Source organism: Cryptomeria japonica, chromosome 7, assembly GCF_030272615.1.
Source record: "Cryptomeria japonica chromosome 7, Sugi_1.0, whole genome shotgun sequence".
NCBI classification, from domain to species: Eukaryota; Viridiplantae; Streptophyta; class Pinopsida; order Cupressales; family Cupressaceae; genus Cryptomeria; species Cryptomeria japonica.
Genome location: NC_081411.1, coordinates 645892324 through 645964412, shown reverse-complemented (window position 1 = coordinate 645964412; position 72089 = coordinate 645892324).

Here is a 72089-nt window from a genome sequence, read left to right as displayed (position 1 = left end):
AAACCACAGAAGGATTGTATGAATGGCTTGTGATGCCATTTGGACTTACCAATGCTCTGAGCACCTTCATGAGGTTGATGAATGAAGTGTTGAAGGATTTCACAGGCAGATTTGTGGTGGTGTACCTAGATGACATTCTCATCTATAGCAAAACCAAAGAGGAGCACCTTGAGCATTTGAGGTTAGTCTTAGAGAGGTTGCATGAGGAGAAGCTATCCATCAACCTAGAGAAGTGTGACTTCATGAAGAAAGAGCTGGTCTACTTAGGATTTGTGGTGTCTAAAGGAACCTTGAAGATGGATCCAAGCAAAGTGGAGGCAATCTTAAATTTGCCTGCACCTAAAACAGGGACTGAGGTTAGAAGTTTCCATGGATTAGCTCAATTTTATAGGAAGTTTGTGAGGAACTTCAGTGGCATATGTGCACCAGTCCTTGACACCATCAAAGGAGGCCTTAAAACTAAGTTTAAATGGACTGAGCAGGCTGACAAAGCATTTCAATTATTGAAACAGGAAGTAGCCACAGAACCTATCTTTCTCCTACCTACATTTGATAAGCTATTCACTTTGGAGTGTGATGCAAGTGGAATTGCAATAGGTGGTGTGTTGAGTCAAGAGGGAAGACCTGTGGCATTTTTTAGTGAGAAACTCAATGAAGCAAAGAAGAAGTACTCAGCCTATGACCTAGAGTTGTATGCATTAGTGCAGTCACTAAAGAAATGGAGGCATTACCTACTCCCAAAGGAATTTGTAGTGTTCACAGACAACCAGGCATTGAGTTATATTAACACTCAAGAGAAGCTCAACAATAGACATTTGAAATGGATGGAATACCTCCAATCCTTCACCTTCACCATCAATTATAAGAAGGGGCAACTTAATAAGGTGGCAGATGCCTTAAGCACGAAGTTGTTGACAGTTCAAGAACTACAGTTAGAAAGCATAGGCATAGAAGGTTTCAAAGACCTCTATGAAGGAGATGAAGACTTCTCATCAGCTTACAAGGTTTGCAAAGAGTTTGAGAACCATTTCCATGGTGAGTATGCAAATTACACTCTCCAAAATGGTCTCTTGTTCAAGGGTAACCAGTTGTGTGTACCTAGAGGATCCATGAGGGAGAACCTCATCCAAGAAAAACATAATGGTAGTTTAAGTGGACACTTTGGAGTCAACAAAACCTTGGATTTAGTATAGAGGTACTACCATTGGCCAAAGTTGCCAAGAGATGTAAAGAGGTATGTAGAGAAATGTGGAGTGTGTCAAAGAGCAAAAGGAGGATCAAGCAATGCTGGTCTTTATCAACCATTACCGGTCCCTAATAGACCTTGGGAATGTATAAGCATGGACTTTGTAGTAGGACTTCCCAAGACTAAAACAGGTATGGACAACATCTATGTGGTAGTAGATAGATTTTCCTAGATGAGTCATTTCATTCCATGTAAGACTACACATGATGCTAGCTATGTTGCACATCTCTTCTTCAAAGAGATTGTTAGGATTCATGGACTCCCTTTAAGCATTGTTTCTGACAAGGACAGCAAGTTCATGGGTCATTTTTGGCAGACATTATGGAAGAGACTAGGAACTAACTTGTCATTTAGCTCAGCTTACCATCCACAAACAGATGGTCAAACTGAAGTCATCAATAGAGTGTTAGGCAATTTGTTGAGGTGTCTAACTAAGGAATATGGTCAAACATGGGACCTAATAATTCCTCTAGCAGAGTATGCATATAATGACAATGTAAATAGGACCACTGGTAGAAGCCTTTTTGAGGTTGTGTATGGCAGACATCCAAGGGGAGTATGTGAGTTGAGAGACCTTAGTACTTTGGAGATGAAGAGCGGACAAGCAGAAGACTTCACTCAAACCATCAAGGAAGTTCAAGAGCAAGTTAAGAAGGCCATCCTTGAATCCACTCAAAAAATGAAGGCCAAAGTGGATGAGAGAAGGAGAGAGGTTCAGTTCAAGGTGGGTGACTATGTGATGGTACATTTGAGCAAAGCTAGGATGCAAAGTGGTAAGCCTACCAAACTGCAGATGAAGAGAGTAGGACCTTGTCAAATTCTAGTGAAATATGGTGAGAATGCCTATAAAGTTGATTTACCTTCGGACTTACCCATTTCACCAATGTTTAATGTTGCTGATCTGGTAATGTACAAGGGAGAGATAGCAGAGCAGACTGAGAACCAAGCTAAGGTATTACAAGACTTGGATGTAAATACCTTACCTCAAGTGAAGAAGCCTAAAGCAGAGGAGATCTTGGAATCAAGGGTGAAGAAGTCTACTAGACACCAGGTCTACATGGAGCACTTACTGAAATAGGCAGATCAACCAGTATTTGAAGCTACATGGGTGGAGGAGAGCAGGTTCAAGACACTTGGAATAGACTCGGCTCTCATTTCTTCTTCTATTTCTTAGTTGTGTGCAGAGGGGGAGTATGGTGCAGGATAACCCTTCCAAACTCTTTCTCTTTCTTTGTTTTGTTGGCATTATGCTTCTTTAGAAGCCATTGTACATGAATAAGAGCCATGAGCTCATGTGTGCTAGACTAGGTCCTAGTTAGGGTCCTAGTAGAGATCTTAGGGGTCATAAGTCAAAATTGTGATTTTCTTGAAAATGGAGGGTATGTGTGTCTTTGTGGTGTTTAGGGGTCCTTTATAACATGGTGGTGTCCTTAGGTTGGCCCCATGTGGGTTTAGGAGTCATGAAAAGCAACATTGAGAAAGTTGCTCAAAAGTTACAAAAGTTGCATGACAACTTTTAAAAGTTGTCAAGCAACTTTTTCACCAGGAGGTCAAAATCCTTAGTTTGGCATGGACAACCCTAAATTTGGCACACCGACCAAGGTATGGGTGGTATAAGATGTTGCAAACCCTAATTGGATGGGTTAGATGTCAGATATTGTACGGCTCAAACAAACTGAATAGACTGAGACTGTAAAACTGTTACCAGTCAGTTTGAATGAAGTAACCAAGCAAGTTAATGGATTGAGATACGTCCAAAACTGTGTGGAATGTCTTTCATGGTGTAAATACTTTCATTTCAAGCAATTAGTTTAGGTGTTTATTTGCAGATTGAGTTTGTTTATAAATAGTTTGTAAATTATCTTCTTACTATCCAGTTTTGGACAGGATTGTGTAAATGGCTGCATAACTCCATTCCCCGTTGTGGAACCACCATGAAACCATGGGGAATGAGAGTGCAGACCTTTTACCATACTAAAAAACAAGCAGGGCCCTTTAAAATGTAGGGAGGCCATCAAGAGACCCAATCCTAGGTGAGACTAAACAGTGCCCGGCTAGGAGAGGTTAAGTTGCAGAGGTCTTGGAGAGCAAGGTTGGATAGAGGAAAGTACACCCTTTGGAGGAGGTGTAGAGGAGTGTTTGAAGCATCATTGGTGTGAAGGAGGAGCCTCCACTATTCCACAAAAAGTGGCTAAAACACAAAATACTCACTGTGACCTAGGCAAACCACAAAACCCTCACAAAACCCTTAAAAACCCCAAAATTCGCCCAAGGCACTGTACGGCCACTTGGAGGCCCAAAACCTAGAAAATCCTTGAGCCCTTGCCAATTGAATGGTAGTCTATTTTGGGAGTTTGGGTTGTGTATTCATCATTTGTGAGAGAAAGCCCTAAAGGACTGGGTAGGAGGCCTAATTGGTCCTGTAGTCACATAAATCTGTCCACTTAATTAAATGAATACTTAGTATTTATTTGATTATTTAACCATCAATTAATAATTAATTAAATTAATATTTAATTAATTCATCTTAACCCTATTCTCCTATTAATTAAATAAATTATTCAATTTATTTGATTTAATTCACTTAACCAAATTCAGACCATTAATTAAATAAATAAATCATATTTATTTAATTAAATCTTCTCTCACACTTAAATAAATTAATATTTATTTAAATCCCCCAAAATCCCACCTCTCACATTTAAATAAATAAATCATTTATTTAAATCACCTTTATCCTCCACCCACTTGCATTTTCCTACAAATACAAGTTGCACAATTATTTTAAATAAATAATTTATTTAAAATCACCTTTATCCTCCACCCACTTGTATTTTCCTACAAAAGCAAGTTGCACAACTATTTTAAATAAATTATTTATTTAAAATCCTATTTATCCTCACCCACTTGAAACCTTTAATGGTTTCCCTTAAAGTATTCAAACTTGATGGCTTTAAAGTCTTCAAACTTGATGGCTTCCTTCTATAGTCTTCTTAAAGACTTTAATGGTTTTCCTTCAAGTCTTCAAGCCTTTAATGGTTTCCCTCAAAGTCTTCAAGCATTTTAATGCTTTATCTTCATTTTTCTCATTTAAATAAATTAATATTTATTTAAATATTTATCCAAATTCAACTTACACCATTTAATTGAAATAAATGATTTTATTTTAATTGAAAATACCAAAATTTCTCCCACTTGCATTTTCCTACAAAATCCACTTGTATGCCTAAACCCCTTCTAGATTCTTCTAAACCCTTCCTAATTAGCCTAATCCATCCCCTAAATATTGTCACATTCCTAAGCAAATTGGAGTCACTTCTCAAAGACTCCAAAGTCTTTGAAAAACAATTAATGTTTTGTGTGTTCAACAAATTAACCCTCAAAGTCTTGGATAACCTTTGAAAGCTTCCAACCTTCAACCACTAAATGGCTCAAAGTCTTTGATAACCATTGAAGGCTTTCAACCTTCAACCACTTAATCCCCAAAGTCTCCAATAACCATTAATGGTTACCTCAAACCCTCCCACATGGTTAAAACATTTGTTTTGACTCAACCTCTACCCAACCCAAGGGTCTCATCAAGCCTTTAATGCTTTGACCATGATTATCTCTTAATCATTTGCACAAAGGTTTATCCTTGCATTAACTCCTAATCCAGTGGGTAATCCTAATTTAGACTTGACCCCTACCTTCTAGATAACCATGAGGTCTTCTCAGGCCTTTAATGCCTCCAACCTCTTCTCTCAACCCAATCCTATGTTGACACTTGTCACCATTTTATTGGTGCCAATTGTGCACATGGATCCCCAACTTTCAAATTGGGCCCTTGATTAAACCATTCAATCTTAACCCTTCATTTCCCCATTTCTTCTATAAATAGAACCCTTCTCCTCAAGCAAAAAGAAGCATTTAGAGTATTGTTGTTATACTGGCATTAGCATAGAGCTTTTTCATAGCATCACTATCTACTCTTGCATAGTATTTGCTTATCATATTCAACCATCTTGAATCTCCATATGGCATCCATGGCTAGTGCTAAAAGCTGAGAGCTACACTCATTTGGGACTTGGAGAGGAGAGGAACAAGGGAGGAGCAACTATGAGCATCTTGATTAGCTATTTCATTCTATGTTTATATGCTTTCTATTTCATGCTTAATATCTCTCTTGATATGCCTGTTTAGGATAATCTTTTGTTGCTAACACTAACGTTTGTTTCTTGTGCTCTTGTGTGTGTTGCCATCAAACAGATTTTCTAATCCTTTTTGCAAAGCATCAGGTCCTAATCCTTGTAGCCCTGTTTTGTAAGCAAAAACACAAAACAGTGACATCGGTAGAAAGGATGAAGGTAGAAACTTCTTGGGGGCACATGGAGGGATGTAAAACATGGTTTAATACTTGATTTAACCTTGCTATGACCTTGGAAGGTGTGGAACAAGCCTTAGCCCTTATTAGCCATAGTAAGGGGTTTTGAGTCTCATGAGTAGGTGAGACCTTAGGAGCAGCATAGCAACTCATTGGTGGGTGGATTGGGCAAGGTCAGGGGATTCCTCAAGCAAAGGAAGTACTAGAGACCCTAGGGTGTGAGGAGAACACCAAGTGATCCAAGGAAAGGATCCAAGAGCATAGACTGGGCTAGTCTATCCCAAGCACCAACCCATCAATTTAGGAGGAGCTTAGACTAAGCCTTGTCAATGGAGCCAACAATAAGAGTCAGAAAAGTGAGGTGGAATAGGAAAACATTACCCTAGCAGGTAAAGGGAAAGCAAAGAAGGGATCTAGCAAAGGATCAAATCCACAAGGTGAGAAGAAGAAGAAGGATCTATCTATGATCAAATGCTTTGGATGTCACGAGTTTGGCCACTATGTCAGCAATTGCCCACACAAGAAGAAAGATAAGAAGGACAAGAACCAAGTGGCAGCTTCAGCAAGCGCAAAGGAGCTCTCTACTAGATTGGAGGATGAGTTTGCACTCATAGCTTGTATGATTAGCTCAACCTCACAAAGTGTCTGGTATATAGACAGTGGAGCGTCATTTCATATGATAAGAGTTAGAGAGTACTTCTCCAGCTACAAGGAGGAGAACACCAGAATCCAGATCTTTATGGGGAACTTGTCCAAACTCAACCCAGTTGGGAAAGGGACTGTTCAGTTTCAGAGGGAGAATGGTAAGATGATTCTTCTTCATGATGTGTTGCATGTTCTAGGCTTAGGGATGAATTTGACTTCTGTATCTGTCCTTCAGGACAAAGGGTACATTGTACTCTTTAGAGGAGCACATGTATTGATTAAGCATAAGGATTGGAAATCACCCATAGCTATTGGAGTTAGGAGTGGTCGACTTTATAGGTTGCAGTTTGATACTCCTAAGGCACTCATGAGCAGCAGTAATCCTAGAGATCTTGGAGAGCTATGGCATAGGAGAATGGGCCATATACATCATGGAGCACTTAAATTGCTTCGTGAGACTGTGATAGGTGTTTCAGAGGTGAGCACAGAGCATGATGATATATGTAAGGGATGTGTGTTGGGGAAGTTTGCGAAAGCATCTTTTCCAAGAAGTGACACAAGATCTGAGGGTGTTCTTGATCTAGTACATTCAGATGTATGTGGACCTATGTCAACGAAGTCTCTCAGAGGGTATGAGTACTATGTTACTTTTATTGATGATTTCTCCAAGAAGACCTGGATATACTTCTTGAAGACCAAGGATGAGGTTTTCAGTCACTTCCAAGAGTTCAAAGCTCTTGTGGAGAATTCGACAAGAAAGAAGATAAAGGTTCTTCGGTCAGACAATGGAGGCGAGTACAAAGGAAATGAATTCTAGGAGTTCTGCACCAAGGAAGGAATCAAGAGAGAGTGGATTGTTCCTTACGATCCACAACAGAATTGAGTTGCTGAGAAGAAGAATCGGTCTATATCAAAGGCTGCAAGAGCTATGTTGCATGACCAGGATATGCCTCGTTATCTGTGGAAAGAGGCATGCAGTACAATAGTATACATACAAAATAGAGTTCCACATAAGGTACTAGAGGAGATGACACCAGAGGAAGCATTCACTGGGAAGAAGCCAGATGTCAATCACTTCAAGATCTTTGGGAGTTTGGCATATTGCCACATTCCTAAGGATACACGTACCAAGTTAGATCAGACTGCAGAAAAGGGGTACTTTGTGGGGTATAGTGAAACCTCAAAGGCATATTGGATATTTATTCCAGGGACCAGGAGGATTATAGTCAGGCGTGATGTCAAGTTCATGGAGGACAAGGCATTTAGAAGGTCCAGAGATTTGCTAGCAGATGATCAGAGTGAGCAACCGACAAAAGCTCCAAGGATAGCTCAATCGAGTCAAGGGTAGCAAAGCTCAAGTACAGTTACTAGTACTAGCATAGGCTCGGGTAGTGAGAGTTCATAGAGTATGGAGCAACTGGTGCAACAGGAGATGCATCAAGAAGACATGGAGGTTGATCAATGTTTCATCCTCTACAGTTGACAATAGGAATCATGAGGTTCAGCCGACATAAAAGAATACTCAGGAGTTAGTGGGTACTCCTAGGAGGAGTAGTAGACAACGGAAACAACCAGCTAGGTATGATGACTATGTAGCATTAGTTGGTTAGTTGGTAGATAGTGAACCTTCCAGCTATCAGGAGGCTGCACAACATCAGGTGTGGCAAGATGTAATGGTTGAGGAGTATACCTCAATAATACAAAACGATGTGTGGGAAGTAGTTCCTAGACCAACAGATAGGGTTGTGGTTGGATCACGTTGGATCTATAAGATCAAGCACGGTGCAGATGGTAGCATCGAGAAATACAAGGCAAGGTTTGTGGCAAAAGGGTTCTCTCAGAAGGAGGGAATAAACTATGAGGAGACATTTGCTCCAGTTGCCAGGTATACTTCTATACGAGCTGTAATCTCAATTTCAGCACAAATGGGATGGCAGATCCATCAGATGGATGTCAAGACAACATTCCTCAATGGTGAGTTGAAAGAGGAGGTATACATAGAACAACTAGAGGGCTTTGTAGCACACAATAAAGAGACCCACGTGTGTAGATTAAAGAAAGCTTTGTACGGACTCAAGAAGGCTCCCAGAGCATGGTATGAGCGCATTGATAGTTACTTGCAGAAAATGGGCTTTGTGAAGAGTGAGGCAAATGCTAACCTCTACTACTTGGTGGTTGGGGGTAAGATTCTTATTCTTGTCTTGTATGTGGATGACTTATTTCTAATTGGTTCACTAGGGCTCATAGAGGAGTGCAAGAGGGACCTTACAGCGGAGTTCGAGATGAAAGATTTGGGACTTACACACTACTTTCTAGGCATGGAGGTATGGCAGACAGATGGAGATGTTTTCCTTGGGCAAGGGAAATATTGCATCGAAATCTTGAAGAGGTTCAAGATGGAAGATTGCAAAGCCATGTCTACACCTATGATAACAAATTGGAGGAAGGTAGACACATCCAGAGAGAAGGATGTAGATCCCACCTTATAGAGGCAGTTGATTGGTTCTCTCATGTATTTGGTCAATACTAGGTCAAATATAGCATTTGTAGTTAACTCTCTTAATCAATTCATGGTTGAGCCAAAGGGAGTACATTGGACAGCGACAAAGCATGTGTTGCGTTATTTGCGAGGTGCAATCGAGTATGGGATTAGATATGCTCGAGGTGAAGGAATCAAGTTGATGGGCTATACTGACGCAGGTTGGGCAGGCAGTACAACAGACAAGAAGAGAACTTGAGGGTGTTGTTTTAGTCTAGGATCAAGAGTTGTCTCTTGGTTCAGTAGGAAGTAGAAGTCTATGGCTCTGAGTTCTGCAGAGTCGGAATACATAGCAGCTAGCATGACGACATGTGAAGCTATATGGCTTTGGAAGTTGCTAGCAGCCTTGTTTGGTCAGAAGGTGGAGACTACAGTGATACACTGCGACAATCAGAGTTGCATTAAGTTGACTAAAAATCCCATGTTTCATGATAGGTCGAAACATATAGACATCAAGTGTCACTTCATCAGAGATTGTGTACAGTGTGGAGTTGTTCAGCTACAGTTTATACCTACAGATCAACAGGTAGCAGACATGTTGACAAAGGCATTGGGGAAGGCGAAATTCATCTTCTTCAGAGAGAAGTTGGGTGTCGTGCAGAACAACTTCCTTGCTAAGAGGGAGTGTTAATTATGGGTAGCTTGGACAACTGTTCGTCCTGACCCAGAAATAGCAGCATTAGATATGGGTAGTTTGGACAGCTGTTCGTCCTGACCCAAAAATTAGAAAATGGTTGTTTTTGTCAGATCCTATTGTTAGGATAATAACAATTGTTATTTAATAGTGGCTCTTTTTAGGTAACACCTCATAGCCAAAATTAGCTATTGATTATTGAGTTGTCTTAATCTCAGCCGTTGGTTTGAATTAATCTTGGTCGTTGGTTTTCCAACAGAGTAGTATAAAAAGGGGTCATGGGTCATTTAGAAAATATGAAGTTCGTGAATTATTTGCAGAGTTAGCAAATAGTCTTGCGGTGTTAGCAAGGGGCGCAGTGATAGCGTTGGGGATAGCAGTGCAGGAATATCAGCGAGAGAAATTGGGAGATTGTCGGAGTTCTGCCAGTGAGAGGCAAGGAATTTTGTATCTCTTAATTTGTTGAAGTTAATATATTTCTCATTTGCAGTACTGGTTTTCCCTTCGGGGTTTTCCCAGGGACAATTGTCCGGAAATATCGTGTCATTGTGTTACATATTTCTTTCCACCTATTTTTATTTGTGAAGTTGTAGTTGTGTTATTTTCCAATATTTGTTGATCAAATAATCTATTAAAGATAGGAAGTTAATAATCAATAACTGCAATAGAATTTTCACACTTTACAGCTCACCAGACTTCTGCTATCGCAAGTTAATCCAATCTCCGATAACCCTGTTCCACAGCAACCTCTAGCCGACGTCTCAAACCCTATATAACATACCACAAAGCACATAAAACGAAGTAAGAAAAGAAAAACTCGATTACATCTAATCATGCAATCCGTACCATATTTGATAGGACGTTTAACAAAGTCGAGGATAATGGCATAAATGTCTACGTAGACTAGTTTGATGCCCGGAAGGCGAGCTTGGAGATTTTTGATGGTTTCGTTGAGCTTTTTGTTGTAAGAAACTGCAACTTGGTTGCAATGCTTAATGCATCCATTCACTTTGTTTTGCTTCAATATTGTTTTCTGGATCGGCAAGCATCCAACAGCCGGTAGCTCGTAGACGCCGGTTTTGCGGGCTCCAAGCTTGTACAGCTCCTGTTTACCATGATTACAAATCACTTTCTGAAACTGTGAATAACAATGGAGGAAACAAATTATTAAAGATTTGGTATAGTAGGTACCTCCACGAAATTGCTAGAGCCAAGGAGAAGAAATTGTTCGTACTGTTCAGCGCGAAACTGTTTTCTTCTGGTGGGAAGGTAGAAATAATTCTGCACAATATCGTTGGTTCCTGCCACGACTACGTAGATCGCTTGGCTTATTATGTTGGAGGAATTACTGGGCCCTACGATTCGCGCCACGCGCGCTTTGTAAGTTGTGAATAATTCCACTTGTTTCCACATTGGTATCACACCCTGCAAATATGCACAACTTACCCTCAAAACCCTGCTATAAAAAGTCTTCAGTTCAGGAATTAAAAGACGATGCGTATGAAGTTATTTGGGATATTTCAATTGACCTTTAACTTACTTTATAATCTAACGTTATTGTACTTCGTACTGAGATTTGCCTAGTTTGCGTGGGTAATTACTGGAATTATCTGTATCATGTTTTCTCATTTTCAAGTTCTGTACAAGAAGTTAGCTATAATGTTTATTGGTGCGTTTCCTTAAAAATTAGTTTGTAGTTGCGTTTTCTAATTTTATACTTTTTTAAATTTTACATGGTAATTTCAAATCATTCTCAGCTTTTTACAGCAGTTTATTTGGCAAGTCCCCTATTCATAACTAATTTTTTAGAGTCACACCATCAAATATAATGCCACATCAGCATATTTTTTGTCATGTTTTATCGGTGCATGGATGTGACATCACATATTTTGTTGTTTTTTAGAACCAAGGAATACATTTCATTGAGTTATGGGTAGTCATCCTCAACACTAACAACTTCAAAGTCACAACTATTGGTGCAATATTATTAAAAAATATTGAACATTAAATCAACAAAGAGATAAAAACTATTGAAACATGCTCAACAAGTGTGGGTCCTTTCCCCTGTACACTTTCGAAGGTTTTATAAATAGATAAGATTAGTGTATATATAATTATGGGTATAGTTTATTTAGCAATTTATCTCCTTATAGTAAAGGTTTTAGGTGCACACCATCAAATATGATGCCATATTAGTATGTTTTTTATTGAAGTGTCTAGAAAGATCCCAAAAAAAAGTTAGATTGGTAACAAGTCATGTTTTATTGGTGTGTTGATGTGGCATCACATAATTTAGTGCATTTTAGAATTGAAGGGAAAGATTCCATTCAATTTTAGATACTCATCATCAACACTAACTTAAAAGTCTCAATTATTGATATTATATTATAAAAAATATTGAGCATTAAATTAACAAATACTATAACAACTATTGGAACATGCTCAACCGCTAGACCTTTTCCTTTATACAATTTTCTACCAAAACTCTCCAATACAATTAAACATCATAATTTTCAATGTTAAATATATTAATCACATTATGATATTGTTATGAGGATTGAATTGTGTAGGTTTCGAGTCAAACTCATTGACCCATGTTTCATGAGTAGTGGTTCACAAGAACTCATCTCTCATGAGAAAGAATTGTCTACTTAGCACTCATTGAATCTAGGTGATGTGCATAGAGGTGAAGCATTGGGCCTGCCCAAGAGCTCACCCATCCCAATACTACTCCAAGTCAAGTGTGCTTAACCACAAAGTTTCCTCCAAGGTCAAACCCACTTAGCTTCCAATCCCATTTGCAAAACCTTCAACAAGTGTTGTGCATTATGAACCATTCATTATAGAGCCCATTTAGCTCATCAATTGATAAGTGAGAATGAATGGTCCACTTAACTCTCATTGCATTTAGGTGATGCTCACAAAGGTGAATCATTGGGCCTTCGTGGGAGGTCACCCACTCTAGTACAACTCCAACTCAAATTTGCTTAACCACAGAGTTTTAAATTCCATTTGCAAATCCTTCAACAAGTATTGTGTCCGATGAACCATTCATTATAGAACACCTTATCAAATTATTCAGTCATAAAACTAGATTATTCTAAACTATTAATTGATAAATAGAACTCTAACTATATAAATAAATGATTTTTTTGGGGAGTAAAATCCCTATAGCTATTCCAAACTATATATCGGTAAATATTCAGAAAACCTACAAATATATATGTAAAGTGGAATAAAAGTACATCATGTCTATAGTATTCAGTAAAATGTGATGAACCCAAGTGACTCACAACAATCTCTGTAGTGAGATTGCCATATCCACTTCCAGCTGAGCCGAAGCTCAATCCACTGAGGAGGTCATGGATAGTTAAGTTTGGATCTAGATATGGCAGTAGCGTCTGCTTAATCCCCAGCGATGCAGCTGCACACTCACAAATGCCTCCTAGTAAGAACATTTCAACAATAAAAAATACATGAGAACGTACACCAAATGTATTATACATACCCAGAAAATCCATTGCGAGTTTGCCATTAGTAAAGCGGCCCGTAGATCTGTTACCGATAAATTTACGCCATATGGTGGGTAACTGGCCTTTACATTTGTAGCAATGAAGTCATTGTTGCCTGGATCAACGGATCGAATCCCCGAAGGTTCCGTTTACTGCGCCGTTTCAAACCATTTTATTTGCTCTCCACTTTTTGAATCCCACGTGCGGGTTGGTAACTTTAGAAGGGGAGGGAACACTGAAATTTTCTCTCCATACAACATATCAAACAACGATTAATACATATTTAATATTTTTTATATACATTCATAGAAGCTGCCATGTTTTTTTATATAGTGACTCTTAAGAGTTTTATTATTTATATTTTAATAATTTTTAACATTAACTTGGTAATACTTAATATTATTAAATAATTAAATTCATTTTTTAATTTTAGGTTTTAGAAAATACTTATTAATTAATTATTTATAAATTATAATTTTTATTTGGTTAAAATAATTGATATTTTACAAAAACTAATTTTAAAAAATAAGAAGAATTAATTTTAATTGTTTAGATTTTTTAAAATAATTAATAATTATTAAAAATAAATTATTTAATTGTAAATATTATTAAATTATTAATTTATATAACAATTATATTTAAAGAGAAAAATCTAGTCCGAGAAAACGAGGAAGTATTTATGAGATTTTGCGTTTCAGCAACTTCTTAGCTTTTTCATTAAATGAATGTCGCACTACTAGTTGTCTTAGTTTTGCCTCAGCTTGCCTGGTGTGGAAACGTATTGGGGTTTCTACTTTTTCGTTGCTTTTAAACCGGCGATTAAGGCTTGCTACCTAGTCTGGAATTCATTCAAGGAAGTGTCGATTGCATCCACACACAATCCCGTACGCCAGACATTTGAGCATTTTCATGGATTGGTTTTTACGTTGATTCCTTTTTGCCTGTTTCATTCTTACGCGAGGATCTCATAGGACATTTATTATATCAATTGCCTCAATTTATCTGGTGTAATTTTGAGAAATTATGTGCTGTCACATCAAAACTTCAATACTCATGAAGTATTTATGAGATTTTTAGAAGTGCAACAATTGTTATAGCACTTTTGATTTAATATTTTGAATAATATTGGATCAATAATTGTGACTTTAAAGTTGTTAGTGTTGGTGATCACTACCAATAATTGGATGAAATGGATTCTTTTTATCTAAAAAGCAACAAATCATGTGATGTCACATCAGTGCACCAATAAAACATGACTTAGTGCACAAGTATTGATCTCACTTTTTTTCGGGGCCTTTTTCAATACCTTGGTGAAAAATATGTTGATGTGGCATCATATTTGATGATGTGGCCCTGAAACCTTAGTTATAAGTAGGAGACTTGTGAAGTAAGTTGATGTAAAAAATTGGGAGTGATTTGAAATTTTCACACAAAATTTTGAGAAGCGTGAAGCTAGGGTGCTCAACTACTAGCTAGGTCCTCTCCCCTAGAAGTTTAAAGTTCCACAAATATGGTATACACCTAATCGTGGATATATCTAGAAACTTTGACTCTACATGCACGTTGGCATTTCACACCTTTGTCTTCCCTTCAAAAAAATTCCACTGATTGGCATGCTTCATACATACCTACTCATAATTGATTATTACTTTCCACAATATGAGATATTTTTAATTTATTAATGTAGCATCGTAAATTGTACACCTTTATTAGTGTGTCCAATTTCACACTTTCCTAGCACCTATTTTAGTATTTCCCTTTCCTCTATGCATAATGGGACCCTTATTGTAATTAATTTATATTTAATTCAATTGTATGGGTCTTATTCCACTTTATTACATCATCACACTCTTATTTGGGCCTTTAATTCTCGGTGTGCCCTTTATTTCTTCATTTTATCTTGATTTATCCTTTATCCTACCCCGATTTCAACAACTTTTAAGGAACATATCACATATCTATACATTATGGTTTGAGCCACCAAGTTGAATTCGACATTAGAGCCTCATTATCTTGCATCACTAGAAATTCATAAAAAAGTTGATAGGACTAGGGCGACCTACCTATCTGGTCCCGCACCTTTTACCCCAAGTTTTGGGAGGATAATTTGATGGTCTTATTTAACTTAAATCTTGCTCCGTGCAAAAATATATCAAATCTAAGTTAGCCTGAAGGTGATTTTAATTATGAAATCCCTATATAAGGCATCTCTCTCAAATCATTTTGAACATTACATCTTATGATAACATTATCACCCAATTCAAAGCAATTCTTCTTCCTTGAGAGCAAATTTGATTCAAGCAACAAACTACATCAAGGCAACTTCCATTTCTATTTTTTTTTATGATTTCATGATGGATTTTATGTGATTTATCATGTTATTGTATCAACACATGGAGCACTTATCCTAATAACATTGCATCACCTATTGAAGGTATAATCATCTACATTCAAGCATCTCAATTCCTTGCCCTCAAAAGGCAAGCTTTTCCAATTCAGTTAGAATTCAATTTTTCTTTCAATTAGAGTTAATTCTGAATCTGGGGTTTGATCTAGGGAAAACCCCTTATCCTCAATCTCGTTTCTTTCCTCTTGTGTGCAACTACAGGTACCTGACAGAGCTGGAAGACCTCAGACAACCTCAAGAGCTTGGTACATACCCGTTCCTAGATTTTGGACCTAATATTTTTGGACCAAGGTGCTAGGTCGCCCCTATCCGAGGACCAAGGCTCCCAACAACCTATTCCTCAAGATTAGACATCATATTTCATAGGTGGATTCTAGACAACTTCATATTCTAGATTCTTCAACAGCACCTCAGAAGCCAAGCATTGGGTACCTTGGTCCTACTAGATCAACATCAAATTTTAGGCATAGGTGCACAGTCGAATTCCCTATCCATTTCATTCATTTACAACAATTTAAATGTTTACTTTTTTCATAGTTTATTCATAGTTTGTATCACTTCAACATATCTTCATAGTTCATTCACTTTCCATAGCAGTGAAGGAATAAAAACCCTCGAAGTATCACTTTTAAACTCTCTTTCACAAGAGTTAGTCAAGAATGATCACTTCTCTAGGTGATTTCATACTCCAATGTTGGTATGAATGTGGATCTTGGTTTTATATCCTACCTTGTTCCATTTTCATACTATACAATTAATTTTAAATAAAATGTCTTACAAAATAAGGAACTAGAACAATATTACTTACTAACTATTTTGTGAATGTTATTTGTATGAAGCGACTAGCCTCCATACAATAGAGCATGTGTACAAAAGTATAAGGTGCTAAACATATTGGTCCATTTATCATTCAAAAGGTTCATCATTAAGTGACTAGAACTATTGAGGATCGTAAGGTTTTAACTCTTTTAACTATAGTTGCCTACATAGCAATATGTTTTGTAAATCTCAAAGAGGTATAAATTTTGGAATTCATGTTTGAAACTAAATATCTTTCTGATCATTTGTAGATATTTAGAGAGATTTTTTACATGATGAATTATGACAACCTTTAAGAATATGAATATCTCTTTCATATTTGTCAATATGATTGTCAAATAATTTGATAAATCTTACAATATTTTAGTTCATTGCAAGAATTATTTGAAATCTCTTCTTTATCATAAATGAATTTTGTGAATTTGGAGAGGGGATTATTGAGTATGTTTGGTTGTTTGTTATTATATTTGTGTTGTTTATCTTGGTAAACTATGAGTTTGTAACAAAATGAATAAGCGATTGTCCTAGAAGTTTATGATCCATAAAATAATGAGAAACGTTATGATGTCATGAATCTAATGTGGTAACTCTAAAAGTGAGATTTGTATATGTAAGCTATAATAGTATTGATGATTAACTATAAGAGATCAATTATAACAAACCCAATTTGGACCATTAATTTTTAACACCAATTAAAAGAAAATTACACCAAAGAGTGCATCTTAGTGCTTGCATAATCATTCAATTCATAAACCCTGATAATCATTACTATACCACCTTAAATATGAATTAAATATTACAATGCTCTTTATTCTCATTCTTGAACATAGTATTACAATATTACAATAATTATGTTTACAGTTAATGACCCAATTTTAGTCCATCAATATTGACATATTTACTATCATCATTTGACAAGAATATGATTACAAAATGATATATTAAAATAATAAATCATACAATCTATCTTTGATAATTTGTGTCTTTGGCATTTGATAGCAAGAAGGAGAGCATCACTTAAGAGCCTTTCCTTCAACCATATACCAACAATCCCTTACACACCTTCCTTTTAGAAGTCACCCCACCTTTCATAAGGATAGTATATCTAGGTAAAACTATGGTTATCGAGCCATCGAAGATCTAGTGTAGTTTACTATTGCAGCTAATCTATCAAGAATTCCTCTAGATATCGATTAGTCATGCAAGATATATCTGATTAAAATGTAAATTTAGACATATTCAATCAATTATACAAACAACAAATTTGCATTGCTCTGACAAAAAAATTATATATATACATATATTTAAGTATCATAACTTCACATACACATTTATCATGAATTGAATATCAATGGAGTACTCTTCATAGTAAAATTCACACTAATAATAGATATAATTTTTATTTTATTTTTAAAGAGTTTCGTTTCTTTGCAAGTTTAAGGTTTTTCTACAAGGCTAAGGGGTTATTTCTTTGTCATGGCTAAAACACAACCCCTTTATTCGTAGGTTTCCTAGTGTTCTCGGTTCCAACACATGCATTTTAATTGACTTAATTTTGTCTCGTCAAGCCCGTATAGGCAGTCCCCACTTCAGTCCATGTGGCATCGTTTCATTTGTTTCATGGTTTTACATGTCAATCTTACAAGAATTTTTCATTCAAGTGAAAACATAGGGTGCTTTGTTGTCAACCTAGTCACTTGACAATGGCCCCCTTCTACAAAATTGTCATCATTTTGCACCAAATTTGTTTGTTGCATGATGATCATAGTTGGCATCCTCCAATATTGTGAGTTTGTATTGTTACGTCGTGTGTTACCTAGGGCTCACTGGGGAAGAGGGACCAATAGTTGTTAGGCTAACTTCGTCAACGTGTAGGCGTCACATGGAATATCATAAGACCTCTATTTTTTTTAGAAATGTAATATGGACATTTATCTACCAACAACTAAGGTTTGAAGGCATGACTCATCATGCAAGTCGTCAAAATAACACGTTTATGCAAAGTGTCAAAAAAATGACTTTTTAAAGATTCGACCCAAACTTAATCTAAAAATCCCTAGTTGTTGAATAAAAAAATATCATTTGTAATTAATATGATATCATACTTTTATGTAAAATATAACTTATATATGAAACATAAATGGACCAAATACCTATTAGTAATCATAAATGTGTGTTATCTCTAACTTTTATATCCAACACCAAAGGACCAATAGTTGAACACAAAAACAACATATTATGATATAAAATAAAACTTATATGAACACAAAGAGACCAATTGTTGAACACTTAAATATTTGGACAATCCCTCACATTTCATGGAGAAAAAAAGGTATTTATTGTTTTCACCTTTTATATTTGATATGAAATACTCCAATGCATATACATTGCTACCCCAATAGTTGTACACATAAGAATAATATTTTTACACTACGATAACAGTACTTGTTTAAGTGAGTATCTTATTTTATAAATGACAGACTTATAGTGGATAGCTATGATATTTTATTGGAAACAAAAAAGGATCTATTTCACTTGTTAATTAATGTATTTATGCCTTTTTTTATAACATTTATAGGTTCTCTTATTTTCAAGTATTGGTCCATTTTGATCAACATTTGGCAATGTTTTTTATTTACAAGTGTTTTATTTATTTACATTATATAGTATAAATATGTGACAAGATTGGATATTATATGCACAATTTTTATAACGACTATTGGACCCCATACAACTACTGGTCCCTCTCCCCTAGGAACCGCTTTTTATTTTAGGATGTGAAACCATGATATGGAGTGCCCTTACCACCTTAGCAAAGAAATTTTAAGAGGATCCTTGACTTTTCATAGTTGTAAAATTGAAAAATGGCTCCACATCTTCCAGTTGAGACTTTGGGGCCTACCTTCTCCACATGGCATGAAGGGGTTGTGTTAGTGAGTTCTTCTCATGAATCAACAAGATTGTTGCATGTTGCCATGATTGCAATGTCTGTTTAGAAAGGAAGAATTTTTGTCGTGGTTTAGTGAAAACATTCAAAAGAAAGGTATGAGGACATCTAGATCGTTGAATCGAGCAAATCAAGGGCCAAGATTTAAACTTGGAGAATGGCTAGTTTCAGCAACCTATCTCATGCGTATGGAGTTAATGCAAAGTTACCTTTAGTGGCGAATATTCGCCAATGGCAAATTTTTCAAGTTGGTGACCTGGGAAATGGCGAATATATTGTATTGACTAGGGGTGGCTATGTCGCCATAACATTATCAATTTCCATCAAATTCACAGCTCGATCGCAATATGTTTTTTGTAATTAATTATTTCTATGCGAGGATTTTGCCAATACAATATATAGTGGACACACTGTAAATTTAATTTTTTTGCCTACACTCTCTGAGGTTGCCTTAATAGACGACCATAATTCACCTATAGGCATATGAAGATTTGTTGGCCAAGAGGACCCAATTCTCCCGACATTTTGCCGATGCATGTCTCCATTCGCCCCAATTTTCACCAACTCTATTGTATTTGCCAATTAATTGGACTAACCATAATCACCTCAAAAATTACATAAGTCATGTTATAGTCAAGCGAGATTCACCAAATATTTGTATACCATATAAAATTCTCGCGAAATTCACCACATAGGGATTGGTATAAATAGATTCAAAGATCAGATCTATCTCTACATAATCTGGTGGGTTCTAGGCTATGAATTCAGATCAATAGTGAAGTTTCAGACCAAGTAAAATAATTGTTGTTCACTACATTGGTGACTGCTAGTGACCTAAAGGTGAGAAATCATATTTTTGAAGTGTTATAATATAATTCTAAATTTATCTATATATGTTTGCATTGTCGAGTTCATTCTTATCCAGTGGGGATCCATTAGTGCCAAGTGGTCAGCCCATACAAACTCTGGTCCTCCGCAGACATGCTTCTCAAGCGGATAGGAGTGTCCATATTGAGAAATCAAAATACAAAATTATACAACCTGAGCCTATAGACCTAAACCAGAGGCAAAATTTAACTATCGTGAGCTTTGACAGTTTATCTACCAAAGGCTAATTGAATATTAAAGAAGCAGAGATCGTCTATAAATAGTTGAAGCTTTTGATTGTAATAATTCCTTCTCTAACTGTATTAATTCCTTTAATTTTTTTAAATATTTCGTATATCTCTGCAAATCTTTCCCATAATTGCACTAGTGTGCAAAATTGGAAACAACTCTAAACCAATACCAAATACCATATTGGAAGTCATGTTGAAGTCGTGGGGGCAGAGTGGATTGCAGTTAGTGACAAGAAATATATTAAATGACCAACATTATTGACCGTGACATTTGATACATGTCTATTGAATCCAATTCCATTCTGGGCACTTTCTGGAGAACTACGTTCTCTTCAAAAATTTGGGCCGAAATAAAACTTCAATCATTGATCTACGATCATCGAACGGTTTAAAATCATTCATGGATTTTAGGTATGTGTGACATGTCAATGAGGTCGTGCTTATTGATACATCGTGCAGAGCCCAGACTCAATGTGATGTGATGTGCCTTGTTTATTAATGGCAATGAATTCATGAAATCGCTAATAAAATATATATTTTTCCATAAATAACAAAATATTAGCCAAACAAACTAAATAATTTTCAAATGGTGGATAAAAATCGCCAATACACTTAAATAATTTATCCTTCATAGTAAAAAATTTCGCCCATACACTTATATATTTGTTCCTTTAAACAAAAAACATTCGCCTCCTACAATATATATTTTCCCCACAAAACAAGGTATTATTCGCCATAATTTTATGGAATTTTCGTACCCTAGAAAAAAATCGCCAGTACAAATTAATTTTTTTTCGTACTTTGAAAAAAATTTCACCATCACTATGAAAATCCACCCCCCCAAAATAACACCTTCAATATGCCAAGGTTTTACACTTTTGCCCAAGGGGTGCTTTCTTAGAGTCATCCTTGGGTTAATGGTGTCCTGAATGTCTAAAAATTGGATTCAGTTGGTTGTTTCACATTCATTTTCAACCTATCTTATCTCTATAGCTCTAAAAATGTGTCATGTGCAAAGGATTTTATTGCCATCAATCAGGGTTTTTGATTACATAACACTAGTAAGTTAAATCTCTCTATCCATTCCTTGATTTAAGTATAAAATTCTAAATTATTTGTTTCTCGAGCTATTTGTGTAGGATTTGGGATATTTAAAAATGCTTTTGTCTACAATTATACTAATTGGAATTTGAATCTCTTAGGAAACCTTGGTTACCCTTTTCCTATAAAAGACCCTAGGAATTAAAATAACTAAATCTTCTAAGGGAACAAAGAGAAAATTGGATGAGGATAAAATAGTCTGATCGCTAGATTCCTCTGAAAAAAGTGAGCTCTCATTCTCAAGGTGCAACAATTTTATCTAACAACTTAGAAGATAAAAAGGATTCTTGTGAAGAACCTAGTATTCTCATCCATGGTTTCAACTTTTATAGGTATGGGTATAACAAGCCTAAATCTAAAGCACCTATTAGAAACATATGGACATAAGGATTAGGAAAGAAATTTATGTGACTTTATCCCCAAGGGAAAATAAAGTTATAAAATATCTCTTTAGAATTAAAAGGGATATAAAAATAAAGGATATCATGATCCTTTTATTAAAAGAGGGATAAATAAATAAAAGTTGCAAAACCCCTTTAAAAACGAGAGGAATAGTTATTTATTAAATAATTATTAAAGGAAACTCTTGTGAAAGGATGTTATGGTCCGGAAACCATCTCATAAAATGTTATATAAAACATTCATGTCAGACTTAAGAAGGGGGCATAGAGATTAATCAAGGGAGAAGAAGAAGGTGTCTTAGTGGGCTATGAGCAAATGGAGAAGGGGTACATAAAGTGTGTCCAATTTAGGGTACAAAGTACACCTAGGATTACCTTGTCTAGGGCTATTGTGCATGTTGAGTAATTACTCTAAAAAATGTTGAATTCATGTTGAGTAAATTGTAGAGTATGATGTGTAGATGTTGAGGTAATGCTCTCGAACATTTGTTTAGTTTTGAATGAGAGCTATTTCCTCCTAGATATGTCATAGTAACTAGGGTCGAGACCATAGAAATATTCTTGGAGTGAGAATGATCATTCCAAGTGCTCAATATTTAAATAAGTATTGAAAACCCTTGATGATAAAAGATATTGAGAATATTATATATGATATTGATGATAATATGATTGAGATTGTGACTATGTCATTCAATTTATTATGTTAATGATGGACTTTAAATAATTCATGCCAATTTATGACATGTTATCTAGTTATAATGATTATTTATATCCAAATTAGTAACATTACATCTTATAAACTATCTTAATGTTAATATTTGATCTATTTAATCAATAAAATACAGAGAAGCAAAATATACTTTCATCAAGACATCAAAGTGATGAGACAACACCAAGTATTACAAGGTGTAAGCCCCTAAGGCTTAGAATCTCGTCAATCTATAATATGAAGATAAAAGACAACCTGACACAATGAGAATTATGATCAAAATAGGTAAAGAACACATGGAGCATGCAAAAACAAAAAGATATGGCTTATAGGCCTAAGTAAGATCATTGGAAACTTATTAGTGTAGACACCTAAAATTATTTTATCTTAATTAAATAAATTTTTTTATTTATTTAATTATTTTATCCTAAGCCTTCTATTAATTAAATAAAAAAATGTTATTTAATTATTTCACTTATTTTCTTCTAAGCCCCTTTCCCTATTTAAATAAATATTTTCATTTATTTAATTTTTCTCACTTCTATTAATTAAATAAATTTTTATTTATTTAATTAATTCATTATCCTTTTCCCTCTGTGATGCATGTTATTTATCTTTTCATTTATCGTACCTATCCCCTTCATATTTTATTATTTCCTCTACCTACCCTTTAATCTTAGTCGACCATTTATCCTTTGCACCTCTTAATCTTATCCCTAAATTTTCTAAAGTGTCTTCTATATAAGAGGATTCTTTCATCCTTTAAATTCTAATCAGCTACCTAATGCTAATGCAATCAAGCCTTCAAGCAATCAAGTGACTTCATAACCACAATCCGTTCTTTGTTGAGATCTTGTGCTCATACAAAATCTGAGAGCAAATATATCAAACAAGATCAATAGAGATAGGAGACAATGGAGATAAAACCCTACTTGACATGTGAATGGTATTATTGTTTCATCTATTGATTTGCATGTTCTTAGGTTTCTTCATTGGTGTATGGTGAATGCTTTGTTGTAGAGCTAAGGTTTTATTGTGGTTTGATCTTTTGTGGTTTTGCAATAATTTATCATTATCATTTTTCATAGTATACATTTTGGCATGCCCAGTGGGACTCTTGTCCCAAGGTAGTTTCTAACATTTTTTTTTGCAGTTTTAGTCTTTTTTGTCAAGTTATAGGTCATATCAACGATGATTACAGGTGATACCATGTTTACGAATTATCTTTCTACGTCTGCATTCCTGTTCTATTTTTATTTTTGCAGGGTCTCTGAAATTTTGCACGTCTACTATCTTTATTTTTGTGTCTGTGAATTTTGTTGCATTTCTGTGGCTTTATTTTGCGTCTGTGGCCTCCTGTCATGTCTCTATATTGTTTTTCTAATTTGTAGGGTCTCTGATATTTCTGCATTTGTGACATCTGTTTCCGCATCTACGCTTAGATTTCACGTTTGTGTTCTAAAATTGTTTCATTGCAGCTTCCAGATCTTTATGCATTTGTGTTCAGTGTTGTCGTGTCCGTGTGAGGCATTTAATAAGCACGTTTCTATTTTGCACTTTCAATTTTTAGTTTTCAATTCTGATCTTTTTGGGGTTTCAGATTTGGTTGCTTTGTCCTTACCCTTTGATTGAACTAATAAAGTGGTGCACTTGTTCAAGAGAAAAATACATTTGTTGAAGGCCCCCTTTTTCACATTTTGATTTTGATTTTCTAAAATTTACCTAACAAGTGTGCTTGCAAGTGGGGGTGATTATCAAAACTACTAATCATTTTGTTGTAGGGGTAATATAGGTGTGCATCTTTACATTTTAATTCCTAGTTTAATTAGGCTCTGTAATGTCATAAAATTGCGACCTTGCAATTTTCGACCGCATTTGGGTCTTTACATTGCCAAAATGAATCCCTAAGCTTGATTGGAGACCTGAGACATGCTCGCACCTCCCAGAACATGCATTTCCTCGCATCCTGTATTTCCTGTGTTGGATTAGGACACGTGGTGCCCTTGTCCTTGCCCTATTTTGGGGCCCCTCCACTTAAATCCTACATTGGGCTTGTCAATGAGAAGTAGGAAAAAGGTTTTCTATATCAGCCTGAGACAGAAAATCAATTACAAACCCTAATTGACAAGTATATGAGATGTATTTTCCCCTCTCATTTGCAAAAGTCAAGAAGTTCAATCAAGTGAATAAGTTCGATAAGTGAAGGAGTTCAATAAGTTCAAGAAGCGAAATCAAGCATTCAAGCATTCCTTGCAAGCATTAAGCATCTCAAGTCTCCTTTCAAGGCTAGGTGTTGCATTCAAGTCAAGGGTTCAACCATTGAAGAGGAGATCCTTATCAACATTAAAAGCATTCAATTCTACATATCCTTCCGAACAACTCTATCAATATTTCAATTGCATCCTCTCTTGAGGTGAATTCTATTTCAATCATTTTCATTTACTTGCAAGTACTTTTCATCATTTGGTTAATTTTAAAATCGGGGTTTGACCTAAAGGCAAACCCTCAATCCCAACAACATTTCATCTCTTTTTTGTGTGTAGGCTATAGTTGCATAGCTGTATTTGTAGGTTTAAGATTCATTTTCAGAGATGGAAAACCCCTTTTCGGCATAAGGATTTTTCGGAGGACTGAGTACACTTTCAACACAATCCCGATAAGTTTCGCTCAAATTTATAGGGGAGCTCTGTCTTGACATTTCACTGCTAATTCTAGGTGCACATCTTCATCTCGCATTTCTATCTCAAGTTATAATCATTTCTTTGCTATCTTTACACTTAGTCTCAATTCACTTAATTCATCCTATCCATTCTAAAAGAGGGGTTACTTTTACTTTCCAAATTCATTATCAATTCACTTAGCATTCAATCTCTTTCCATTGATATTGGATCTAATGAATTCAACCCCCCCCCCTATTAAATGTAATGCATGAAAGAGGTTGAAGAAGATCCTTTGTGAAACTTGCACTCCTTTCTTAAGGAGGGTAAAGCTTTCCACTTGATCTCCTCATCACCCCTTTTTCACCATTACATTTTGGTGAACCCGACATCTTACATGCTTGACATTTCACATTATTGCATATTTTTCATTTCCAAAGTTTAATTTTCTTGAAAAACTTAGTGGTTAATTCATTCAAAACCCTAGTTGTTAAAATTGGAATTGAACTTGTGTTTTGCAAAATATTGTTTTAGATCTGAAAATTGCATTAAATTCAATCTTATTTGTCTTGTTTAATTTCCAAATCAATTTTACAAAATTAAGTGGTTAATGGTCAAAACCCTAATTTTCAAAAAACTTGAACTTGTACAAACATTGGATTTACATTTATTTTTCAGATTTAGAACTATTTTCAGTTTTGTCTTCTTGCCTAAAATTCAAATTTTCAATTTCCCTCCCTTTTCCAAAATTAAAAAATTCAGTGGTTAGGTCCTAAAACCCTAATTTTCAAATTCACTTGGATTTTGTGTAAAATTCAATCAATTTCAACCAATTTCAATTTTCAAAACATTATCCAAGGTGGCCTCATCCATTAGGTTTGAACTTTTTCAAATTTGCAATTCAATTTTTGTATCTTTTTCAAAACCCTAATAGGGTCCTATTTTCACATTCAAACCTTCATTTCGCATATCTAAACTTTGTAAAATCAGCCAATTTTTTGAGGTTATTTCTAGAATGATTGTAGCTTTCATCGCTGAAAATTTTTGAAAAAGTTGGGTGAACCTTGTGCAACTTCAACACAATCCCTAGCTTTTTTCTTGAAATTTTGAGACACTGTTATGACTGTATTTTATTGCTTAAATCCAAAACATTGGCTAATTTTGCCAAATTTTGACTCCTATAAAATCAAAATAACTTCACAAATTCAACATCACAACTTTCAAGAAAAAAATTAAAGTTAAGTGGTTAATTGTAATCTGCCCTAATTTTAAAAAAAATGTCAATTTTAATTTTAAGTTCAGTGGTGTCCCATTGGCCCTAATTTTAAAATTTCAAAACATTATTTTGGAAATTGTGTTATTTCTTCTTTCAACAAATTTCAAATTGTATAATCATCATTTGTGCATTATTCAATTTTGCAAACTTTGTTCCTCAAAATTCAATTTTTCCCTCTAGTGCATGAGTTTTACCACTATTAGTCCTACCTCTACTATCCCTATTAGACGAAGCATTAGAATTAAGGCTTCCCAAGGTTTAATTAATGGAGAGATGGAGCCTAATTTGGGTGACTTCTTCAATGAGGATAATGCAAATTCTTCTCATCCTAATAACATCCCTATCTACACAATTGATGATTCCAATGATGAAGAAGAAGCTTTGACTAGAGTTTTTCATAGATCAACTTTCAAAATTGGACAATCAATTTGACAACTTTCAACAATGGATGTCCCAAGAATATCCTAGTAGTGAAGCTCTTCCTTTAATTGAAGGTCTAAAACACATGATTCAAAGTGATAAGAATGGAATTGATATATTGTGTGGCATTGCTCACATTGTTGATTCTAATGTCATGCCTATAGAGAGTTATCCTAAGAACTTAGGTTATTCACAACGTCCTACACAAGCCAATCATTATATTCCTTTGACCACTTCAATAACTATCATTCCTACTTTCACTTCAAACATCATAGCTACATCAACTCAAAATTTCATACCTACAACCATTAGTCATGGTGGCAATCCCTCTTCGTCATTCAATCCTCCATCTTTATTTATGCCTTCAATGAGTATTCCTATTGTCTCTCAACGAATCAATGTGACACAAGGGGGCAATTCATCCAATCATTATATCCCTCCTTTTAGTGTCCATTTCCTACTCAATCATCTCCTATGCCTACTTACCATAGTGTTCCACCACCTTATTCTCAATCAATACCTTCTTTCAATAACATAAGACCACCTTTTGAATTAAACATGTCTAACATAAATTCTTCAACCAAAGCAACCATTAATAGCCTTGCCCAAACTGTGTCATCATTGGAACAACAAATTGCTTTTGTGAGTCAATCCAAGTTTAGTGTGCCCACATTTGATGTTGAGAGCCCACTTTCTCTTGATATTGTTATAGTTGTCCCTCCTAAACATGTTGAAGTCCCTCATTTGGAACTCTATATTGGATAAGGTGATCATTTAACACATGTCAAGACATTCCAAACTTTGTGAACTGACTTTGCTTATGATCAAAGATTTCTTACCAAACTATTTACTAGAACACTAAGAGATAAGGCTTTACAATGGTATTGTTCTTTACCTTCCTATTCTATTACTTCTTTTCAACAATTAGCAAATGCTTTTATTCAACAATTTCAAAACAACATAGGTCCTAAAATCACTTTGACTAATTTAATGCATTGTAAACAAAGTGTTAAAGAAAAAGTGACTGATTTCATTGGTAGATATAAGCATTTGTATTCTCAAATTTCTTTTCCAGTGCCTGATAATGATATTCAAAGAATTTTCAATTCTAATTTGCAAAAAGACATTAGGGACAAACTTATCCTTTCTGAGTTTACTTCATTTCCGCAGTTGTGCGCAACACTTCACAATTATCAACTGATTGTGAGTCAACTGGAGCAATCTACTCCTATGGCTTCGAGTGATAAGGGTGAGAGTTCTCAACAACCGTTTGCGAAGTTCAAACCAAATAAAGGCTTCATCAAATTTAATGACACCATCAACAACAACAATGTGATTGCTACAACAGGTGTGCCTCCTATTTCTAAATTTTTCAGAAGAGAGACAATTTACTCCTTTGAATGAATATTTACATAGAATTATGTCTCAGTTGTTACAAAGAAATGTTATCAAACTTCCTCCAATAAAACCAGTTGACCCTTCTAAGGTAACCTCACCTTACTTTAATAATAATTCTTTTTGTCAATTTTATCATCAACTTGGTCATGATACTAAGAAAGTTTTTGCATTAAAAAGTAAAATTCAAGACTTGATTGATAATAATACTATATCTATGGCAGCTATGAATGATAAAGGAAACAAATTTGTAGCTCCTCCTAATCAAAATATTAATATTTTTACAAATCCTTTATCCTCTCATACCTCTAACGTGATTGAGACTGAACATAGCTCTTTCTCTCCCTCTGACCTTATTACCATGGCTCCAAATTGGGTGAATATGGTAGAGAAACAAGAAACACCTAAGGATTCATGTATCACATTTGACCCTAGTGAGACCATTAGAGAACCTGATGGACCTTTATACATAGTTTCGAAGATTCAAGATAAACCTTGTCATGGTGTGCTTATTGACCCCTCTTGCATGGTTAATGTTATCACTAAGGAGTATCTTTTCACTTTGTGTTTGTATAAACCAATCTATGATGATACTAATGTGGTTGTTAAGTTATTTGATAGATTTTCTTGTCCTACCATTGGTTATATCATACTCCCTATTGAGGTTCACACTAAATCTATAGATGTCAACTTTGTTGTCATTCCTTCATCTAAACAATTCTGTGTAAAGTTAGGCTACCCTTGGCCATCTTCCATGAAGGCTATTGATTCTCCAATCCATAAGTGTTTTAAATTTCCACACAATGGAGAAATCATAACTATTAACCATAGCTTATTTTGACCAGCCAAAAGAAGCCCAGGTGTTCCTATTGATTACTTTTGTCCTCAAAAATTTCAATCTCTTCCACTGAGAAGTGATGCTCTCTTTCAATCTTATCAAAAATGGAAGAAAGACATGATCTTATCCTTGAGCCAACCTAGAACTCCAACACTTAATATTCCCATTATTCGTAAAGATGAAGTTCTTCCTCTAACGAATAGAACTAATCTTCCTCCTAAAGAAGATTCCCAACCTATTCCTATGGATGAAACTATTCCTTCTCCTATGAAGAACAATAGAATTCCTCCTAAGGTTAGACTTGTACCTCCTCCTTATGATGTACTTGGTCTCCTTCCTACACCAAGCATTCCTCCTTTATATGGTGTATTTTCGCTTCCTTGCTCTTATAGAGATAAGAGACCTTCCTGTCCTCTTGTTCAACCTAAGAGACCTCAACCTAAACCTCCAACTACCAAAGATTAGAATATTAATCCTTCAACAAATATCCTCCTTTAATAAGTATTCTTCCTTCTCAGCTTTCTGCTAAGACTCGACGAAATTGTTGTGCGAGAGATCGCCGACGAAAACGTCAAGCTAAAGCTCGTGAAGTTGTTTCTCAAACTATTAAATCTCCCAAAACACTAACAATTGACATGATTCCATTTTCTCCTAAACAATATGTTGAACCTAAATCTCCAAATCATAAGTTGCAGAAAACATGTGATGGTTTCACTTCTATTCATGTTAGAGATCCTCTTTCTATAAATCTTGATGAAGAAATAGGTGAAAATGTTATTCATTATGTCAATACAACTCCTAATGCTTTTGATAGTGAATATGAATATGTTGATATTGACAAACATTTATCTACAAAATTTTCAAAAGCCTTAATCCTAGCTCCTAGAACCGAACAAAGTGACTTAGCACATGAGCATAGTCCTTGTTTGGATCTTGTGATAGCTCCATCTGTTGTGCTCGATGTCTCTCCTCTAGTGTTTCCCACCTTCCCAAAATAGTGATCATAAAGATCGGGAGGTGGATGTCATGCTAGACTAGCTGCATTAGCACCATAGATCCTCTACCTCTCTCTCTTTTCTTGCTCTTTTGTGACCATTATTCTATGTGTATCCCTATTCTTCTATTTGTTGTCCCTAGTAATGTCTACTTGAGGATGATGCAAAGCATTGAGATTTATTTTGGTCTCTTTCATGTTGACTCAAAAGACACCTATGTTCCCTTTCTTCCAAGGTAGTTTCCTTTCTTTCGGGAATGACGACTATTTTATGCATATATATACATGATATACATGACTATTATCATACAACATACTGACCTCGAGGAAAGTGAATCTACCTCGTGCCTTGTGTTTTATGTTCATTATCCTTGGGTTTATTCCTCAATTGGGGGTTAAATCCTTGTGATAACATGATCCCTCTCTCTCTCTCTTGGGTGTATCCCACCTTAAATAAATCTCTCTCGATAAGGCGTGTGTGATCACTTTAATGTGGGGTCATACACTCCGCTCATGTTTTCCTTCCTGATACTTAAAGTTACTTAGTGAAATTGACCTTACTATGTAATTTTTTGGTATCCTTTTTCATGACTCATAATGAGGGGAACCTTACTACTTACAGTTATGCTTCTTCCCTTTTGATCTTCCCTTTTACTTTGTCAATCAAAGTCGTAAGATCCTTAGTCCACTGGGGGCTTGGTGTATCTTGCCTTCTTGACATGGTGAAAGTCTTTCAATCTTGTTTCCTTATACTTTACCGGTAATATTGGTGTAGGCTTATACTCCAGCTAAAGTGGGGGCTAAATGTAACATCATAAAATTGTGACCTTACAATGTTTTACCGCATTTGGGTCTTCATATTGGTGAAACAAATCCCTAAGCCTGATTGAATACCCGAGACATGCTCGCACCTCCTAAAACATGCATTTCCTTGCATCTTGCACTTTCCTCTTGCACTTACTATCCTGAATTAGGGCAGGGTAGGGGCGTGGTGCACTTGTCCTTGCCCTATTTTTGGCCCCCTCCACTCAAGTCTTGCATTGGGCTTGTCAATGAGAAGTGGGTAAAAGGTTTTCTATGTCGACCTGAGATGGAAAATCAGCTACAAACCCTAATTGGCAAGTATATAAGATGCATTTTCCCCTCTCATTTGCAGAAGTCAAGATCTTCAATCAAGTGAATAAGTTCGATAAGTGAAGGAGTTCAATAAGTTCAAGAAGAGAGATCAAGCATTCAAGAATTCCTTTCAAGGCTAGGTGTTGCATTCAAGTCAAGGATTCAACCATTGAAGAGGAGATCCCTATCAACATTAAAAGCATTCAATTTTACATATCCTTTCAAACAACTCAATTGCATCTTCTCTTGAGGTGAATTCTATTTCAATCATTTTCTTTCATTTACTTGCAAGTACTTTTCATCATTTGGTTAACTCCAAAACCAAGGTTTGACCTAAAGGCAAACCTGCAATCCCAACAACATTTCCTCTTTTTTGGCTTCATTTGCAGGTTTAAGCTTCATTTTCAGAGATGGAAAAACCCTTTTTGGCACGCAGATTTTTTGGAGGACTGAGTACACTTTCAACATGGTCCCTACAACTTTCACTCAAATTTACAAGGGAGATTACTCTCCTCATTTCAATGCTAATTCTAGGTGCACAACTTCATCTCGCATTTCCATCTCAAGTTATAATCATTTCCTTTCTATCTTTGCACTTAGTCTCAATTTACTTAATTCATCCTATCCATTCTAAAAGAGGAGTTACTTTTACTTTCCAAATTCATTGTCAATTCACTTAGCATTCAATCTCTTTCCATTGATATTGGATCTAGTGAATTCAACCCCCCTCTTTTAAATGTAATGCATCAAAGAGGTTGAAGAGGATCCTTTGTGAAACTTGCACTCCTTTCTTGAGGAGGGTAAAGCTTTCCACTTGATCTCCTCATCACCCCCTTTTCACCATTACAGGCTCACACATTTTCATTGATCTTTTTTGTTTGTTTGTTAAGGGTGAATCAACTTTGTTTGAAGTGTCTTGTGCCTCTTGGCACACTTGTGTTTATATTAGAACCCTAAAGGTGATAACAAAAAGTATCCTCTCCCCTCGCCTTCAATTGGACCTTGAGTGTAAGAGAAATTGTTATTGTCTTTTAGAGGGCCTTCCTCCCATCTTGTGAGAGGGAACAACCCAAGCGATAATGGGCTAAAGCCAAGTTACCTCTCAGTCGTTATATAAAATATGTTGGATGAAAGTCTTCACAATGGGTGCTAATTGCCTGCCTATGCCAACTTCCCCAGTACTTGTGTTCTATAAGAATGAAGCCTCCCGAGGGAGAGAGAGTGTATATGGATGCCTGAAAGAGAGTCTTGTACTAGACACCTCTTGTTTTAGAGGCCAAAAATCCCTACATTTTATGGTTCAGGGTGTGCGGATCATACCACATAGATACCCCTCGTGTTCCCTTTCATGCGCAGACATGAATTCCTTGATTATCTTTAGATATTCAAGGTAAGAGAATTTGGTATTCTCGGGAAGTGAGTTTCATGGTGGGGGAGTGAGTGCTACTAGAATCTCAATATGTTCGCTTGTTTGAGGTACTTCTATGTTGTGGGGGCCCCATTGAATGGTTTCTCTTTTTAGCCTAGGTTGTGCATGTTTTCAAGTGTCTTCAATTTATGGAAATCCTTTGAACATACAAACTATCATCTAAATTGGACAAAAGACCTTCACACACTATGTCTTCCTTGTTTGTCGTGTTTTCTTGCCACAAGAAATTCAACATTAAGATCTGATCACACTCAGCAATTAAAAATTTGTGATAGATTGCAAAATATTGCCAGAAACATGTCTGTGTCAGTTTAACCCATGTTTTTGTTCAAAAAATGCATATGAACCGAGCAGAATCGTGTTTGTGTTTCAGAAAGATGATAATTTACCAAAACACTAGAAAACACGTTTGTGTTACTTTAAACTATAACTGTGTTCAGAAAACGCATCTGCATAGGGTAGCATCATGTCTATGCTCCACAAATTGGAAATTGTCATTATCAATTAAATCTGCATCTTTGCATCTAGAACTTGCATCTGTTTGGGTTGAAACTTTATTTGTGAACTCTTGGAGCGTTTGTGTTATGAGGTCAAAAGAGCTTCTAAGGAAATTTCCTTTAGGGATTGATTTTTAATTCAAACAGTCTTTATCACGTCCTTGTCACACATTTTCAATCATTTCTAGTCATCATTTGTAGTCCTCATACATATTTTTCAAACTTGAGTCAAAAGGTTTCTTTTTGGTCCTAATCGTATCTTGCAAACATACTACAATATATATCACTAGGTGGTTCCTATATCAGATCTATCATATTGGGTCTCATTTCGTTCTCTTTAGTGAAGGTCAACTTACCTCATCAAGAGATCTATCACCTCTTTCGAAGCCACACCTTACTTAAGATCACATATATTGGACTTACACTTTTTGGACATTTCAAAACCTTAGATTCATTCCATCTCATACCCCTTCTTGGTCTTCCATAGTCTTCACACTTTCTTCCATCTTTCATTTTAGCCAAGGTTTTGTGCATGGTTGAAACTTTTTCACAAAGGTCTAGAAGATAAGTCGAGGAAGCTCTAAGATCTCTCAACATGAATACCTATGAATTTGAAGGAGATGAATTTTACAACCCATTTGAGAATCACAGTAATATACTAGACAAGGACAATGAGGACAACAATAACAATGACAATGACAATGCATCTGTTACTTCTGTAGACATTGAAGAGACTATCATTGATCCAAGATTAAATAAATTGGTTGACGAAATCATGAGAAGAGATCATCAATATTTCTTTCAAGTCATGGCACAAACTGGAACAAGACTACCTTATGGTTTTGATGTGTCACCAATCTTAGAGTAGGATCCAAATCAAGTGAATCAAGTAAATGAAAATCATAGAGGTAATAATGATGGTACCTAATAGGAGAGAATTTCGTGCTCAAGTCACCCTCATCCTTATTTCAAATACCAGAAGTGCCCAATACTTATGCTCATACCAATTTTGCTAGAAACTCTCATGAACAACCTTGCACTCACCCTCTTACATGGAGAAGAAATAATCATATACATGATCAACAACATGATTCCAACACATATAATTATACCCAAGGGAAAATTCAAAATCATGACATGAGGAGACCCTATGTTAGATTTGGGATGGTGACTTAGTTCTTATAGAAAATCCTAAGAATCAACAAGACAGAGAGAAAAAGGGTAAGTTTGAACCAAATTGGCTTGGTCCTTACACCGTCAGTGCAGTATATGGATCAGGTGTATATCGACTCTCGACACTAAAGGGAGAACCTTTGGGGATCCTATAAATAGCATGTACCTTCGCAGGTTTTGACATAGTTTTTTCAGAGCATCCTAATAAAAAATACACAAAAATAAAAAAAATATCAAAAATATAAAAAAATTGTGAACAATAAAAAATGGTTGCTTGGTGAAAACTTGGCAAATAGGCAACTTGTGAAACAAAAAAATTGAAAAATCAAAAAATAAGAGAAATAAATTCGTCCAATGGTGAAAACTACTTCGGTGGTGCCCTGGGAAAGTACCATTGTGAAAAACAGGTTATTGACACCATGTGTAGGGACTTTTCTCCTCCCTCCTTCAGGATTCAGTCTCGTCCTTTCACTTTGCACACACTCACAACCTAACATCCCATAATAAATTTACTCATTCCCATCATGTCTTGTTATTTATCTACTTAGGATTGGTTTGCCATCGATAATAAATCCTGTTTTCACCCATCATAAACCTTCCACCCCTTTCCCTTTCATCTATAACAAGTCAAGTCATCTTTGTAACTAGGGCAAATCCTAAGTCTAGTGATGGAAGTGGAACCCTTAGAATCACATGTTTTGAGGAGCATCATATTTTCATTCCTCCATTTTACGAATAATCCGCAATAAAAGATCACTTGCATCACCATTATGTAATAAAGTATCAGTGTCATGGATTCAATCAGTTTCAAGTGAGACACAATCAGTAGTGGGCTTTCATAATTCAAATCTTTCAACAAACATTGCCGACAACATGGTTTTTCAGCATTATCTGTCCTTTATCAGGATAACAACATTGTGACCAGATCAAACATGTTAACATATGTGGCAAAAAACACTAATAACTAGAGGACTTTAGTTCATGTTGGTGTCAAGTCTTTGTTTTTTTGTTGTGACATATCTTTTAGCTTTTTCGAGATGTCTCTAACTATAGATTTTATCTCTAGGATGTCTTTGACTAGGAAGGTGAGGATGGGGTATGTTCACCTATTTTGCTGTCTGTGGATTGTCTCTTAGCAATACTATGGCTCATCCAAGGATATGAGGACATTGTGGGTCTAGTGTGAACTCGGGCATTCCTTGTTTGTGATTGTCTGATCTCAATGCAAATAGGTACAATGACTTTCTAGGTCGAACCTGTATCTGGATGGTCATAACCTTTTTGCCATAAGAATGTGATACATTGTGGAGTCTGATCACTCTTCAAGTGGGATATTTTTATTATATGGAGCCTAATCAGACATGGAGATTAATTTTTCACACTTTCATCAATGTGGTTTCCCCCCAAGTTATTCAATGGGGGTTTGGAGGTAGCGCCCCCAAGATGGAGACAAGGGGTAGCACCCCTGAAAGCTCAATCGACTTCTATTATTTTCTAAAGGCATCAAGTGTGTATTGTCATAAAATTGTGACCCTAGCAATTTTTGACTACATTAGGGTCCTCACGCACACGAGTTTGAATCCTCTAGCCTGATCGAAGACCAGAGATTTCTCAGCCCTCATAAACATATTCTTCCTTGGCCTATGCATCACCCCATCTGCACTATGCCTTGGAGAAATGGGTAGGAAAAGGGCATGGTGCCACTATCCCCCATTGGATAGGGGCATGACACCCTTGTCCTCCCATCCTAGGGTTGCATTGTTGGTTGTGCATCGGGCAGGAAACTCCCCCGATGTCGGCTCGTAATGATAATCAAATCCACTAACATGTATTTAAGGGACATTTGTCCTCTCATTTGCATAAGTTGGATAGGTCAAAGTTGGATAAATTCAAGTTGCATTAGTGATCAAGCATTCAAGAGCATCCAAGCATTCAAGCATTCTTTTTTCCAGTATTGAGCATTCTCAAGTCTCCCTTCAAGGCTAGGTGTTGCATTCAAATCAAGGATGCAATGAATGAAGAGGAGATTGATTCCAACATTCAATTCCACATAAGAATTTCTATCAACATTGATACTACAACCCTCTTAAGGTGATTTACAATTTAATCTTTCATTTTCATCTACTTGCAAGTACTTTGTCTCATTACTTGGTTAACTCCAGAAGTGGGGTTTGACCTAAAGGTAAACCCCCAATCCCAACCCATTTTCTTCTCTTTTCTATGTTTAGGTTGCAGGTGTGCAGCTGTACTTTCAAATTCAGGCTTCATTTGTAGAGGCAGAAAAACCCTTTTCGTTTCGCGGATTTTTAAAAGGACCGTGTACATTCCCACAATGGTCCAGACAACTTTTCCTCAAATTCACAAGGCAACTTCATCTCAACATATTACTGCCAGATCCAGGTTCATAGCTTCATCCCATATTCCGATCTTAATTTATAATCAATTCTTTGTCACTTTTGCATTACATAATTCAATCAATTCCTTTCCATTTCAAACAAGGAAAAGGGGATCAACTTAAAATTCCCAATTCATTTAGAATTCAATCTACCATATTCATGTGGAGAGATTGAATCTAGTGAATTATCCTCTCCTCTTTCTAATGTAACATGGTGAAAAGTGAAGTATAATCAATAGTGAAACTCTCATCTCTCTTTGAGGGAAAGGGTAGTTTTCCTCTTGATCTATCATTCACCATTTTTCTACCATTACATTTTGGTGAACCCGATGTCTCGCATGCTTTCCTTGGAATAACATTGCATATTTTTCATTTACAAGTTTCAAATTTCTACAAACTTAGTGGTTAAATAATTAAAAACCCTAGTTTTTAATTAAAATTGAAGTTGTGATTTGTAAAAAATTCTTGTGGTTATCTTAGATTTGAAGATTGTTTTGTTTGTCAAATTGAATTTCCTCCTTGTCTTGTTCGATTTGCAAATAAAATTTACAAAATTAAGAGGTTACTTGTTAAAACCCTAATTTTCAAAAATCATATTGAACTTGTGCAAAAATTGGATTTCAACTTAATTTTCAGATTTCTGATTGTTCTCAGATTTGTCTTCAATGTTGCTATTCAAATAATCAGTTTCACCCCTTTTTCCCAAAATTCAAATTTCAAATTAAGTGGTTAAGTCATAAAACCCTAATTTTCAAATTTAATTGGATTTTGTGTGAATTTCAAATCAATTTCATTTCAATTTAGATTTCAAAACATTTTCCAAGGTGTCCCTATCCATTAGGTTTAACCCTTTTCAAAATTGCAATTCAATTCCTTTTTCTATTCAAAACTCTAATAGGGTCCTATTTTCACATTTGCGTCTTCATTTCGCCCATCTAGAGATCGTAAAATTCACCTTTTTGGGGGGGTTAGCTTTAAAATCATCATAATATCCATCCCTAAAAATTTTGAAAAAAGTTGGTCGAGCCATGTGCGTTCCTGCTGTTGGCAAATGCACAATCCAATGAGAAATTGTAGGTGATTGAAGGTATTGTCATTGATGGCAACCTTACAATCATATGATACCGGTAGGCACCGACACCAACAAGCTCTACACCGGCACCGAAAAGATTGATTACCGACACCATGGCCGATAGGAATTTTTTTTAATTATATTTTGTATTTAATTGTAAAATCTTTTTGTAAGCCGACATGGCGGATTGTAATAAGACTCATATAAGTATGAGATCTTGTAGATCATTTAGGAAGGGAAAGTGGTTAGATTATTGGAGACCTAATGTGCGAATTGTAAGGCAGATTTTGGATAAGGGTTTATGATTATTACAGAGCTTAAACCGGTACTGAACCTAGCATAGCATATGCTGATCTAAAGTAGTACATGACATTGGATTTGTATAATCCATTTTGTAAGTCACTGAGAGTTCTCTACTTGTATGTAAGTAGTGAGCTTTAGGCAGTTGGCCTTCCTGCATGTGCAGGCCCCTATTGTAACAGTAATATTCTCTTATTGGCCAGTAAGCGAATATTGTGGGTCACAAATCCCACCAAAGTTTTTCCCACACCGGGTATCCTCGTTAAAATATTGTATTATGGTGTGATTTTCATGTTGTGCTTATTGTTCTTATTTACTGCATTAATTTTGGTTTACCGGTACATAGTTTTGGAATGCTTTTCATATAATAAGTTCATAAAATTCATTAACTAGTCAGATACTAATTCACCCCCCTCTCAATATCTTTGGGAATCCTAACACCCGCCATAGTCCTCAAATTTTTTCCCAAAATTTTGGGAGACAGTTATGAATGTATTTAATAGCCTAAATCCAGAAGAATGGTTGATTTTATCGATTTTTGATCCCTCTAGAATCAGAAATACCTCCCAAATTCAACATTACAAATTTCAAGAAATTTTTTTAAATTAAGAGGTTAATTATAGTCTACCCTAATTTTAAAAAATTTAATTTAAAATTAAGTGGTCTTCCCTTTGCCCTAATTTTAAAATTTCAATTTCCTTTCATTTATGGAAATTGTGTCATCCCCTTCTTCCAACAAAGATCAAATTGTGTAATCATTATTTTCTTAAATTTTTCATTACTCAATTTTGTAAGCTTTGTTCCATAATTTAAAATTCAAAATTTTTCCTCTAGTGCATGAGTTTTACCACTATTATTCCTACCTATCCTATCACCATTAGATGAAGCATTAGAATTAAGGCTTCCCAAGGTTTAGTTACTGAGGAGATTGAGCCTAATTTGGGTGACTTCTTTAATGAGGATCGTGTTTCCCATCCTAATCATGTGCCTATTCACCCTATTGATGGATCCCATGATGAAGAAGAAGATTTAACTAGGGTTTCTTTAGATCAACTTTCTACATTGGACAATCAATTTGATATATTTGAACAATGGATGTCCCAAGAATACCCTAATAGTGAAGCTCTTCCATTAATTGAAGGTCTTAAATGCATGCTTCAAAGTGATAAGAATGGAATTGATATATTGTATGGCATTGCACATATTGTTGATTCTAATGTCATGCCTATTAAGAGTTGTGCCGAAACCCCATCTTACTCACAACCTTCAACACAAGTCAATTCTTCTATTCCTTTGACTAATCATATGACTAGTAATCCTACTTTCACATCTAACATCATGGCTACTTCAACTCAAAATGTGATTCCTACAACCATAGGTCATGGAGGCAATCCCTCTTCTTCATTTAATCCTCCATCTTTACCTATGTCTTCCATGAGTGTTGATATTATTCCTCAACCAATGAATGTGACACAAGGGGGCAATTCCTTCAACAACTTTATTCCTCCTTTAAGTGTCCCTTTCCCTACCCAATCATCACCTATACCTACTTATCATAATGTCCCACCACCTTATTCTCAATCCATGCCTTATTTCAATAACATCATACCACCTTCTCAACCACCTATGTCTAACATCAATTCTTCTACCGAAGCGACAATTAACAATCTTGCTCAAACTGTGTCTTCCTTTCAACAACAAATTGCTTCCATGAGTCAATCCATGTTTAGTGTGTTGGCAAATGCACACTCCAATGAGAAATTGTAGGTGATTGAAGGTATTTTCATTGATGGCAACCTTACAATCATGTGATACTGGCAGGCAGACACAGGCACTGACACCGGCACCGGCAGACTCTACACCGGCATATAGATCATCGACACCAAAAAGAAGATTATCGGTACGCTGGCCGACAGGAATTTTATATAAATGTATTTTGTAATTAATTATAAAATCTTTTGTAAGCCGATATGGCAGATTGTATGACTCATATATGTATGAGATCATTGTATATCATATAGTATATGAGATAATGCGAAGTATGAAAAGAAGGTAGCAGACCTAATATGTATATTGCAGAGCTTAAACTGGTACTAAATCTAGCATAGAAGATGCTGATCTGAAGCAGTACAAGACATTGGATTAGTATAATCCATTTTTGTAAGTCAGTGTAACTTCTTTTGTAATTGAGTAGTGATCTCTAGGCACTTGGCCTTCCTGCATGTGGAGGCCCCTATTGTAAGTAGTAATATTCTCTTATTGGCCAGTAAGTGAATATTGTGGGTCACAAATCACACCAAGGTTTTTCCCACGCCAGGTTTCCTCATTAAAATATTGTGTTATGGTGTGCTTTTCATGTTGTGGTTGTTGTTCTTATTTGTTGCTTTATTTCTGGTTTACCGGTACACACTTTTAATATGCTTTTCATGTTATAAGTTAAGAAAATTATTATACCGGTTAGATATTGATTCACTCTCCCTCCCTCTCAGTATCTTTGGGAATCCTAACATAGTGTGGCCACGTTTGATTTTTCAAGCCCACTTTCTCTTGATATTTTTAAAGACGTGCCACCTAAACATGTGGAGATCCCTCAATTGGAACTCTATAATGGAAATGGTGATCCTCTTACGCATGTCAAAATATTTCAAACCTTGTGTACTGATTTTGCTTATGATGAGAGATTGCTTGCAAAATTGTTTACAAGAACACTAAGAGATAAGGCTTTACAATGGTATTGCTCTTTGCCTTCTTATTCCATCACTTTTTCTCAACAACTAGCAAATGCTTTCATCCAACAATTTCAAAACAACATTGGTCCTAAAATCATTTTGACTGAATTAATGTATTGTAAACAAGGTGTTAAAGAAAAAGTGACTGATTTCATTGGTAGATATAAGCATTTGGGTGCTTAAATTTATTTTCATGTACCTGATAATGATATTCAAAGAATTTTCATTTCTAATTTGCAAAAAGATATCAAGGAAAAGCTTCTTTTGTCTGAGTTTACATCCTTTCCGTAGTTGTGCGCAATAATCCATAACTATCAACTGGCTACGAGTCAAGTGGAGAAATCCACTCCTATGGCTCTGAGTGATAAGGGGGGAGAGTGTTCAACAACCATTTGCAAAGTTCAAACCAACAAAAAGCTTCATCAAGTTTAATGATCCAATCAACAACAACCATGTGAATGCTACAAGAGGTGTGCCTTCTACTTCTAATTTTTTCCAAAGAGAAAGACAGTTTACTCCTTTGAGTGAATCTTTACATAGTATTATGTCTAAGTTTTTGCACATAAATGTTATCAAAATTCCTCCTATAAAACAAATTGATCCTTCTAAACTTGCATCCCCTTATTTTGATAACAATTATTTTTATCAATTTCATCATCAACCTGGTCATGATACTGAATAATGTTTTGCATTGAAGAATAAAATTCAAGACTCTATTGATAATAATACCATATTTGTGGTAGGTGTGAATGATAAATGGAATAAATTAGTCGCCCCTCCTAATCAAAATGTTAATATTTTCACTGATCCCTTGCCTTCTCATCCCTCTAACGTTATTGAGATTGTGCCTAATTCTCTCACTTTTGAAGAATTCACTTCTATGGCTCCAAACTTGGTTAATATAGTAAAACACAAGATTCGCCTAAGGATCCTTGTATTACATTTGACCCTAGCAAGACTATTAGAGCACCTAATGGCCCTTTATACATAGTTGCAAAGGTTAAAGATATCCCTTGCCGTGGTGCCCTGATTGATCCCTCTTGCATGGTTATTGTCATAACTGAAGAGTATCTTTTCACTTTACGATTACATAAACCAATATATGGTGCTTCTAATGTGGTTGTGAAGTTATTCGATGGCTTCTCTTGTCCTACCATTGGCTCTATCACCCTTCCTGTTGAACTTCATGCTAAATCCATGGATTTTGACTTTTTTATCATACCTTCTTATGAGCAATTTCATGTGAAGTTGGGCTATCCTTGGCTATCTTCCATGAAGGCTATTTCTTCTCCAATTCATAAGTGTCACAAATTTCTTCACAATGGAGAAATCATATCCGTGAACCATAGCTTATTTTGTCCATCCGAAAGAAACTTTGGTGTTCCTATTGATCTCTTTTGGCTTAAACAATTTCAATCTCTTCCATTAAGGAGCAATGCTCTTTTTCAATCTTATCAAAAATGGAAGAACGATATGATATTATCCTTAAGTTAATATACATATCCAGTACTTGACATTCCTATTATTCCTCAAGATGAGGTTCTTCCCCTCTCAGATAGAACTAACCTCCCTCCTAAGGAAGATCATCCACCTATTCCTATGGATGTGACTTTACCTTCTCTTAAGGAGAACACCAATATTCTTCCTACTGGTAGACCTATACCTCCTCCTCATGATGGACTTGGTCTCCTTCCTACACCTAATATTCCTTATTTCTTTGGCACAGTTCCACATCCTTCCTCTTATTAAGAGAAGAGGCCTTCTTCTCCTATTGTTAAACCAAAAATATCTCAACCTAAACCTTTCACTATCACTCGTAGAGAAACATTCCTACTTGTTCAAATGTTTCTCCTCCTTCTCAACCTTCCACTAAGACTTGATAGAGTCATTGTGCAATAGAACGCTGACGAAGACATTGTGTTTGATCTCATGAACCTATCCCTCAAAATACTCAGTCTCCTCAGACTCCGACAGTTGACATGATTCCCTTTTCTCCAAATCATAAGTTGCATAAAACATGTAATGGTTTTACTCCTGTTCGTGTTCTTGCTCCTCTTTCTCTAAACTTTGATGAAGAAATGGGTGAAAATGTTATTCATAATGGCAATACAACTCCTAATGCTTCTGATAGTGAGTATGAATATGTTAATGTTGACAAGCATTTATCGAATGAGTTTTCACAAACCCTAATCCTAGCTCCTAGAATAAAAAAATGTGACTTACAACATGATCATAGTCCTTGTTTGGATCTTGTGATAGATCCATCTATTGTGCTCGATGTTGCTCCTCTAGCATGTTGCTCGCTTTCCTGAAATAGTGATCAGCAAGATTGGGAGGTGAATGTCATGCTAGATTAACAATATGAGCACTACAAATCTTTTCTTTCTCTCCTTTCTTGCTCTTTTATGACCATTCTTCTATGTGTATCCGTGTTCTTCTATTGTTCCCTTAATGTCTACTTGGGGACAATCCAAAGCATTGAGATCTCTTCTTGGTCTCTTTCATGTTGACTCAAAAGAGATCCTCTCTTCCCTTTCTTCTAAGGTAGTGTCCTTCTTTGGGGAATGAAGATTATTATATGCATATACATATATGATATACATGAGTTATCATACAACATACTGACCCCAAGGAAAGTGACACTACCTCATGTTTTGTGTTCATTATCCTTGGATTTATTTATCGACTAGGGGATAAATCCTTGCGATAACATGCTCCTTCCTTCTCTCTCTTCGGTGTATCCTACCTTAAAGCAATAACTCCTGATAAAGTGTGTGCGATCTCTTTAACATGGGGCCATACACTCCACTTATACTTTCCTTCTTGTGATACTTAGAATTACTTAGCGAACTTTATTTTGCTTTGTAATCTTTAGTATCCTTGCTTTCATGACTCATAGTGAAGGGAACTTTGCTACTTGAAGTCATGGTTCTCCCCTTCTCGATCTTCCCTTTTACTTTGTCAATCGAAGTCGTAAGATCCTAAGTCCAGTGGGGGCTTCGCGCATCTTTCCACCTTGACATGGTAAAAGTCTTTCAATCTTATTTCCTTGTACTTTACCGGTAGTATTGGCATACACTTATACTCTCACTAAAGTGGGGGCTAATGTAGTGTCATAAAATTGTGACCCTATCAATTTTTTACTACATTAGGGTCCTCGCAAAAGCAAGTTCAAATCCTTTAGCTTGATTGAAGACTGGAGATTGCTCAGCCCTCAGAAATGACTTCTTTCTTGGCCTTTGCATCACCCTGTCCGCACTCTACCCTGGAGAAAGGGGTAGGACAGGGGCATGGTGCCCCTGCCCCACCTTGGATAGGGGCATGGCAACCTTGTCCTCCTAAGATAGGGGCATGACACCCTTATCCCTACCCTATTTGGGGCAGGACCCTTCCTAGGGTTGCATTCTTAGTTGTGCATCGAGAGGGAAAATCCCCAGATGTCGGCCCGTGACGAAAATCAGATCCACTAACATGTATTTAAGGGGCATTCATCCTCTCATTTTCATAAGTTGGATAGGTCGAAGTTGGATAAATTCAAGTTGCATAAGCGATCAAGCATTCAAGCATTCTTTTCCAGTATTGAGCATTCTCAAGTCTCCCTTCAAGGCTAGGTGTTGCATTCAAATCAAGGGTTCAACCATTGAAGAGGAGATTGATTCCAACATTCAATTCCACACAAGCATTTCTATCAACATTTCTACTACAACCTCCCTTGAGGTGATTTACAATCCAATCTTTCATTTACATTTATTTGCAAGTACCTTTTTTCATTACTTGGTTAATTCCAAAACTGGGGTTTGACCTAAAGATGAATCCCCAATCCCAACCCATTTTCCTCTCTTTTTTGTGTGTAGGTTGTAGGTGTGCAGCTGTACTTTCAAATTCGGGCTTCATTTGCAGAGGCGGAAAAACCCTTTTCGTTTCGCGGATTTTTTGGCGGACCGCGTACATTTCCGCAATGGTCCAGGCAACTTTTCCTCAAATTCGCAATGCGGCATTTTCTCGACATATTACTAACAGATCTAGGTGCACAACTTCATCCCATATTCTGATTTCAAGTTATAATCAATTCTTTGTCACTTTTGCATTATAAAATTCAATCAATTCCTTTCCATTTCAAACAAGAAAGAGGGGATCAACTTAACATTCCCAATTCATTCAAAATTCAATCTACCATCTTCATGTGGAGAGATTGAATCTAGTGAATTATCCTCTCCTCTTTCTAATGTAACATGGTGAAATTTTTTTGAAGGATAATCAATAGTGAAACTCTCATCTCTCTTTGAGGGAAAGGGTAGTTTTCCTGTTGATCTATCATTCACCATTTTTCCACCATTACAAGGTGTTATTTTTCTATTGGATGACATATTGTAGCCCTAATTTTGTAACTAGCATAAGTCTTGATAAAATAGCTAAGGGTTGGGATTTTTCAATTTAGAATTTTTGTAGCATTTTGCAGCGGCATTGAATTGCAAGGGTTTTCTGGTTGTAATCAGTTTGATTTACTGGATAATAATATTGAGCTCTCTATTTGGTGGATGCGGCTCGAGTTTGGGTGAACCACATTAAAATTGTCTCCTCTTTGTTATTATTTATGTGTTTTTCATTCCTTTGTTTAATCATTATTTGTATATAATTGATATTTTTTACATGCAATTCATAATAGAATGCTCAATGATGATAATAGCACAAGAAGTTCTTTCACTTCCATATCTTCTATCTTCCACTTCCCTTTCTCGTTTGTCCTTCATCGTCACTTCCTAATTCTGTGTAGTCTGCTATCACATGATTGAGTATAATGACATGGCAAAAACATTTTCATCTTATGTAGTGTTCATTTGCATCACCACATGTTAGTACATTTCATCATATACATATCTAAATCATAATGGCATCACATCCTGCACACGCCACTTATTATGACCTCATATAAGAATTTTCATATCATCCATTCATTTGCATCCTCATATATGACATAAATATAATAATAAAGTAAAAATAATGCATCAGATTATGTATATATTTTATTGCATCATATAAGTAATCATGGATCATCATAAACATGCATCCATAAGTATAATACATAGATTGCATCATCATATAGAATTGTCACATTAAATCATATAAAAACATTGCATCATAAAGCATATAGAAGCATAACATAGGAACACATGCATATAGCTACCTCAAGGAGTAGTCCATCTCATATATGTGTGTGTGTATATATATATATATATATATATATATATATCATCATATATAAAACTGATACAAAATGTGGATCCAAGAGAGCTATGATGAATATCCTCCCTCAGAGCCTATATTGCTCGACAAAATCTGAGCTCTTGAATGCCCAACCCAAGGATAGTCTCACCTTCCCCCACCCATGGATCTTGCTTCTCATGGTTGTGGAGGACCCATAACCCCACTGCTATATGCTAGATTTCTCTCATGCCCTGTGCTAGTGGATCGGGAGGCAATCTTGTAGCTATCTGCTCTGAGATGAGGAGGAATTGCTTCCATATATAGGTTCCTCCAATACTCTATCTCCTCGCCCACTCTAATGCAATAAGTAGAGCTTGAAGATGTGTCACATCCTAGACTAGACCAAGTTGTCTTGAGAGCCTTCTTTGTAGGTGTATACCATTGGATGGCCTGGTCTCTTTCATCTTGCATCTCCTGAATCTGTCGCCTTAATCTAGTCACCTCTCTCTTGAGATCCTCAATCTCATTGGTCTATCATTATGTAGTCTCCTTGAGTTCCAACAAGTCATCCTCCTCCTCATTCCCTCTATCTCCTCCCTCCTCCTATCTGGCATTCTCTATGGCATCCTGTACCTATTCCATCTATCTTTGTCCATGTCCACCCTGAACATGTCCCTATACCTAAGGTACCTATAACAATTGTCCCCCTTTGCCTTTGTGTGGCCTCGGTGGTTAGCCTCCCTCTCCCTCTCCTCCCTAGGCTCCCTCTCCCCACCCTCCATCTCTTTTCCCTACTCTGCCTTATACAACCCTCTTGGCCCCTCCTCTCCTCTATCATCTCTAGCATCTAGCCCCATCCTCATCATCGTTATCATCTAAGTCTGGCACTAGCTCCCCTAGGCCTGTCAACCATGGGAAGGGAAATCTCACAAAATAAGCTACATACTCCTTTATTCCATCTGTTGGAACTACGAGAGTTGCATCATATGAAAAAATCAGTCCCCGGACTTTCTCTCTAACTATGTGTGCAAACACTTCGAGTTCCCGTGATATCTATTGTACTCTATTGAACTGCCTAGTAACCCTGTAAATCAAGTGTTGATCCAAATTGTAGGGAGTTCCCCTAATGAGATACCTTCTATGAAAACAAAATGGTAGCTCTGTTGCATCCTCTTCCGAGGCCTCACAATTCAAATATGTGTTGGAATGAATGAACACTAAGAGGGGGATGAATCAATGTTCTACAATTAACAACTTTCTTAAACTGATTCTTTAACCATCAGATACAAATGAATAAAAGTAAAGTGTACAAACTTAATGCAAACAAGAACAAAACCATAACACCTTAATTTTTACATGGAAACCCGGAAAGGGAAAAACCATGATGGGATTGGAACCCACAATATTATAATACAATGATCAAGAGTATAATAATATTATAAAAGGGGAATGCACATGCATTTAGGCACAATGCCTAGAGCTCACTACTTAATTACAAAAGAGAGCTACAACCCAGAGGAAGGTTCACTTCCTTACAAGTAATTAAAAATGATAACAAGATTGACTAAACTGAATAGTAGAATCTACAAATGCTAAAAAGTAGTTCTGGTTAAGCGCAATTAGTCTTCTGCTACTGTTATGTCTATCTACTCTGTTCTGTTGCTTTGTCATATATCAGAGCACAAAAATCTCAATCACTCACACAAAAATTCATACAATTTATCATACAATCTTCCCCAGTCACATCTCATCACAAATCATACCAAAATTATCAAATGAATCTGTCTTATATATCCACATCAACAAATAAAACTATTTCCATGTTGGTTTAAAAGAAACCGCATAACATGCAACATGAAATGTGCAAGAACAAGTCGGCTCAATCTGATTACCAATCCATATGCAAATAAAAAAAAATTGACAATAAGCTTCACACATGTCAGCTCAATCACCTCGAACTCAAAATCAATCACCGAAATCATCCCAAAGATTTTGTATAGCACATTACACCAAAATAACCCCGTTCTTTCTGAATTATCGGATACCGGATCTTCTATCTTACATGAGAATCAATACTGGAGACTAGGATTGTGAAATAAGCTGCTTCTAACATCCAATCAACTACCTCTATCATCGCAACCAAAACTATGCAACAAAAATGGAGATTTTCACAATGTACTCATACTTTGTCGCATATTGTATTCCACCTTCCAGACTTAAGCATCAATGAACATCAAACTTTCGGTAGAACAAATCTGCATATACCAGATGTGATATTTGATATTATATTTCATCAGTGACAACCTCAGAACAATCTTCAAGCACTAATCTCCACCGATACAGTGTCTCTTGCCAACAATATCCCCCTTTGGCATTGATGGCAAAACTTGATGAAAAATGACACTGTCACTGCAAAACTTCAAAACTCAACAACTCAACAAATCAATAACTCAATAAGCTCCCCCTGAGAATGTACATCATTTTTCATACCTCTCTCTCCCCTTTTGACAACAATGCCAAAGATAGGTATCCGTCAAAATTTATATACAAGGGTATACTCAATATCTTACTTGAATTTAAAGATGTCTACAAAAATGGTCTTCAGGGACTGCAAGTGACCCTCCCAACCTTTCTTCAAGTTCTCCAAAATATTAATCAGAGCACTAAAAATATAAGAATCCATCTCTTCTCCTCTAAGATCTGTCGGAACACTCTTATTCAAAGAATTCATAGCATCTTGTTGACTGCTCAACAAGGTGTCTAATACGGGGAGTTTTTAAATATTGGAGTTCTCCCACTCTGCCAACTATTCTATCTTTCTCTTGATTAAGGCTCTTGATTTTTTCAAGTAGAGCCATCACCTAAGCTTCCAAATTACTAGTAAAAACAGATTGGGGGGCAAAGGACTGAGAAATATCGACTAACTTTCCTTCACATTCTTTGATCTGCTTATTAATTTCAATAGTAAACCTAGGAAAAATAAGACATGACTTATATACCTTACCGTCTTTGTCCAATACTTCCCCTATAGCTTTTAAAATGATAGTCAAACTAACCCTATCGCCTTCAACCATCTTCAAAATTGTTCTCAGCTGCATAGCATTAAATTGACTCAAAACCTTTCCTTCCGTTGTTTTCTCTAATGACACAAAAATAGAATCAATCACTTTTAGCATACTGGTCAGTTTACCAGAGGGAGTATCAACTATATCTTGCTTGAATGATGGCAAAATATTCTCCAGCAAAATTTTTGCCATAGAGATCAGTTCTTTATCCTCAGAATGATACTTTAATAAATTTTTACTCACCTTGGCCTGTACAAGTGCTGCAAGTTTGAGTGCTTGAACAAGAGATAGAGAGTTAAGATCAGTAGGTCCTCAGGTGAGATCAACTATGTCAGTGAGATATCAGGCAAGTCACAACCCATCTTCTTTTAGGATAGAGTAGAGGTACTGCATTGGGTGGGTTATGCCCAATGAGACTAGAGGACATATCATGATTTAGTGGTTACTACATCCTACCGACATCATTCCACTCGTGAGGAGACTCATGATAGCCACAGTGAGGTTAGACATATTTTTCAGATGGACGAGGCAGTCACATGCATGGAGGTCTTACTTATGCTATCTGAGCGATGGAGGAGCAACGAATAGTGTTCTCCTGGGGATGGATCATGTTAGCCCATCTCTACCATGACTTAGGAGATTATGTCTATGATGATGAATGCAACTTGATGACATGCACCCTTTTTTAGGTTTGGATGTTCAAGTATATTACATGCACTAGGCTAGAAGGAGTACCAGTTCATATTGGCTTTGAGCAGCCTAGAGTATATGCATACTCGCTCACCAAACAATGGCAACATGGTGACTTTTTACATTGGAGGATTGTGATCGATATATTAAGATCAAATGTTGTTAGATGGAGACCATACTGATGCATGACCACATGGTCAGGCCACTACAGTCAGCTTTGGCTTATGTAGAGCAACCACTTCGTCGAGGGGTGCTATAGCCACATTGTAGTCCCATTCTAATTTGACCAAGTCATGTGACAATTTTGGATAGAGCAGGGTGTTCCAGATGATGTTCTAATTTTTATACACCACTCTCAAGTGATGGTGAAGTCAAGAGTAGTTCCTAGGCCTTACAATGATGAGATTGCGCTGATAGATTTAGATTATTTTGATCAAGATGTCATAGTCCCTTTTAATGATGATGTAGGAGCTCATCATAGTTATATCACAAGGTGGGACAGTGATGGTATGATGAAAGAATAAGTATCTAGTCGAATACTGAGAGGGGGGGGGGGTGAATCAATATATTGAAAAACTGATACAAAGTTCCCAAACTCAAACTCAGTTCTTGAAAATCCTATCTTCATCAGATGAGTATGAATTCGTTCATACCATGCTCTGGGTGCCTGCTTTAATCCATACAAAGCTTTATGCAATTTTTATACCATGTCTTCCTTATCTGTCAATGCATAACCATCGGGCTGCTCTATATAAACCTCTTCTTCCAGTATCCCATTCAAGAATGCAGACTTAATATCCAGTTGGTATACCTTGAACTTCTTATGAGCTACAAATGCAAGTAATGTTCTGACACCTTCTAGTCTTGCTACTGGTGCAAAAGTTTCTCCATAATCTTCTCCTTCTTCTTGCGCATAACCTTTGCATACTAATCTTTCCTTATTGCGAACTACAAAACCATCTTCATTTAATTTTTTTCTGAACACCCATTTAGTACCTGTAACATTCTTGTTTACCGGTCGGGGTTCCAGCATCCAAGTGTTGTTCTTCTCAATTTGATCCAACTTCTCCTCCATAGATTTCCCACAATGATCATCACCAAATGCCTCTTTATAACTTCTAGGTTCAAAGGTGGAGATCATGCAAGAGTTCTCTCTTATTCTCTTTCTAGTTAGTGCACCAGAATCCTTATCCCCAATTATCTATTCAGGACTGTGATTCAGTCTCATATACCTAGGAATAACATGATCATTCTCTTTAGGTTCAGCTTCTTCATTATCATCTTCCTTTGAATTTATTTATTTTCGTTGAATAAGTAAATGAGGATTTTCTTTACCATTTTCTGATTTAACAGTTTTAGGTTCCAAAAGAAAAATGCAAGCATCTTCATCCTTCTTCTCAAAATTGGTTTCTTCTGAAACTTCAGGACATTCATCTTCATGAACATCAGCACTCTCAACAATTTTCTATGACCAGTTGTTGAAGCATTTATAGGCCTTACTCTTGGTGGAATAGCCAAGAAATATGCCTTCATCACTCTTAGCTTCAAACTTGCTTATGTAATCACCTCTTTTAATAAAACATTTACTTCCAAATATATTAAAATAGCTAAAATCAGGTGATCTCCCATACCAGTACTCATATGGGGTCTTGTCCTTACCTCTTTTCACCAGAACTCAGTTAATTGTGTAGAAAGTTGTACTTACAACTTCTTTCCAAAATGTTTTTGCTACACCTCCTTGTATCAACATAGTCCTAGCAGCTTCAACCACTGACCAGTTGTTTCTCTCTACTATACCATTCTATTGTGGTGTCCTTGGTGCAGAAAGATGTCACTTGATACCATTATCATCACAATACTTAGTGAACTCCACAAAAGTGAATTCACCGCCTTGATCTGTTCTTAGACATTTTATCTTTTTGCCACTCTCTTTCTCAGCTAAGGCTCTGAATGCCTTGAATTTACCAAAAGCTTCATTCTTATCCTTCAAGAATGTGACCCACATCATCCTTGAACAATCATAAGTGAAGATCATGAAGTGTCTATCACCTTGAATGCTTCTTGTTCTTATTGGTCCACATAGATATGTATGAACCAAATCTATCAAGTACTCTGCTGATAAGGACTTGCTCTTGAAATTTGAAGAAGTCATCTTTCCTAGCTGACATTCTTTACAAAGAGCATTAACCGATTTGTCCAGCTGAGGCAAACCTCTTACTATCTTAGACTTGCTTACTTTAACAATATTGTAAAAATTTATATGACAAAATCTCCTATTCCAAAGCCAACTATCATCTATTTTTGCAATCAAGCAGTTGCTAACTTTAGGATTGAGATGAAATAGATCACCTCTGGTCTATTTACCGATTGCAATCAATTCACCTTTGTTGTCAAATATTTTGTACATTCCATTTCTAAACTCCAATGGGTATCTTCTGTCATTAAGTTGTGCCACACTTAAAAGATTGTGCTTTAGGCCTTCAACCCAATAGACATCGTCAGCACTAGTCTTCCCATTAAGAGAAATAACTCCCTTACCTTTAATCATACAGGGTGAGTCAATGCCAAATCTAACAACACCACCATCAAATTCCTTCAGGAAAAGAAATTTGCTCCAATCACTGGTCATGTGATGTGAACAACCACTATCAATGATCTAATCATCAGAGTTATCCATTTTGGATACTAGTGCCTTTTGATCTGATATTTCTTCCTTAATAGCTATAAACACAATATCTTCACTAGAATCATCATCATATTCTTCATCAGTAATACCACTGTCAATAGCTACAAGACAATCTCTCTTGCCTTTACCCTTGTACTTCTTAAATTTGTCTCTCTTGTATTCATTTTCACTATTAGGGCAATTTTCTGCTATAGACCAATCTTGTTGCATGCAAAACATTTTAAAGGTAGCTTACCTCTATATTTACCAGCACCTCTAGGTAGTCATTTTGCCAACAATACTTCAAGTTCCACTAAGACATCTTCATCTTCAACATCTTTGTTGGATCTAGATTCATAGCTATGGTCGGTATCTCTACTTCTTGTCACATATGGGTTAGAGACAGAAGCTCTGAATACAGATTTTGATTTATGTACGCTACCATCATAGTCATTTAGGTCAAAAGAAGTAAGTTTGCCAATAATAGAGTCAAGAGTTACCTTTGTCTTGTCAATGGATTTCAGCTCCTGAATAGTTGTAACTCAGATAGAATAGACCAATAGCAGGGTTCTCAGTACCTTATTGATTACTATGGAATCTTCCACTTTCCCTCCTGCACTCTTTATCTCACCAACTATCTCTTTAATCCTTTGACCGTACTGCTGGATATTCTCACCTTCAGACATTCTCATATCATCAAATTTTCCTCTTAAACTCTCTTCTTTGGCAGTCTTGACATGTTCATCACTGATATAAATCTCTTCTAATTTCTTCCATACTTCATATGCAGTTTCAAGGCCATGAGCATCTACATATTCAACATTAGACAGGGAACTGATAATAGCCTCTAATGCCTGGTGATTTTCTTATTGTTCTTTCTTCTAATCATTAGTCAGGGGTCCAGTAGGTGTAATATACTTATTTTCTATATGATCCCAATACTGACTACCAAGACTCTTAAAGTAAATCTTCATTCTGTCACTCCATATTCTATAGTTATCTTTGTTGAACTTCAGACCTTCTTTCTTCATCATGATCTACAAGATCTTTTCCTCAAGTTGTTAGGCTTTTAGACTAAGAGGACCTGAGACGCTCTGATACCAATTGATGGTATGATGAGAGAATAAGTATCTAGTAGAATACTGAGAGGGGGGGTGAATCAATATATTGAAAAATTGATACAAAGTTCCCAAACTCAAACTCAGCCAAACAAAGTAAATATATCTCAGTCAAGATCAATATTCATAAGAAAACTTGACATCAACTAGTTTAACTGTTATGACAACTTTAATAGTAAACAACTTCAATCTTGTAAACATCAACAATGCTTAATCATAACATGCATTATCTGAAGTTAACCAAATCAACAAATAAGATCACAACCACAAAAGCATTCACCACTTCACACAAATGTTTATATGTGGAAAACCCAAATAGGTAAACACCACGGTGAGATGAGACTCACAAGGATATCTATCTGAACTCTTCTGAAGTTCACCCTGTTAGGAGCCAAGCCTATTAAAGCTTTACAATAAGTCCTGTTAAGAACTAATTCCGGTTAGGAATCACGCGGTTAAGGGATTTACAAATATGCCTTGATGAAAAGCATAATACCCTGTTAGGAGTAACCTTGTTGAAGGATTTAAGAATCCAACCTAATGGACCCCCTTGTTAGAGGATTTAATGACTAACCAAACTTGTTAGAGATTACCCGGTTATGGGATTTCACTTCTGCTAGAATTGTTAGAAAACAACAGGTTTTCTTGATTTGTCTGAGTAGCACTACATTTTCTTGATCAGATCCTTCTAAGATTCAATCTACCTTCACTCAAAGTGCAGATCCATTCACTGGTTAGGCAACTACACACTCAACAGGTTTCTATCAATCTTGCCAACAACCTTTACAAACAACTTCATTAACCTTAAATACAAATCAATTAGGTCGGTAACACAACAAAAACCTAATTCTTATCATCGAGATTACAAACAAGTTGGTACAATCTTGAATGTTAGAAATCATGACAATCTCTTCACGTTCTTCAAGAAATTTCCAACCGTTCCATGATCACCACTTCATCGAACTTTGTAACTCATCACACGTTGTGCATTAGATGCAATCCACTTTTCTCCTTCCCTAGACAAAAAAAAAACATTCCAAAACAATTTGAACATATGCTCATACAATGATCACATGTGTCTCCATCATTACCTCTTATCAGATAATAAACCAACAAACTTGATCGGTTAGGGTTCAACAACTAATAGGGTTTACCGGTTACATTATATAGAAAGGTTTAACCCTTTACACCGGTTCAACTTACAAACTTTGAATACCGGTTTACAACATCTTCCACAAATCTCTTCTTACCGATTACTAGCCAATATAAAGAACAACAATATCAGTAATAACATGAATACCATTATCGGTTCAATTAACATCAATGACAACATATCATTAATGCAATCTCTATGCAAAATTCCAACAAACTCAAAATGACAACATACAAGACATTCCCCAGAACCATTTTTCCTTTAGACTATCCTAGGGGAATCCTAGACCATGGAGGTAATCAGCTAGGGAGGATCACGAGACATCCAAGGACCTAGGTGATGGAGATACATCAGATCACAAGGATGAGAGAGAGGAGGAAGGGGAACATCAGGATAGAAATGATGATGATGAGGGAGGTCAAGATGGGGATGATGAGGAGGATGACCTAGAGGAGAGGGAAGAGGAGGAGGAGAGAGAGAGGAGGAAGAGGAGGGAGAGAAGGGAAGGTGATTCCCCATCACTTCGGAGATGATACCATATCCCTAGATCCACCAGTAGTGTCGGCTAGAGGAGACGGAGCCGATTTCAGGAGACCGACTTTGAGCTTATGCCAATCATCTCATACAACACCATCCACTAGAGTACAGAGACACTTTGAGCATGGAGAGGGCAGCGACTCTAGGTTAGAGATGGGTATGACACATGATCCACACTTGCGGGAAGGAGATCCAGGTAAAGGATTTTTATTTAACTTAGTTTTTTTAGAATTTTTTTTTTATTGTGATGAACATGTGATTGACTTCATTCCCTCTTCCATAGTCGAAGTATAGGAGTGGTGGTCCCTTATCCAATAGACTATATCAGACATCATCACTGCTTCACGCATACCTCATTTTTGGCAAATCATGCATAGACCTCAAAGGAGCATTGAAAGACATGAGGATCTATTAGATTGTATTCAAATAGAGCTAGAGATTAGGCAAGAAGAGGGGGAGTAGCTAGAGTGCGAGCTTGCAGAGTTATGGGCAGAGTCAACCATGTATCAAGGTATACTAGTCATGGATCGAGACCAGAGTTCTTCTAGGAGTCAGTCATAGTCTTCATCCTGTTATACACCCATGGGAAAACCACGACAGGGACTTGATGGCTCAAGTAGTCACCAACTATAGATAGTGTTGATATAGTAGCGACCACATTTTGTGTCTAGTGGTTGATTTTGTATATGATGATGTATTTAAAGATCTTGATAATATATGTGTGTGTGTGTGTGTGTGTGTGTGTGTGTGTGTGTGTGTGTGTGTGTGTGTGTGTGTGTGTGTGTGTGTGTGTGTGTGTGTTTGTGTGTGTGTGTGTGTGTACATGTATGTATGTATGCATGTATGTATGTATGTATGTATGTATGTATGATCTTAGCCTCAAATGTGTTCTTTTAATTTGTAAAAACAATGTATCTATTGCTTTGATTAAGAGTAAATGTAAAAACAAACTTGTAAATGTACATGTATGTCTAATCTAACTCTCACGTGATTGATTTCTCAATACTTCATGGTTAAACTGATACATGTGTGATCTAATTAAATATCTAAGTATTTAATTAAATACGACATTGATAATGTAGAGAAACGTGTTTTAAGTTAAAGACAACATAACTAATGTGATCTAATTAAAGCTTTAGTTAAACACAACATGATGCATCCTAACTCCAAAACACATAAAGAAAATTGCATGATATATTAGCACATAGAAAATGTAAATTCCTAAAAATTTACATAATGAATTCAAGACAACCAAGAATTTAAAATATGTTTGTCAAGAATGAAGCAATATAGATCAAATGTTAATAATTCAATACTACATGCGTTAATGAGGACATGCTATCATACCATATATTTTTTTAAGAAGAAAAGAAAGGAAAAGAAGAGGAAGGAGAAGATTAGGCATAGTATCTATAAAGATGCATAGCATTTATGGGATCCTTGAGAGGCATACCTTCCATATCCGCTATTTTGTAATCACTTGACCCATAGACCTTAGTGATGATATATGGTCCAAGCCAATTCAGGCTAAACTTTCCTCTTTCTTCAGGTGAAGCATTCATGTTATGCTAATTCTCATAGAGCACAAGGTCACCTACTGAGAAGGAATGGTGAATGACCTTATCGTTATAGCTTCACTGGAGGGATTTATGATACACTTGAATATGCTCAAGAGTGTTTACATGTCGTTCATCAAGAATTTCAAGTTGTTGAAGGTGTTGTTCTTGATAAAAATCATCTTCGACTATACCCTTAAGAGAAATTCTTAGTGAGGGAATCTCTAACTCTACAGGCATACTAGCATCAACACCATAAACAAGATTGTAGGGGGTAGTACCCATTATATATGTGCACACTTGTTTGATAAGCCCAAAGAGCATAAGTCAACTGGGTGTGGCATTCCTTGCCATGTTTGTTCAGAGTCTTACAAAGAATTTGTTCAAGAACTTTGTTAGAGGACTCAACCTGGCCATTAGATTGAGGGTAATAAGGTGTAGAAAAATGATGTTGAATATGATATTTTTTGAGAAATTTCTTCACATCTTTGTTATTAAATGAATTACCATTTTCAGAAACCAAAGTGGAAGGAATTCTAAATCGAACAATAATATTATCCAAGTTGAATTGACAAATTACTTCAACAGTAGTGGATCAAAGAGGAACCGCTTCTACCCACTTCATAAAATAATCTGTAGTAGTTATAATGAAAGTATGTCCTTGGGATGAGGAAGGATAAATTTTTCCAACAATATCCAAGCCCCACATTCAAAAGGGCGAAGAAGCCACTTGCGACTTAAGTTCTTGTGCAGGGGCATGAATCAAATTGTTGTGTTAATGACACTGATGACACTACTTAACCAAGACAAAGGAATCTTTCTCCATGGTTTTCTAATATCCCATTCGAAGAAACCATTGAACTAAAGTTTTACCTCCAAAATGCCCCCTGCAAGCACCTGAGCATGCTTCCTCAAGAGAAATCGAGATTTCTATTTTATTGAGAAAGTGGAGAAGCAAACCATTATATCCCCTTCTATAAAGGATTTTAGAAAGGATAATGTATCATGCGGCTAACTTACGAATCCTAGCTCTATAATTTTTACTTCTAGAATCTGGAAATGTACCATTGGTCAAATATCTTATGATATGTGAGTACCATTCATCAGAATCTATGGTATAGGAATAAGACACATCACTAGGATTGTCAACAATAGCGGGAGAAGAAAGGTTATGAATAACAAATTTAAGATCTATCGCTGAATCCTCTAAGGATATAAGGGAATAAAAACATGTCATTGCATCAGTATGTTGATTATCCTTTCGAAGGACATGCTCCTTTACATAGGAATCAATTTTTTGTAACAAGGATAAGGCCAAATCTCAATATTGTGATAATTTATCTTGTTTAGCCTGATAAACTCTTGTAACTTGTGTAATGATTAATTGGGAGTCACCATAGATATGTATGTGCTTCACATTCAAGGCTAAATCCACTCAAAGACCAACTATAAGGGCTTCATAGTCGGAAATATTATTAGTGCATAAGAAATTAAGATGATAAGACAAGGGAATATGTTTCTTATTAGGAGGAAATAGAACAACACCTTCCCCCGAGCCCGTACAAAACTGAGAGCCATGAAAATACAACTCCCAAGTTTCATCAATCTCAGTAGGAAGAACAAACTCATCAGGGAAGGACTCTTGATTAGGTAGCATGAGAGGTGAAGGAGCATCAACTAAATGATCAGTCAATGCTTGTCCTTTTATTTCTTTTTGAGAAACAAACTTAAGATCAAACTCAGTTAACATCATAACCCACTTCGCTAGATGTCTTGAAAGATCTATCTTTGAGAAAAGATGTTTTAAAGGATCAAATTTGATGATAACATGAACCTCAACATTCAAAAGGTAATGCCTCAACTTCTGCATTGCAAAAACAAGAGAAAGGCATTGCCTTTTAATCGAAGTATAGCGGACTTTGTAATCGATTAAAGTGCGACATATAATAAAATGGGCATCCTTTACCATCATTATTACATTGTGCCAACAAACCTGCAAGAGCATGAGGAGAAGCAGTTGTGTATAGAAGAAATGGTTTAGTTGGGTCAGCTGGTTGCAAAATAGGAGGGTTGGCCAAATAAGATTTTAAATCCTCAAAGGCTTGATGACAATCCTTATTCCATTGGAAGGTGATGTTTTTCTTGAGAAATTGAGTAAAGTGAAAGGTCTGATCCGCAAGTTTTGACACAAACCTACGAATACCTTGTATCTTTCCTTGCAAACTTCTCAATTGGGAAATGTTTTTAGGAGGTGGCATATTAAAAATGGCATCTATCTTTTTTGTATCCACCTCAATACAACAATGTGACACTATGAATCCTAATAGTTTTCCACTATCCACACCACAAAATACACTTTTGGGGGTTCAAGCGCATGTTTTATTTACGAATTTTCTCGAAGACTTGACAAAGGATCTTAACATGGTATTTGCGGAATATGGACTTAGCTAAGATGTCATCAACATAATCTTCTAATATTTTATGCATGTAGTCATGAAAGATAAGATTCATAGAACGTTGGTAAGTAGCACCAGTGTTCTTTAATCCAAAAGGCATTACAATCCAAGAAAACATACCCCAAGGAGTAGTGAAGACAATTTTAAACTAATCTTGAGGATTAATGAAGATTTGATTATATCCTGAGAAACCACCCATAAAAGATAACAAGGCATGTCCAGCGGTCAAATCCACTATCATATCAATATTGGGAAGCGAAAAATCATCCTTTAAGGAATCCTTATCAAGATCTCAAAAATTGGTGCACATCCTAATCCTATGATCAGGTTTAGCCACAACGACAATATTCGAAATCCAAGGAGAGTAGTCAATAGGGCGAGTGAATCTTGCATCTAGTAATTTCTGAATTTCAGCTTGGACAAGAAGAGCTATTTTGGGATTCATTTTTCTAATCTTCTGCTTCATAGGTTTGACATTAGGAATTAGGACAATATTATGAGTGACAATCTTAGGATCAATGCCAGGCATGTCAAAGTATATCCAAGCAAATATTTCAAGGAACTCGTGTAATAAATCAAAGTATTCTTTCTACTCTTCATTAGTAAGGCATTTTCCTACCTTTATAATCTTGTCTTCACTACAAGGATTCATCTTGATGTCAATGGTATCACTTATAAGGAGATTACTTTTTGGAGGGATATCCTTTAGTTGAGGTAACTCATTAATCATCGTATCATTATCTTTAGCTAATTCAACATCTTCCCCAAAATAAGCTTTTGTATTCAAACAATAGGGGAGCCCATGGCTATGATGGTAATGAGGGAGATTATCATAAGCCCCTATAAACTCAGCTAAGGAATCATCAGTAGAAAAGACATCCAAAGCAAGGATACTAGAATCATAGTCAATATACTTAGGATGCTTTAATGAAAGATGTTTAGAGAAAAAGTGTTGGCATTGCATGAAGATTGCATTGATGAAGTATAGTGTTGTCATTGATGTCAATAGTAACGGGTAATGATGTTGTATTAAAACCAATAGTGATGCAGTAATGCAACTGATAGTAAAGCAATGAAGGAAACAGATACTAGTATTTGAAGCACAGAGATCAACCGGTAACCCTAATTAGTTGATAAGTCGAACCGTAACCGATGGAGCTTGGAGAATTGGTTGTGATGATCTATGACCAAATGATCATCAGAGATGAAGATGCCACACAAGCATGATGCACATGATGAGTTTCAAAGTGGTTTTGGTAGGTGAAGATAACCGTTTATCTAGAGAATAAGCAAATGCATAGCATGAAGTGAAAAATGCATGATGAGCTACATGATCCAATGTGTGGTGATCCAGGAGCGGTTGAAGTTGTCTAGAATAATGTGTAGTTGATTGTTATGTAATCCAATGATTATGATTAAACCGATATGTTTTTTTTTCTCTATGAGATTTGTAGGTTTTGTGTTGTGTTACCAACCTATTATAGTTTTATTTAAGGTTGATGAGCTGTTCGTAATTTTGCTGGAAAATTTGGTTAAGTCTAGAAGTGTGATTGTTGCCGAACCAGGAGGAGTGTCTTCAGAATGTTGTGAAGGTAGATAGGAGCAAAAAAGGATCTGATTAAGCGAGGAAGTGATATTTCCAGATCAGCAAAGAACCTGTTGTTCTCTAACCATTCCAACAGTTAAATCCCTTAATCCGGTAAGCTTTAAAAGGCTTGGTGTTGTTGAAATCCTCTAACAAGGTGATCCATTAGCTTGGATTTGAAATCCTCTATCGAGGTTACCTCTAACATGATATTGCATTTAAAAGGGTATTGTAGTCAATCCCTTAACCGGGTGGTCCTTAACTGGATCTATTCTTAACAGGACATTATTGTATAAGCTTCTAACAAGGCTTGGCTCCTAACAGGGTGGAATTCATAAGAGTTCAAAATACTTATGGGTATTCATCCCCACCGTCATTTTTCCCATTTGGGTTTCCATGTGAAAAATCATTGTGTCAAGTGGTGAATGATTTTATGGATGTGTTTTGATATGGTTGATATGAATAAATGGTAATCCACTTAGATATATATAGATGACAAGAAATAATCTGAAATGAGATATTACTAATATTAGTGAAGTGGTTTAATGTTTTGGTTAAATGGTATTTGAGTTTCAGATCTGTTGCATTGTATCATTAATATTTTGCTCAACCGGTAAAGTTTGACAGTGCAGTTGTAGTTTTTGATACATTGTCTAAAACAATTTGTTTAACAAGTTGTTTCTGAGTTGGAATTAAGTTTGGTGAAAGTTTAGTTTATTTTCATTCTACTGATTCAGCCCCCCCTCTTGGTAGTTGACCAGATCCTTATAGTTTCATCATATTATCAATTGGTATCAGAGGATTTTAGGTCCTCTTGTGTTTAAGCCTAATAGATTGAGGAAAATATGTAGGAGAACATGATGAAGAAAGAAGGTCCAAAGTTCAATAGGGAAAACTACATAATCTGGAGTGATAGGATGAAGATCTATATCAAGATCTTAGGAAGTCAATATTGGGAACATGTTGTTAATAAATATAGCTTGTGTAATGGGATTTTGACAGATGATCAAAAGAAGGAGCAATAGGAGAACAATCAAGCATTGGAGGCCATCATTAGTTCCTTGTCTGATTTAGAGTATGTTGATGTTCATGGATTGGAGACTGCATATGAAGTGTGGAAGAAACTGGAAGATATTTATAGCGGTGATGAGCATGTTAAGATTACCAAAGAAGAGAGTCTGAGAGGTAAATTTGATGATATGTGGATGGCTGAAGGAGAAAACATTCAATAGTATGGTCAGATGGTCAAGGAGATAGTAGGAGAGATCGAAAGTGTTGGAGGTATAGTGGAGGATACCATAGTGGTTAGCAAGGTGTTGATAACCCTTCTACCAGTCTATGCTATCCAAGTTGCAGCCATTCAGGAACTCAAGTCTATTGATAAAACAAAGGTAACTCTTGATTCCATCATTAGTAAATTAACTAAATTTGAGTTAAATGGTTTTGATGGAAGTGTTCAAAGATCAGAATTTGCATTTTGAGCCTCAGTATCAATCCCACCGGTAAGAAAAAGCAGAGAAGTGAGCTACAGTCATGAGTCTAGATCCAATAGAGAGGTAGATGATGAAGATAGTCTGATTGAGCTTGAAGCATTGTTGGCTAAGAGGTTACCTTGAGGAACTAGTAAGTACATAGGTAAATTACCTTTGAAGTGTTTTGCATGTAACCGGATTGGACATATTGCTACTAATTTTCCAAATGGAGATAATGAGCAAAAACATGAGAAGTATAAGAAGTATAAAGGCAATCATAAAAGGGATTGTCTCATTGTAGTGGATGGAGGAATTATAGATGAATAATTTGAGGAAGATGCAAAGGAGGACATTGTCTTTGTTGCTATTAAAGAAGAGACATCAGATCAGAAGGCATTGGTCTCTCACATGGATATTTTAGATGACTGGATTATAGATAGTGGTTTTTCGAACCACATGGCCGGTGACCGGAGTAAGTTTCTTACCTTGAGAGAGTTTAATGGAGGTGTTGTGAGATTTGGGAATGAGTCACCCTGCATGGTGAAAGGAAAGGGATCCATCTCTTTGAATGGTAAAAATAGTGCAGATGATGTCTACTGGGTTGAAGGATTGAAACACAATCTTTTGAGTGTTGCTCAACTCAATGACAAAGGTTACCCACTGGAATTCAAGAATGGAGTATGCAAGATTTATGGAAGCAAAGGTGAACTGATTACAACCAACAAAAAGACTAGAGGTAACTTGTTTCATTTAAACTCTAAAGTCAACAATTGTTTAATTGCAAAAGTAGAAGATAGTTGGCTTTGGCATCGAAGATTCTATCATGTAACTTTTGATAACATTGTAAGAGTCAGTAAGTCTAAATAAATAAGTGGTTTGCCACAGTTGGAGAAATCGATGAATGCCTTGTGCAAGGAATATCAATTAGGGAAAATGACATCCTCAACCTTCAAGAGAAAATATTTCTCAGTAGAACATTTTTTAGATTTGGTTCATATCGACCTTTGTGGACTGATGAGGACTAGGAGTATTCAAGGTGATCTATACTTCATGATATTTACTAATGACTGCTCAAGGATGATGTGGGTCACATTCTTGAAAGACAAGGCAAAAGCATTTAACAAGTTTAAGGCATTCAGAGCCTTCATTGAGAATGAAAGTGGAAAGAAGATTGAGTGCTTAAGAACTGGTCAAGGTGGTGAATTTACTTTAGAGGAATTCACTAGATACTATGAAGACAATGGAATTAAGAGGCAACTTTCTGCACCTAGAACACCATAGAAGAATGGTATTGAAAAAAGGAACAACCGGTCAGTAGTTGAAGCTGCTAGGACAATGCTAGTTTAAGGAGGTGTAGCTAAGACATTCTGGAGAGAAGTTGTCAGCACAATTGTTTATACTATGAACCTGATACTGGTTAAAAGCGGTAAGGACAAAACTCCTTATGAGTATTGGTATGGTAGATCACCTAATTTCAGTTACTTTAAAAATTTTGGTAGCAGATGATTTATCAAGAGAGGTGATTATATTGGTAAGTTTGATGCCAAGAGTGATGAAGGCATATTTCTTGGTTACTCCACCAAGAGAAAAGATTACAAGTGTTACAACAATTGGACTAAGAAGATCATTGAAAGTATAAATGTCTGAGTTGATGAGTTTCCTGAGAAATTGGGAGAAACCAATAAAGAGAAGGAAAAAAAAGAACCTTACACATTGTTTTTAGAATAGGAACCGGTGAAGCCAAAAGTTGGAGAACAAAACAGAGAAGCCCCAATTCAACCGGAACAGGAAGGTCCAGTAGAAGATGAAAAAAGTGAAGAAGAAGAACCTAGAAATCAACATCATGTCATTCCAAGGTATGTTAGACTCAATCATAGCCCCGATCAGATTATTGGAGATAAAAATGCAGGTGTGCTAACTAGAACAAGGCTTAGAGAGAACTCCTGTATGATTTCCACCATTGAGCCTAGAACTGCAAAAGAAGCCTTTGGAGATGAACACTTGATCAAGGAAATGGAAGAAGAACTTGACCAGATAGAGAAGAACAATACTTAGTCATTGGTACCCAAACCGAAGAACAATAATGTAATAGGTACAAAATGGGTATTCAGAAATAAATTGAATGAAGATGGAGTAGTAGTCAGAAATAAAGCCAGACTAGTATGGAAAGGATATGCACAAGAAGAAGGTGAAGACTATGGTGAGAGATTTGTACTAGTTGCAAGATTGGAAGGAGTAAGGACTCTACTTGCATTTGTAGGATACAGAGGATTCAAAGTATATCAGATGGATGTGAAGTCAACATTTCTAAATAGAATACTAGAAGAGGAAGTCTACATTCAACAACCAGATGGTTATGCTTTAACTGTAGAAAAGGACATGGTGTGCAAATTACATAAGACATTATATAGATTAAAGAAAGCACCTAGAGCATGGTATGAAAGATTGCACTCACACTTGGTGAAGATAGGTTTTCAAAGAACCAGTGAAGATAGTAATATATATCTCAAGACAAAATGAGATAAGATATTGGTAAGTGAGGTATTTGTTGATGATATCATTTCTGGAGGAAATGATGATATGTGTCATGATTTTGCTAACGAGATGAAGAATGAGTTTGTGATTTTATTAGTAGGGGAGATAAAAAATTTCATAGGTTTGCAAATCCAACAAATGGAGGAAGGTATTTTCATCACATAGTCCAAATATATGAAAGAAGTAATGAAGACTTTTGGAATGGGAGACTATAAACCAGTTGGAACACAAATGGTTAAAGGCTATAAATTGTCCAAGGAAGATGATTCTCCATTAGTTGATGAAAATGATTACAGGTCCATGATAGGTAAACTACATTATGGTTTCCATAGCAGACCGAACATTGCTCATGCAGTAGGATTGGTTGCCAGATTTTAGAAAAGTCCGAAGGAGACACACATGGTAGCAACCAAAAGAATTTTTAGGTATCTGAAAGGCACAATTGATTATGGTTTATGGTATCTATATGCAAGAGAATTTGATTTAAAAGTCTATAGAGATGCAGACTGGGAAGGCAATATTGATGAAAGGAAGAGTATAACCAAAGGAGCATTTTTTCTTGGAGGCAGATTAGTATCTTGGAGTAGCAAGAAACCGAGTTGTATCTCTCAATCAACTGTAGAAGCTGATTATGTTGCAGCTTATATGAATTGTACCAAAGCAATCTAGATGAAACACATTTTGGAAGGTTTCAAGTTGAAGATATCAGAACATTTTTAGTGATAACACCAGTGTGATAAACATTTCTAAGAACCCGGTGTTGCATGCTAGGACAAATCATATTGAGTTGAACTATCATTTCTTGAGAGAGAAAGTGCAAAGTAAATATGTGTCACTGGAGCATGTATCTACTAAAGAATTTCTAACAAATATCTTTACTAAACCTCTACCTAAGGCTACATTTGACTATCTTAGAGGTAAGTTAGGGGTTGTACCCCTACATGAAATCAATTAAGCAGATGGGGAAGCCATCAATCCCAGAGGCCATTGAAAATCTTGAAGTAGGATTGGTGTAGAGTGGAGCTACTCCACAGGGGGAGAAACTAGTTGCAAATCGGTGAAGCATGGAATGATTTACCTTCACCTTGGCATTGTTGTCGAAGAGGGAGAAGAACTGTATATAATTAATAGCCAGTTATCAGCTAAAGACATGGAGATACAATTGAAGGAGAATATATGGAAAATATAAACCAGGATTCGTATACCTGTGTATATGCTTTACTCTCAAACATCATAATCAAAGGGTATTGATATTTGTATTGCCATCAATGCCAAAGGGGGATTTTGTTGGAATTGCATGAAGATTGCATTGATGAAGTATAGTGTTGTCATTGATGTCAATAGTAACCCTTAATGATGTTGTATTGAAACCGTTAGTGATGCAGTAATGCAACCGATAGTAAAGCAGTGAAGGAAACTCATATTGGTATTTGAAGCAGAGAGATCAACCAGTAACCCTAACTAGTTGATAAGTCAAACCCTAACTGATAGAGCTTGGAGAATCGGTTGTGATGATCTATCATAAAATGGTGATTGAAGATGAAGATGCCACATAAGAACGATGCATGTGATGAGTTTCAAAGTGGTTTTGGCATGTGAAGATAACCGTTTATCTTGGGAATGAGCAAATGCATAGCATGCAGTGAAAAATGTGTGATGAGATACAGAATCTAATGTGCAGTGATCCAGGAGCGGTTGAAGTAGTCTAGAACAATGTGTAGTTGATTGATATGTAATCCAACGATTATGATTCAACTGATATGTTTGTAATCTCTATGATATTTTTTGGTTTTGTGTTGTGTTACCGCCCTATTGTATTTGTATTTAAGGTTGTTAAGTTGTTTGTAATTGTGTTGGCAAATTTGGTTGTCTGGAAGTGTGATTGTTGTCAAACCAGAATGAGTGTTTGCAGAATGTTGTGAAGGCAGATAGGAGAAGAAAAGGATCTGATTAAGCAAGGAAGTGCTATTTCCAGATCAACAAAGAACCTCTTGTTCTCTAACCATTACAACAATTAAATCCCTTAACCAGGTAGGCTTTAATAGGCTTGGTGTTGTTGAAATCCTCTAACAAGGTGATGCATTAGCCTGATTTTGAAATCCTCTACCAAGGTTACCTCTAAGTATTGCCTTTAACAGGGTATTGTAGTCAATCCCTTAACCGGGTGGTCCTTAACTAGATCTGTTCTTAATAGGACATTATTGTATAAGCTTCTAACAAGCTTGGCTCCTAATAGGGCAAACTTTAGAAGAGTTCAAAATACTTGTTGGTATTCATCCCCACCGTGGTTTTTTCCATTTGGGTCTCCACATGAAAAATCATTGTGTCAAGTGGTGAATAATTTTGTGGATGTGTTTTGATATGGTTGTAATGAATAACTAGTAAATCCAATTAGATAAATTTAGATGACTAGAAATGATCTAAAATGAGCTATTATTGATATTAGTGAAATCGTTTAATGTTTTCGTTAAATGTTATTTGAGTTTCAGATCTATTGCATTGTATCATTAATGTTTTGGTCAAATGGTAAAGTTTGACAGTGCAGTTGCAGTTTTTGATACAGTGTCTAAACCAGTTAGTGTAGCAAGTTGTTTCTGAGTTGGAATTAAGTTTGGTGAAAGTTTAGTTTATTTTTTATCTACTGATTCACCCCCCCTCTCACTTGTTGACCGAATCCTTATAGTTTCATCATTTTATCAAAAGGGAAATGACATTAACACTAATAGATGGTCTCTTAGAAGCTTTGGTGGGTTTAAGGGGATTGTATCCAAGTCCAAATGTAGCCTCACAACAATTATTTTTTATAGGAATTTTAATCCCTTGTTCTTGAGCATCACAACCATTGCCATTATATCCACTCTTAACTAAGATATGGAAACCAGGACCATATAGTTTAGCCATTTCAGTAAGGGAAGGGGTTTTTTCATGGGTCTGAATATCGAAATCAATTGAAGTGGAAATAGGTGAAGATATAGAATTAGAAGCAAACACAAAATTGTTACTTAATGGTTTAGACAAAGTGGGTTTCTTTTCGAGTTCATCCTTGTCTTCCTTCTTTTTAGACTTAGGATCTCTTGAAGGGATTCTATATTATCCTACAAAAGTAGGGTTAAATCCCAAAGACCCCCAATCATAATCCAAGAGTGCCTTCTCAGGGGAAAAGACGTCTCCGAGAGGGGATTCAAATCAAGAAGAATCCTTTTTTCAGGAATTTTGGGATCACTTGGAAGAATATGATTGGTAGAAGAAAAGGCAATACTAGAAGGAGAAGGGATACTAGAAGGGATGTCAAAAATAGTTGGAGAAGAACTAGTGGAGAAAGATTTAGAAGTTGATTTTTGTAAACAAGATTGAAGATTGGTATCAGCAAGCAACGTATACTTATTATTGTTATAAATAAATTTCACTTGCCTATGCAAAGTAGAAGGGACAACTTGCATGTTATGAATCCAAGGTCTACCTAACAAAAAACTATAGGTCAAGTTATGGGGCATCACATGAATAGGTGTAGACAAGGTAACCGGTCCTACCTTAATAAGCAAGCTTATAATACCCAATGAAGACCTAGCCACATTATTAAAGCCACAAATAGTAAGGGAATCAGGTTTAATAAGAGATGTATCCATATTGATCTTATGTAATAAATTAATGCTACAAACATTAAGGCTAGAGCCAATGTCCAGAAGGGTTTTTCTTATAGCATTTCCATTAATAATAACCAAAATCATGAGAGAATCATATTGGCATTGAATTTCAGGAGGAGGTAACTCATTTTGGGTGAACACAATTTTAACTTTAGGCGTGGTTATAGAGTCAATCAAAGAAGCTAAATTATTGGATGTCACTTCTAGTGGGACATTCAAGGTTTTCAAGGCATCTTGTAATATTCCATGATATGTTGAAGAGGTTTGAATCAAACCCCAAAGGGAGATCTTGGCAGGAATGGCCCTAAGTTGTTCAATCAGATCGTACTCCTTAACAAGAGCTTGTGAAATGTGAGGTACTTGGATAGGAATGGGTTGAGGATTAGGAAGTGAAGTTGGAATAACCGAAGGAGGATTAGGCTACCTATTGTTTCTTGTGTTATTCTTATGAGCAACCGAATGATAACTCTCTCTAGTTATTTGTTTATAATACTCATAAGGACTCTTAGTGGGATATCCTCCTTGCATAGTGACAATAGGTTTGTTAGGAGTGCAAAAAGGAACATTTCCATAACCACCTTGAACTGTAAGGATGGGTTGGTTTAGGGATTGTGATGTTGGAGAAGGGTAATCATCTTGAGCCACAAAGAGGGGTTTGCTATGTTCATTCACATTTATCATGTTAATAAATCTTTTAGATGTGTGATCTTTATTTGAAGGAATCAGAAAAGACATAAAATCATCAAGGGCATCATCCAACATAGCATGAGCATATCTATTTTATGGTTTAACCTTAGATTCGAAAGGAGATAGGTCCTCATAAAGGGGATTATTATAAACCACCATGTTACTAGATTTAGAGGATGAGTTGATAGGAATGTATCCATGAACAGAATAGTTCAACTTATCTCTCTCATCACTATGAAATGGCATAGTAACAAGGTTGATTAGTTTTTGGAAAAAATGTAGGTTTAGAAGGTTTAGGGTATAGAAACTCATCAAGAGCCTCATCTAATTCTTCCTTACTCAACTCATATCATCATAAGAAAATGAATTGTCAAATGAATAAAAATATTGCAAATAAAGTTCCGAGATTTTTAAAATGAAGAATGCAAACAAAACACACAATCCAATGAATTTAAACTCTCTTTTTTTTGAATTTTTATGTTTTTGAATAAAAGAAAGATGCTATAACTAGATCTAACTAAGAAATGCAAATTTAAAGAAGATTGGATTTCATGCCAGGTTCACCAAGATGTGATGCATAAAAATGGAACCAAGTAACAAAGACCTAATCCCATTCTCATGTACACACAGTGGAATACGAAAGAGCCTAGGGAGATAGTTCACTTTGACTACTTGTAGGAAAGATAGAGTCAAGGAATATCTCTTAGAATTTCTATTCCTTTGTTGTAAATGAGGGGTAGATGTGTAAAATGTAATACAATAATCAACTAAAATAGGAGATGAGAAGCAAAACACACTAATAGATTTGACACATTGAAACTATGAGACAAAAAGCAGGGTTGGAAAATAAGTTCAGAGGTACAACTATTGTTGAAACCGATGTAGAATTGGTAGATCCTAGGGCATTGGGCACCCCTATCCTTTTGCTGACATAAAGATGATCTTCAGGATCTGAGGTCCTGAGGGTCTAATATGTAGATCTGGCACCTAAAATTGTAAAACCTTGGGGACCAGGGCGCCACGCCTTAGTCCTAATTCAAGGTGCCACTACCCAGTCTTTGATATCTGAGATTAGATTTAGGCCCTGAGACTTTCTTTGTGTCTTCTGTCGGTCCCAAAATTCATGCATCCACCGGATTCCTGTACCTGCACCCGCAACTTGAAAAAGGGTGTCTAGGTGGCTATATAGGGTTTTTCCTTAGTCAAACCCTTTGTTTTGGTGATTTCCACCTCCACAAATAGTTGATAATGTAATGAAAATGTGTGTGCAAGAATCTTGTGTGTATGCAAGATCCTAAATGAACAAGATATTAAATATAGAGTTCCACACTACGCTTTGGAGAGCATGTTTTAGCGGTATTTTAATATTCAAATCCAAGAGATTGTCGAAAAATATCATCTCTAAGTCAACCTATGACTCAAAAAAAAGTTAGGGTTTCCTACATAAACCCTTTTCTTTCCTCCTTTAAAGATCTAAGATCTAGTGATTGAAGGATCTTCTTATGCAGTGAAAGTTGAGGTTTTATAAAGTCTACAACATAAAATCAAGCATCCATCAAGTCTACATCAAGCAATTTCAACATCCCTTTAGGAGCTTTCAAGACATTGAAGAATAGCAGGAGATCACCAACTGATGTTATGTGGAAATTTGAGATGTTTTGATATGAGAAATCAGGCCTTGAATATCGAAATATGACATTATTAGGGTATTTGATGAAATGATTAATTGGGAGAATAAAATAAAAAGGGGCACACATAGGGTAAAAGGCCCAATTTTATGATGTGTAGAGGGATAAGAGGAGGCTTTAGATTTAATTAAATTAATTAATTAAATTCTTAAAGGGAATTTGAAATGCAAGATGCAAACACACTAAGGCGGGTGCTAACCTAAGCGTGGAATTGTACCATCCAATTAAGGGTGTACAATTTACGACACTACAGGTTGAAAAGTGGGAAGCTTTGGATAAATTTGTGAAGGAGCTCAATGAAAAAGTTAGCCACATCAATAAGATGAAGGATTTGGTAGAGGTGGTGAAGGTGTTGAATGATAATCAGGACTCCATGAAGAGGAAAATGGAGAGTATGTTTGCACAAAACTTGGAGATAACCGAGAAGAATTTCAATGCTCTCCAAACCATTCAAGTTAAAATTGTGAGGAGGTCTGCTAAGAAGAGGAGGCATTTTTAATCCTCCACTACTACGGAGCTTAATGTGTTTGTGTCTAAGGTGATAGCCTCGTCGGACTCTCAGGTTATCTCCTCAAGGAAATGTCCAAATAGAAATCTCTCCTTTTTGGAAAAAGGCAAAATCTATGCTCACTTTGGAAGATTTATTTAATACTGGATAGATATGCATAGCCGTGTGTTTATTGAATAAGTTGTGAGTTCCCTTTCAAATAAAGTTTAGCTCATAAATCACTAGCGTTTTCTCAATTGGCCCGACTGAAACTGTAATTATTTTGTAGTCTTCGAGTGTCATGTCTATGGCAGCTAATGGCGTTGATAGCTTTCAGCAATTACAATCAGATTAATCATCTAGAAATATTACTTTTACGCATGGATTAGAATAAAATAATAATCAAGTTAGACCATGGTTTCAAAATTTTTGGGGATGCAAAATATTAAATAGTCCACCCGACTGATTCACAGTTAAAATAGCGTAATGAGTTAGCAGTTTTCAATTAATTTGTACGATTTTGAAAAAATCAAAATTTAAAAATAATATATAGATTTGTTTTAATCTATAAATTTGTGTTATAGTTTTTTTATAAAGATATAAATTAGGTTTCGAAGGGGGTTTTTTAATTTTATATAAAGTAAAACATAAATAATTCTTAGTTGATCTAAAATACAACACTCATGATAAAAACAATAAAATCAAGAAAAAATTCATCAAGAAAACCACATTTAATATCTTCCATAGATAGAAAGTTGTAAAAATTAGGAGGTTCCACGTCATTCCTCTCATAATCCATAAATTTTCATTTTAT